This window comes from Hibiscus syriacus, unplaced genomic scaffold (genome assembly GCF_006381635.1).
Source record: "Hibiscus syriacus cultivar Baekdansim isolate YM2019G1 unplaced genomic scaffold, ASM638163v2 tig00110387_pilon, whole genome shotgun sequence".
Lineage (NCBI taxonomy): Eukaryota > Viridiplantae > Streptophyta > Magnoliopsida > Malvales > Malvaceae > Hibiscus > Hibiscus syriacus.
Window position 1 is genome coordinate 6,344,157 of NW_024062717.1, and position 71,775 is coordinate 6,415,931.

Here is a 71,775-nt window from a genome sequence, read left to right on the forward strand (position 1 = left end):
ATGTTTATCCTCCCCCCTCACTTATTTTGTTTTGTCCCAAAACATATATCAAATTTAAAATCAAAGAGAGGGAAAAGGAATACTCCCCAATCTAGTGGCAACCGCGGCCATGGTCATGGTCATATCGGAATTCGAATTTGTTCAGAGAAAAATAAAATAAAATTAAGCATCTGATAAAATAAAATAAAATAAAAAAAATGAAAATAAAACGAAATGGGTTGCCTCCCATCAAGCGCTTTTGTTTAACGTCGTTAGCTCGACGACCTGATTTTTCAAAGCGTGAGTTCCTCTAAATTGATTTCTTCGATTAGACCAACCAGAACATTTTCATAATATGGCTTCAATCTTTGACCATTAACTTTAAATCGTACTCCTGAGTTATCTTCAATTTCAATAGCATCGTGAGGAAATACTTGAGTAACTGTAAACGGTCCGAGCAATTTTGATTTGAGTTTTCCTGCAAAAAGTTTAAATTTGGAGTAAAATAATAAAACTTTTTGACCGACAGAAAAGGTTTTAAAAGAAATTCTACTATCGTGAATTTCTTTTATTTTTTATTTAAATATTCGAGCATTATCATAGGCATTTCTTCAAATTTCCTCAAGTTCTTGAATGTGTAATTTCCGAGCTTCACCAATTGCATCCATGTCCATGTTACATTGTTTAACTACCCAATAAGCCCGATGTTATAATTTAACCGGTAAATGACATGTTTACCGAAAACAAGCCGGTATGGTGACATCCCAATGGTACCTTTATAAGCAGTTCGATATGCCCAAAGTGCATCGGTTAATTTTAAACACCAATCCTTTCGGTCCGGTTTAACAATTTTCTCAAGAATTGTTTTAATTTCTCGATTTGATACTTCTGCCTATCCATTTGTTTGTGGATGGTAAGAGGTAGCAATTCTTTGAGTTACTCTAAATTTGTTCATTAGTGACTCAATTACTCGGTTGATGAAATGTGTTCCTCTGTCGCTTATTATAGCCCGTGGCGTGCCAAACCTGGAAAAAATATTTTTCAAAACAGTAACTGTAGTTTTAGCATCATTATTCCGAGTGGCTTTAGCTTCCACACATTTAGAAACATAATCCATAGTTAAAATAATATAAGTATTTCCAAATGACGAAGTAAAATGGCACATATAGTTGATTCCCTAAACATAAAAAATTTCACAAACTTGTATAGAATTAAGCAGCATTTCATTCCTACGGCTTAAATTACCGGTACGTTGACATTTTCACAAGTTTTACAAAATAGATAAGAATCCCGAAAGATGTTAGACCAATAGAAACCACATTCAAGAATTTTATGAGCTGTATGTTTTGGCCCAAAATGACCACCGCAAGAGTAAGAATGACAAAATTATAAAATTAGGTTTACCTCACTTTCGGCAATACATCGTCGAATTACCTGATCCGAGCAGTGCTTCTATAAATAAGGATCATCCCAAATATAGTATCAGGATTCTCGCTTAATTCGATTGATTTCAGCTCTCGGTAAATCTAATGGTAACTTATATATGGCCAAATAATTAATCATGTCTGCAAACCATGGAGTTATGCTTTACGCCACCATCAGTTTTTCTTCAGGAAATTCTTCTCTAAGTGGTGGTTCGGATGTGGAAAGGGGAATTTGACTCAAGTGATCTGCTACCAGATTTTTGCATCCCTTTTTCTCTTTGTTTCTAAGTTAAATTCCTGTAAAAGTTGGATCCACCAGATGAGCCTCGGTTTTGCTTTCTTTTTGCTCATCAAATACCTTATAGTTGCATGATTAGAAAAGACAGTAATTTTAGTACCAAGCTAATATGATTTGATTTTTTCTAAAGCAAAGATTATAGAAAAAAGTTCTTTTTCCGTAGTCGAATAATTTTTCTGAGTCGAGTCCAAAGTTCAAGATGCGTAAGCTATGACATGTAGCTCTTTCCCTATTTTTTGGCCTAGAACGGCTCCAACGCTAGTGTCTGATGCGTCACACATAAGTTTAAAGGGATGATTCCAATCTGGCGGCTGAATAATTGGAACTGAAATAAGCTTTTCCTTTAATGAATTAAAGTCAAAGTCTTGATCTTTTTGAAGTAGATTGCATAAAGGTTGTGCTATTTTTGAAAAGTCCTTAATAAATCTGCGATAAAATCCTGCATGACCAAGAAAAGAACGAATTTCCCTCACAGTTATGGGGTAAAAAAGTGAGCGTATACCATATATTTTAGCTTTATAAACCGTAATCCCTTTTAAGGAAACAATATGACCTAAAATTAACCCTTTATCAACCATAAAATGACATTTTTCATAGTTCAAAACAAGGTTATATTTTAAGCATATTTTAAGCACATTAGTTAAATTATTAAGACATTCATTAAAAGAGTTACCATAAACCGTGAAGTCATCTATAAAGACTTTAATGTCATTCTCCACATAGTCGGAAAATATACTTAACATGTATCTTTGGAAGGTGGTTGGTGCGTTACAAAGACCAAAGGACATTCGTCTATAGGCAAATGTACCGAAGGGACAAGTAAAAGTCATTTTTTCTTGATCCTCTAGCGCCATTGGGATTTGGAAAAAACCTGAAAAACCATCAAGGCAACACTAATGAGTTTTCCCAGCTAATCTTTCAATCATTTGATCTATAAAAAGAAGAGGAAAATGATATTTTCGAGTAAGTGAGTTCAAATTCCTGTAATCAATACAAACTCGCCATCCATTTTGAACTCTTGTTGGCACTAACTCCCCTTTTTGATTTTCGACCACTGTGACTCTCATTTTCTTGTGACCTACATGAATTGGACTTACCCAATTACTATCCAAAATTGGATAGATTACGTCAATATCAAGGAGTTTCTAAATTTCTTTCTTTACTATTTCCATCATCGATGGATTTAATCGGCGTTGTCCTTCACGTGATGGATTTGCTCCTTCTTCGACTTTGATCTTATACATGCAAGTCGAGGGACTTAATCCTTTAATGTCGGCAATGGTCCATCCTATGACTTCTTTGTGAGAGCGCAATACCACTATCAAAGCTTCTTCTTCTCCTTCGGATAATTTACTTGAGATGATCACTGGCAAAGTTTTATTTTCACCCAAAAAGACATATTTCAAATGCTCCGGTAATTGCTTCAATTCTACCTCAGGTGCCTGCAAAAACAGAAGGTAAAATTTTAGTTTTAGAGGAAAATAAAGATAATCAGAATTAATTGAATTAATATTTTCAAAATCCTTTTCTTCCTCTTCGTGGCAAAGTTCAGGATCCTTAAAAAGATCATAAGAAAAATTAGATTCAATATATTCATCAATTAAAGGATCTATAACATCAACATAATTAATTCTTTCAACATGATCAGGGCATTTCATTGCTTTGTAAACATCAAATTTAACGATCTCACCATCAAATTCCATTGTTAATATACCACTTCTAACATCGATCTTTGTATGTCCTGTGCTTAGGAAGGGTCAACCTAAGAGTACTTCGGAATAAGAATCTGACCTATCATGTTCCATGTCAATGACACAGAAATCTGCATGAAAAAATAATAGATCGACCTTCACTAATACATTTTCCATCATTCTCACTGGATAGATCACAGATCGATCAACCAACTGTATGGTTACTCTCGTTTCCTTCAAAGGCTTGTTAGTAATCATTTTTATAAATAAATAATGGCATAACGTTGATTGAAGCTCCTGAGTTACACATTGCACGTTTAGTTTTAAAATCACCTATTTTGCAGGGTATAGCGAACATACCTTGATTATTCATCTTTAGTGGGAGCTTTCATTGAAAAAATTGTAGAGACATATTCTCCCAATTTACCTTTTCGTGCCCCATTATTTTCCTCTTTGTAGTGCAAAGTTCTTTTAAAAATTGAGCATATCTTGGTACTTGTCGAATTACTTCAAGAAGAGGTATGTTGACTTGAACTTTTTGGAACACCTCTAGGATCTCCTTTTCTTCATCTCTTTTATCACGCTTCATCAACCTTGATGGGAAGGGTGGTGGCGTGATTTCATGAGAACAAAGAGAAAGATGTGGGTCAGACGTACCTTGTATTTCTGGAGGTGGTGTTTCCTCTTGTTTTTCCTGATGTGCGTCTTTTTCTGCTGGAACTTCAGGTAAGATAAATTTTTCACTTCTGAGTGTGATGGCACCAACATTCTCTCTCGGATTTAACTCCGTTTAAGAAGGTAGTCTTCCTTGTGATTCCAATTTTCCCATAGTTTGAGCTAGTCGACTTACTTGGTTATCTAACTCTTGAAGATGTGTTTCGGTTATGCTGTGGAACTTTTCCTGGGATGCAATAAGTTTTTCTTGTGAAATTGCTAACTTTCCTATGAATTCCTCCAATGATGAGTTTTGCGTTTGCTATTGAGGATGAGGCCTTGGTTGATAAGTTGATATTTGATTTGCCGTATAACTGAAGTTTGGGTGGTCTCGCCATCCTGGATTGTAAGTATTATTGTACGGGTTGTATTGTCTTTATGGAGGACCTGGAAAGTTCCCTATGGCATTGATTTCTGCATTACCTCTTTTTTGTATCAGCAGACAGTAATCCGTCGGATGGTCTAGCTTTGTGCATATCCCACATGCTCTTGTTACTCCAGATTTTCCTGCAACAAATGAATTAACTACTTCAGATAATTTGTCTAACTTATTCTCAAGGGAAAAAGTACTTATCTCGTGAACCCGTAGGCTGGGTTCAGTTGAAAACTATTGAGAGTTGGCTACCATGGTTGAAATCAATTCCCTTGCTGTTGTTGGGGTCATGTTGACTAATGTTCCTCTACTGGCGGCATCCACCATTTTCATCTACATTGGTAAAAGGCCTTCATAAAAGTATTGAAGTAACGTTTGCTCACTTAATCCGTGTTGTGGACAACATGCACAAAGCTTTTTAAATCGCTCCCAATAGTCATAAAGACTTTCTTCTCTCTTTTGTTGAATGGAAAGAATTGCTTTAGCTGCTGGAAAGAACCTGTCAAGAAAAATTCAATTCATGTCAGCCCATGAATTAACTGAATTTATAGGTAAATAAAATAACCAATCTTTAGCCAAATAGGCTAAAAAGAAATGGAAAGCTCTAAATTTAATTTGATCATCGGTAACTCCTTGTGGTTTCATGCTAGTGCAAACTATGTGGAATTCCAACAAGTGTTTATACGGATCTTCAGTGAAAAAGTCGCGGGATGTGGGAAGAATATGAACGAGTCCCGTCTTTAATTGAAATGGAGTCCCGCCACTAGAAAAATTGATGCATAATGGCGTCTGAGTGACAGCTGTGGCTAGTTCTCGGATCGTTTGTTCTTCTTATGCCATCGGAATGTTGTATGCGTCTGCTTCAGAGTCCGGATTTTATTCTGTTTCTGATTTCTGCTCTTGTTCTTCTTGTCTTTTTCTCTTTTATCAAATCGTTTGTGCGTGGATTCTTCGTGCTCGTGCTTCGATCACCGGATGTAGATCTATTAATTCACCTGGGATTCTTCTGGTCATAAATCAAAAACTAGAAAAATAAATCACTACTTGCCGTTAGTCCCCAGCAACGGCGCCAATTTGATCATCGTCGTATTGCTATCAAAATAATTTCGGCTTCTTAAATATAAATGAAAAGGTAATATAGAGAAGCAGGGTCGATCCACAGGGACTGTGGTGTTTCTAATTTAATAAAATTCTTTCTTGATTTTAGAAGAAGATATAATTCTAGATGAAGTTGAAAAGATGCATTAAAATAAAATAAATAAAAAAGAAAAATAATATAATAATAAATATTAATAGTAATAAATATAAAATGGGGATTTTTAAAAGTTGCTTTTAAAATAAAAAATAAGAATTAAATAAAAGAAAAATAATTAAATAAATAAATTAAAGAGATTGAGATAAATGGAAAATTATTGTGAAATCAGCCTCAGACTTCTGCTTCGCCTCAAATTCCTCAGATCATCGAAACATATTTTTACTTCAAGATTCACGTAAGCTTACAAGAACAATTCTTCGCTGCCAACTCAGATTGTGTCATTTCAATAACAACCAATTTTGATCTCAGTTTCTTCTTAGCATACAATTTTGCTAAGTGTGTTCTCGGGAAGTTGAATATGCTTCAATAAGCAAATCCTTCTTCAAACGTTAACCATAACAATATCCGGACCAATGTCGAAACCTATTTAAACTAAAATACCTAAAACAAAGATAAAATATTAAAAATATCCTAAAACTTAATTAAAATACGAAAACCTATTTAAACTAAAATACAAAGATAAAGTATAATGTTTAAAATATTATCCTAAACTTGAGTTTAATCCAAATCCGAATTTCAGCCAGCTTTGATTCCGAAAATAAAAAATCTGCAGAATTGTGTCTTTTTTGTGCAATTTCCAGAATCTCACGTTCTGTACATAAAATGAATTAAAATAAACAAATATGCCACAAAAAATATGATTAAAAAGTAATTTAAAAGTAAAATGTTAACTAAAATAAGCACTTATAACTCACCTATTAACATGTTCGATAAAAAATATTCGAACATTGAACTTTACAAAGCTTAGCGATACACTTGCACTCTAGTATACTTCGTGAAATTCACAAATGTAAGTATGTTAGCAATATAAGCAGAGAGAATTAAGTCTAAGCATGCTAAATCATCAATAAAGTATCATGCTAGATATTAACAATCTATGAACTACATGATAGAGTTATTATTCGATTCATGATTTCACCTAGCATCATTTGGCATTCAAATTATACGTTAAACATATGTATATAACAACCTTAACACTTGATGCCACATAGCAATCTAGTTACCTTAATAAGGAAAACCAGGTCTCACAAAGCATCATAAAAATTCCCCGCAATATAACAAAATGTATATAGTTGTTTGGTATCACAAAACAATCAGACATGAATTGTACAAGGGAACTCGATCTCACGAAATATCAATAATGATTCTCACAATTAAGTTATAAAAAGGGATTATCTGGTTTCAATAAACAATTAGATTAAGCATGCATGTATAATTCAACAACCTATCACCATACCTAGATATAACATACAATAGTGTCCATGAACCATACGTATCAATATTTTTCATACAAGATCAGTTAAGATAATTTAACTATGCAAGCATCATTACACAATCAATTGAGGACATTTTCTCACATGTGACATTTTCTCACATGTGACATTTTCTCACATGTCACTATATGACTAGTTCACACTATTAGAATATTATGCAAGGACACATTAAACTTTCAATAACTCATGATGTTTAAGCATAAAGCATTTTCATTATTCTCACAACCCATTTCTAGGTTTTAAGAGTATCGTGTTCATTTCATCATTGTAATGCTCAATTTTATTATTGTTGTGAGTAAATATATTGTACGATTATGCAAGCGTACAAGTTGATCAAGCAATATAATGATGAGTGATTATCATCTTCACATGAATTGGGTTGATAATAATTCAATTAAATTATCTTTAATTAATAATAACAATATGGTGTCAAAATAGAAATAAGAAGTAGGATGCAAACTGTAAACAATCAAACCTAAAAGTAACTTATGTTGTGATATAGCCTAAGGTAAAGTACTAAGCTAACAAGAGAGAACGGTGATGGGAGCCAGAAGCGATAAAGGATTGCTACAGCTCATGTTTAATAAGGAATTAATGCCATGACACTATGTTAAATATCCTTTATTCGATAAGGGTTGAGGAGGTTTGTCTATCTTGATAACTCACCTAGAGTTCCTAACTTCGAGTTAAAAGACTCTTGAAAAAAGTGACTCTTATTAGTTACTACAACAAACCCCAGGACTCGTGAGGGATAAGATCTTATGTCTAGAACAGGCACAAACAAATATTCTGGTTGTGTTTCCAAATTACTTAATCACGATACATTTATTTTATTCATTATAATTATTCGTAGGTTAACAGAACGAATTGATATGATCATTTGATAGTAGATTTGATTCTAGCAGATTATGTGGGTTTGTCAGAGACCATATCAAAAAGACATGGCTGATCGTAAGATCTGAGTCTAAAAAATTCGATCAACGAAAATGTCTTGCAGTGGATATCCAGAAGAGGTACAACACTTGTCCTTTAAAAATTGCGATAAACGAATGAGTTATAGAGTATACAAGACTTGCAGAAAAAATTCAAAGGAGGTAGAACACTAAGATACTAGAAAAAAAAAACTTACTACTTGACATGATAAATAGATTTGTGTGATATACCTTCTGTTAACACTGCATAAAAATAATACATAAAAGTTATTACATATCTCATAAAATAAAATATATAAATATATCAAAATTTATATACATCATCTCGTACCAATGAAATTTATATAAATATATTGATAATTTGTCGGAAGTGCATTATGCGTACATCCTACCAACTCCATTGACTGGAAGCAAACCTTTGAAAAATATAAAACGTGTAAAAAATTTGTACCAATTTAATTGGAAATTGCTACAATAACCCAAGCAGTAAGCATCACGAAGTCACACTATATTTCCTTGAATCGGGAATTTTTATTTTATTTTATTGTGGCATAAGAACAAACACTTGGGGATCTGATTTGAGAGATGGCGAGAGCGCCGTTGCCGACTGTGGTAAGGGCGAGTCGCAGTCGTCCACCGTGCTAATGCTGCATTGGATTTTCCATCCTTTCAACATTTCCACGTCATTTTTCCTTTTACTTTCATCTGACTTTCGTTAAGAAAAGGAAAGGAGGTCCCACTTTTCATTTGGAAGACCTGTAACTCGGCCCTCGCCTCCTGCTTCTGCTGTTTTAGCTTTCTCATTATTTATAAGCTCAAGTATTATTCTCTCTCATTAGCTAAGCAAAAGCAAAATCCAAGTTTGTAGAGCTTCTTCGGTCCCTCTTAGTCCTACCGTCTTTGTATGTACTCTCTTATCTTTTCTATTTCTTTTTTGTGCTTAAAACGATCAATTTTTGCTGATCTTTTCTTCTTCTTTTTTCTTTATGGGTAACGATACTGAGTGCAGTTCACTAGAAGTTTCCGGGAAGTTTGGCCGTAGGATGGCGTATATGTGTGCTGATAATGGAAATCTAATGGCAATCGCTCAGCAAGTTATAAAACAAAAGCAAGAGCAAGAGCAACAACAGCAGCAACAGGAAAACCATCAGCACCAGCAGCAACTTCTTGGTCTAAATCCTTTATCCTTGAATCCTTGGCCCAATACCCACCATGGCGTTACCTACTCCCCTAATATCGGGTACGGGCTTTCGGGACCGGGTTTTGCCGACCCGTTTCAGGGGGATTCCGGGGAAGGGTTTCACTTCCCTAACATGGAGAATCATCATTCGAGTGGGTTTCGGTTCCCGGATTTTGGTGGCGGTGCGGGTGGGTTTGACTCCGATGAGTGGATGGATAGCTTAATAAACTGTGGGCATTCAACGGATAGTTCGAATCTACCGTCTGGATGTGACGCGTGGCAGAACAATGCTGATTTCGGTCTCCACGGTGCTTATCCGTTTAGTGCTTGCCCGAGTCGACTCAGCTTGGCGTGTTCTCCTCCGTCTAATGTGAACCGAGTGATTTTCTCAACAGAGGCGCAGGAAAACCCTAGTACTTCTCTTCAAGCTCAGCCGCAGACTAAGCTACCTGCGTGGCCGCCATCCCCATCTCCTCCGCCGCTACTAACTGTTAAAGAAACAAAAACAAGCAGTCCCCAGAACCCGAACCCAACCAACAACGATGGTGCAGGCATCTCTTCTAGTTCCCCCGAGACCGAGTTAGCTCCCCCGCTTTTAAAAGCTTTACTCGACTGTGCCAGGCTCGCTGAGTCGGAACCTGAACGAGCTGTTGAAACACTGGTTAGACTCAGGGAATCGGTGTCAGATTGTGGAGATCCAACTGAAAGAGTGGCTTTTCACTTCGCCGAAGCTCTATATAGCAGAGTCTTCCTTCAAGCCGATAAAATATCGACGATGCTCGAAACTTCATCGGAGGACTTCACTCTCTCTTATAAATCATTAAACGACGCGTGCCCTTACTCAAAGTTCGCCCATTTAACGGCAAACCAAGCGATACTCGAAGCAACGGAGCGATCGAGCAAGATTCACATAGTTGACTTCGGGATTGTTCAAGGAGTTCAATGGGCTGCTCTGTTACAAGCTTTAGCGACCCGATCAGCTGGAAAACCTACCCGAATCCGTATCTCAGGTATACCTGCACCAGCTTTAGGATCAACACCTGCTCCTTCTCTTTATGCCACTGGTAGTCGTCTACGTGACTTTGCGAAGCTTCTGGATTTGAATTTTGAGTTCGAACCAATTCTAACTCCGATTATGGAACTTAACGGGTCGAGTTTCCGGGTTGAAGAGGATGAGATATTGGCTGTGAATTTCATGCTTCAACTGTACAATTTGTTAGATGAGACTCCAGTCTCTGTGGAAACTGCTCTAGCTTTGGCTAAATCTTTAAACCCAAAAATCGTGACATTGGGTGAGCACGAAGTAAAATTGAACGGAGTCGGGTTCTTGAACCGATTCAAGAACGCACTGAAGTATTTCTCGGCCATGTTCGAATCGTTGGAACCTAACTTGCCTCGTGATTCACGGGAGAGAAACCAAGTGGAGAGACTCTTATTTGGTCGGAAAATCGCGGGGGTTATCGGACCAGAGGAAGCTGTAAACCGAAGGGAACGGATGGAAGATAAAGAGCAATGGAAGGTTTTAATGGAAAGTGCTGGTTTCGAGACTGTAGCCCTTAGCCATTACGCGATAAGTCAGGCCAAAATTCTACTGTGGAATTATAATTACAGCTCCTCGTATTCATTGATCGAATCCCAACCTGGATTTCTCTCTTTAGCTTGGAAGGATGTGCCTCTGCTCACTGTTTCTTCGTGGAGTTGATGATATTTCGTGAGAGGATTTAACGTCACTGTTGTCAATATTTTCCACCTGGTAGTTTTTCTCTGGTGTGGAATGAGAAACAGATTTTAATGCGGGAAAGACTCGGTGAAACACAGTGGTGAAAATTAAAGTGCAATTGTTATTCCCATGGTTATATAAATATCTTCAATTTGAATTTGATCTTAGGTTTTTCTTTGGTATTTTAGTTGTGGGTCTCTTTTTGTTGGGGTTTTTGAGTTTTCAACATGACAAAATTTGTAGCATAGGGAAGATGAAAATTCGAGGTGAAGCACATTTCCTTTAGGTCTTAACTGTTAAGTAGCCTTGTTTTGTATATGAGTTTAAGACATTTTGATTTACTTTTCTAATCTCAATTTCATGTTAATGTCGACTTTGAATTCAGTTCCATTGCAAGTTAGCAACAAAAGGTGAAAAAAAGGGACTTTGGAAGTTAATATTTTTCTTGTTCTGCTCACTGGCAGCACCTGAATCCGAGACCTGCAAAAATCTGTCGAACTTTACTAATTTCAAAAGATTTCTTCACCAGGCCTGCTGCACGGTGTTGTAAAAACCATGAGCTTTCTCCAGTTAAAAATGTCAGCCTTCTAGGCACTGTAATTTGAGTGCCTTGATTGAGACTGTGTTCTGTTTTCGACTGTGACCTTCTGTATTTGGTGCCTGTGGAAGGCCAACACACTACTTTTAGATTTCACGGAATAGGGTTTTCTGATCAAGACTTACTCTCTGTGTTGGCGTAATTGATCTGTCAGGTTATCTTTTTGGCGTCTTCTCCCTATCATGCTTTCAAGGCTTCTGATATGTTATTTGGCTAAGCTAGAAAAGGACTTTGAAGTTGAATTTGCATGTGGGAGGCTGTTGCCATTCCTGCTAATCTCAATTTTCTCAATCTATGGGCGTTTTCTACCTGTTTGTTGTAAGATTTAGTGGCTGTCATTTTCGGCTGAATGAATCAAACTCTAAAATCTCTCTTTTTCTCTTAATGGATTAAACATGACATCTTATCCTCTTGAGGGTGGGTTCCTCTTTTGATTATACATCTTTTATAAATCATTATTATCGTCTAATTTTCCCACTCAATAACTTAAATAAGGAACGCAGTTTGTTTTCAACACTCTGAGAACCAATGGGCCACGATTACAGAGCAGGTGATGGGGTTTGCATGATCATGTTTCTAATCTAGACACTGAGACCAGAGTATGGGATCACTTCTTCGAGCCAAGACTAAGGTTAGGAAAAAATGAAAAAATATTTAAAATAAATGATATTTTATAAATATTTAAATTTTAAAAGAAGATAAACTTAGAAAATTTTAAAATATCAAGAGCATATTGATAATAAAAAATAAAAAAAAATTAAAATATATGATATTTTAAAATTTTAAGAGACAATTGCCCTATCATTCTCTCTATCCATCTCTGGTCAAGGAGGGATCCCCATCCAAACTATAGACTATCATTCTTCCTTCTTCCCTTGATGAAGGAAGAACGGTAGTCTATAGTGTGATGGTCCAAAACATGCTCGGTTCTCTTGTAATCCGGTTGTGGTTTGGTAGGTTTTGCCCCAAGGAAAACTACACAATTGGACGGTGGAGCACGAGGTTGTTTGTACCTGTTAGTTTAGTCTTTTACACTTATTATCTTTAAAATGTTTATCTCAAAATCTTTTAATCAGGTGATTTTCACAATATTTAATTTCTTTAAATAGAAATACATCCTAAAATGTTTTGAAAGGTGAGTGATTAAGAATGGATTGAAAAGTAGACGAAGATAATTTCTCTTGAAAATTTTAACATCCTATATATTTTAAACAATTTTTATATTTTTTATTAAAATTTTGTTTTCGAATTTTTTTTATTCCGTATTCTTTTTAAATTTTATTAGATCAGCATGAATAGAAGCAACGGTCCGCTGATCCGGTGATCCCATGATCTAACACATGAGACTGTACTGTTTTCATTAATGAGAAGTGTCGTCTGTACTGCTTTTGACACGGCCTCGTTTTTTCCTTGGCAGCGTGTCTATTGCTTGAATTTTTGGTTTTTAATGCATGAAAATGCTTTGATTTTGCAGGTTTCCCGTAAGCCCAACTACCCAAGCATATATTTTATCCTCCGCGAGTTGCTCAACCTGACCCCCCCCCCCTCCTCTTTTTTTCCAAAACAAAAGTCTGAACATAAAATATTTTGTTAATTATCTTTTTGGTAAAAATATTTTTGAAGTCATTGTACTTTTTTTAAAAATTAATGTGATCTTTGAATAAATTAATTTATTCTATTCACAATTGTTAAGATTTGAACCCTGTTGAATAATCGGGTAAAGAAAACAGAAAGAACACAAGAATTTTAACGAGGTTCAGTAATGTGCTTACATCCTCGGTACCTTAGGCAGCGCTAGAATTTTATTCAATACAATTGTCTCATATGTTTAGGTTACATCTCCTTTTATAATAATAAACTCTGGTACATATTTACAAAAATAACATTGTACCGTATCGCGGGGCTGTGCCCCCACAACCCCAACCCACATAATCGTAACCCCCACTACGAGACTTTCTTTGTTTACCGGTATATTTATGAGTCATACCTAACAAATCTCCACCTTGACGAATATTCTACCCCTTAGGAAACATTTAAAGTGGGTTGGGTTACCTTACTTCTTTAACAACTTGAAACATTCAACAATTCCAAGCAATGCATAAACTTGTCTGTCGTAACTGGCTTGGTGAACATATCAGGGGCATTCTCATCAGTATGTACCTTCTGAAACAAAATTTCTCCAGATGTAACCAACTCTCTGATCTTGTGAAACCTTACATCAATATGCTTAGTTCTAGCACGATATACTTGATTTTTAGCAAAATAAATAGTACTTTGATTGTCACAAAGCAACTGAACTTCACCTTGCTGAACACCTAACTCCTTCACTAAACCAGTAAGTCATAAAGTTTCTTTTGCAGCTTCAGCCGCTGCCATCCAGCTTTGGATGTAGATAATGCCACAACAGATTGAACAGTAGACTTCCAACAAATAGGCCCTCCACCAAGAGCAAAGAAATACCCTGTCGTAGATCTTCTATTATCAAAGTCACCCGCATAGTCTGAATCCATATATCCTACAACCAAAGGATTATCCCGCTGACTACCAAAAATAATTCCATGTCCCACAGTACCCTTTAAGTGCCTAAAGATCCACTTGACTGCTTTCCAATGTTACTTACCAGGTTTAGACATGCACTTCAAACTTGACTAACAACATGAGCTAAATCAGGACGAGTACATACCATTGCATACATCAAACAGCCAACAACATTAGAATACGGAGCCTTTGCTATATCTTCAGCTTTCTTATATGTCTTAGGGCACTGTTCTGATGAGAGCTTAAAGTGATTCGTCAATGGAGTGATCACTAGTTTTGCGTTGCTCATCGCAAACCTTTCTAGCATTTTCTCAACATAACCCCGTTGAGATAGCTACAGTTTCCTTAAGTCTTTGTCCCTGTAAATTTTCATTCCAAGAATTTTATTTGCAGCACCTAAATTTTTCATATCAAATTCCTGACTCAATAAAGTTTTCAAATCGATAACATCATCCATGTTCTTCGCAGCAATTAACATATCATCAACATACAATAACAGAAAAATAAAAAACTCATCATCAAGGCTCTTAACATAGACATAACAATCATACTCACATCTATTGTAGCCAATCTTGATCATATAGGAGTCAAACCATTTGTACCATTGTCTCGGAGAATGTTTCAACCCGTACAAAGATTTCTTCAATCTGCAAACTAAATGCTCATTTCCAGGTTGAGTGAAACCTTCAGGCTGATGCATGTAGATATGCTCATTTCTGCTGTGAAAAACCCTTTGCTACCAAACGAGCCTTGAACTTCTCCCCCTCTTTTTTCTGTTACTGTTGGTTTCTTCTTATACACCCATTTGCAACCAATAGGCTTCTTACCCTCAGGAAGGTGAACTAACTCCCATGTACGATTGTGATTCAAAGACTCCATCTCCTCAACTATGGCAGTCATCCACTTGTCGTTTTCCTGACTAGTAACAGCATCATGAAAAGTAACTGGATCATTACTGCTAACAGTAAGTGAAAAAGAGACAAAGTCTTCAAAATCCAATCTGTTCGGAGGCTTTATATTCGTCCGTCTCATACTGTCTCTGGCGAGACTATAATCCTGCAAATCATCCGTAGCGGAAACACCAGAAGTCGGTTAAGAAGTTTTTGTTTTCTCAAATGGAAACTGCTCGAAATCCACCACCGTCGTGTCTTCTTCTGTTGCAACATGGAATGTTAATAAAAAACAACATCTCTACTGATCACAACTTTCTTCGCAGCTGGATCCCAGAACTTGAATCCTTTGACACCTTTCTTGTAACCCAGAAAAATGCACTCCTTCGATTTTGTATCAAGTTTTGGATCTCTCATCAGCAGATATATGCACATAAGCAGGACAACCAAAATTCCGTAAGTGATCAAAAGTAACATCATGACCATTCCATACCTCTTCTGCAACTTTCCCAGCCAATGATACCATTGGCGATCTATTGATAAGGTAACATTCCATTTTAACAGCCTCAACCCAGAAGTGTTTGGGAAGCCCCACATTCAACCGCAAATATCTGGCTCTTTCATTCAACGATCTATTCATCCATTCTGTAACACCATTATGTTGTGGTGTCTTGCGCACAGTAAAATGTCTCTTAATCCCATGCTCCTTACAGAAGTTTAGAAACTGTGAATATGTGTACTCTGTATCATTGTCAGACCGAAAACACTTGATTTTTTTATCCTGTTTGGTTTTCTACCTCAGCTTTCCACAACTTGAACTTCTCAAAAACATCAGACTTCTATTTCAAAAAATACACCCAAACTTTCCGTGAAAAATCATCAATAAAAGTAACATGATACCTAGATCCACCCAAAGACGATGTCGTGGAAGACCGCCAAACATCAGAATGCACATAATCAAGAATCCCTTCAGTTGTGTGCTTCCCAGTCTTGAAACAAACTTTAGTCTGTTTACCAAGAACACAATACTTGCAAAGATCGAGCTTACAACTTTTAACACCATGCAACAGATTTCTTTTATGTAATTCAACCATACCACGTTCACTAAGATGAGCAAGACGCATATGCTACAGTTTGGTAGTATCATCACATGACTCAACAGAATGAACTCCACCTACAACAGTACTCCCTAACAATTTGTAAATATTTCCTACAGTCATCTTTCCTTTCATCACAGTCAAATCTCCTTTAACAATCCGAATGGTTTCCCTATCCTCATCAGCCTTAGGGATAAAACCATTATTGTGCAGAGTGCCCAAAGAAATTCTATGTTATGCCGAACACCACACAACATCCGAACATAACCATCATACATCTTAATTCTGACATCACCAATACCAACAAATATTGCAACATCGATCATCAACCAAATAGACAGAACCAGAATTAACTGACATGTATGTCGAAAATCATTCCATATTTGGCGTGATGTGATAAGAACATCCAGAATCAAGAATCCAAGCATATGTTAATTGATTCGTTAAAATAGAGAGCATATCACCCTCAGTGCAATCAGAATTGTCATCCTCGACCACATTCACAAACTTGGATGAGTCATCACGCTTCTCATCAGTCTACTTTTTCAACTTCGGACAGTCTCGCTTCATATGTCTTGCCTCTTTGCACTTGTAACAGTGAATTGTCTTATTATCCCTATATTTGGATCTGAAATTCCGTTTCCTAGACCCTGCCTTCTCTGCCTTCCGTCCACGGTTTCGATTACCCTTGACATATAAGCTATCAACTTGAGAGTTTTCCCCTGTATTCTGCTTCCGTTGGTTGTGAGCCAACAAGGCTGCAGTAATCTCCTCAACTTTTATAGTCTCTTTCCCATATGTAAGAGTAGTCACCATGTGTTCGTAAGAGGGAGCCAACGAACACAACATAATCATCGTTATGTCTTCATCCTCAATTTTCACATCAAGCCGAGCCAAATCAGAAATGATTTGATTGAAGAAATTCACATGTTGTGTCAAATCATGACCGTCCTGCATCTTCAGCCTATACAGCCGCTTCTTTAGATACAGTTTAGTTATTAAGGATTTGGACATAAACTGACTTTTCAACTTCTTCCAAATTTCATCTGGAGACGACAGATGCATGACGTGATACATGACCTCGTCCGCCAAACATAATTGTATGGTTCTTGCCGCTCGCTACTGCAATTCTTCCCAATTTTTCTCCTCCATCGAAGTCGGCTTTGTAGGTCGCAAAGCCTTCAGGATCTCTTGCTGCTCCAACAGATCCTTCACCCTTGTTTACCATGACCATCGAATTTCGCAACTTCGAATTTGGCTCCTGACATCTGATACCAATTATTGAATAATCGGGTAAAGAAAATAGAAAGAACATAATAATTTTAATGAGGTTCAACAATGTGCTTACGTCATCGGTGCCTTAGGCGGCGCTAGAATTTTATTCAATACAATTGTCTCATAGATTTAGGTTACATCTCCTTTTATAATAAATAAACCCTAGTACATATTTACAAAAATAACCATGTACCGTACCGCGGGGTCGCGCCCCCAACCCACATAATCGTAACCACCACTACAATACTTTCTTTGTTTACCAGTATATTTATGAGCCATACATAACAAACCCTTAAGCTTATTGGAAGAATCTAGTGTTTCATCTCATTAGACTAATTAATTGTTGATAAATATTTTATTAATTTGTTAGTTATTTCAAATATATTTATATTGCTTATGGTTGTATTTATAATTATAATTGTATTTAAAAAATAAAATTTATTATAAAATTATATTTGTGAAGCATCCTAGAATAGGGTATAGATTTTACTTAGTTTTTATTAGTTAAATTGAAATAAATATATATTTTAAATTATTATTTAAATTTAAATGTAATTATTTATAATGTTATGTCATTAATTAGTTCCAATTTAAGTAATTCTCTTTAATCATATATAATATACATATATATTTTTATGTTCTTTTTTACATACGTAAGTACGATTTATAATATTATTTAATAAATTAATTATTATCTAAAATTGTAAATTAGGCTTATAATATTATCTTTTAGGGAATGTATTTTAAAGTTAAAAATATTGATGAAAATATTAAAGGGGTAAAAGAATTTATGAGAAGAAAGTGTCAAATTGAAGGAGTAAATTGATGAATATATTAAAAGGAATAAAGAGTAGCAGTTAGACGATCAAATTGAATAAAACACAAAGTTGATGGAATAAATTGATTTTTTTTTAATTTTATTTTCAAAAAGAGAAATTAAAAATTACTAAAATATTCTAAAATAGTTGAGATGCATGCGAGGCGCAAAGTTCAAAATGAACTTAAAAGGACGAAGGAAAAGGAAAATTTAGGACCAAATCACAAAATAATCAAATTACTTAGTTAAAGATTTTAACAATATTATTTTAAGTTTTAAATTTTTTATTATTCAATCTCTGTAAACTTGGACTCAAAATTCGAATAAACAATTTGAATTTACTTGAATAATTTGAAGTTAAAAAATATTTTTTTGATCGAATCAAATTTTATTCAGTCCTATACTAAAATACGAAAACCAAAACTAAATCCATTTGATTAATTCTACTACTCTATACATCTAAGAGACTAAGAGAATATAAACAAAGATATAAAAAATAAAATCAACATAACTTAATTCGACTGGATCAAAATTTTAAAGTAAATTTAGGGGGAGCATGATAAGTAGTGAGCATGACAAGCGGAGATTTCAACAGCAAATCCATGAGTCAATCTTGATAACTATTTCATGTATACTTTTCTCACGTCCAATGTCATTAATTTTCAATCTATGTGAGCTACTCTAGGTGATGTTTGGCACTTAATTTTACATGAGCCAGAGGACATTTCGTTTGGATAGGATATCTCGCTCCGGACACCAAACAGGTGAATAAACACTCCAACAAGCAGTTGGCGTCCCATTGATTTAGAGAATAATTCCCCAACAGATAAAGGTAAGCACCAATCTAAAATAAGGGAAGTCAACAGTTGATGCCTCGGCTTCTTTACTGAATATGGACCAATCTATGTTGGGCCTTCACGGATCCAATTCGAAGTTAACTATAGGTTAATAGGCTTAACTGGTTGAGGACGATTGGTTTCATGGAAGAATTACGAACGGCAACCGTGAACGGATGAAAATATGTTATCATTGAGGGAGGTGCCATCTCTATTGTCAATCGCTTTGTCAACCCAAAAGACGACATCTCGATAATTAGATTGATACTCAACGAAACATGTATGATCATGGACGTCAACTTGAACCTTACGGTGTATTATGTCAATCGTGAGATTAATTGTGTTGTCTATACTTTAGCTCGACAGGCTATGTCGAGGATCAGTACTAACCCTAAACATTGCTTCTGATACATCAAAAGGGTCATGCAGCAAAGGATTTGTGGTTTTGTTGGCTCTTTCACTTTGATTTCACCTGTAGTGGAAGTAGTTGATCGAAGGGTCTTCTACTTGCTCTGATTCCTGTTCAGATGGTTCTTTGTTTCTTCATTTTCCTGATGATGATTTTTCTGTTTTTCTTTTCTTTTATCTCTATATTGAAGTGTGAGCAAATTTATTCTTTTAGTACTGGACTTTCAAAAATAATAAAATAGTCATTAATATTATCATTTTATAATAAATCGATTATTCAATTATCAATAGTTGTTACTGCAATCACAACAGTCTCATGTGGCATATTTAAGCAATTGAGTTAGCACCTTTTGACTACATTGGCACCATTTGGCTCTCATTTAAAAAAATGTGTAATATTCAAATAAGAATCTAAACTATACTTTTTTCTCAAATAGGTGTGTATAATATTTTTTGGACCATCCAGATGCCTAACGTTACAAAGATGACCACTTTAGGTGCCTGAGACATAACGACTGTTAGTTTTCTCCATTAAGTGACATGTGTCACAATCTGATAATTTTAAAATTTATTTTCCAAAAAATATTAAAAATATTATTATATTTATAAAAAAACTCTAATTTATTTTAAATAAAAAGCCTCACAAACCCTAAAATCCCTAAAATCCTAACAATAACCAGCCACCGCCGCCCATTCCAGCCACGACCACGTCCGTCGATGTAGTTTATGCCATCATCCTAGTTATATGCCTTCGTAGTTGTCGTCGATTGGCCGTCGAAATCGTGTAGCATTGCGATTTTCATCCTAGGGTTCGCGGGGGTATAAAACGTCGATTCATCGTTGATCGGTCACGATTTCATAAGGGTTTTGGTCGTCAGGGGGAGATTAGGTCAGGTGGAGCTTTGTCGATGGCAAATAGCAGCGAGCGGCGTGGGTTTAGGGGTTGAAATGAAGGTTTTCAAAGTTTTGGGATTATTTTGAAATTTATGTGTTTTCTTTTAAAAAAATATATAAAATTTTAAAAATCATCAAATTGTGACACATGTCGCTTAGCGCGCACCTAAAGTAGTAATGTTTGTAACGTTAGACACTTGAATGGACCAAAAAATATTGTAGACACCTATTCGGAAAAAATAGTATAATTTGGATATTTATTTGAGTATTGAGCCTTAAAAGAAAACATAAATCTCATTCTAAATAAGAGATAAGATCGAAGAAAAGCATCACTAACAATGAAGCGAAAGATCCTTCGTTAAGAATGCAAATTTCGAATTTGGAGTGGGAAGAGATGTAACATTCCTTAATATCGGGTTAGTGACTAATTCGTAAAGTTTCAGAATTTGGTGATTAAAGTAAAATAATTGAATAATTTGATGATTTATTTGAAAATATTCTTGAAGGATGTTAGTAATTATTAAATGAAATAAAGGGCAAAATGGTCATTTGACCATTAAATGAATTAAAAAGTGATAAGGATGAGATATATACACGTGAGAAATGAGGGGGAGAGGAAACAAAGTTTCCAGAGTTATCTTCATCTTTCTCCTTTCTCTCCATGTGTGGAAGCCAAGAACCAAAGGCGAGTTTCTGGTTAATTGATTTCTTGTTAAATTTAAGGTTGGGTTTTGATTATTAGGTGATAATTAAGCTTAAGGAAAGCTTAATTTGTTTTAGAACAACAAGATGAAGGGTATAGGAAGGATTAAAGAAAGGAAGTAGAAAAGTGAAATCTTGATAGGAAAGTATTAAGTATATTTCAAGCCTAAATTTGACTTGTCATTAGTGGAATTAAAAGATATGAAGCGTTAGAATTGAATTCAGAATCAATAGAAAATATGGTATAATTCTTGAATTTCATATGGAGGATGAGAGTTGGAAGTTAAAGAAGTGTTGAATGAGTATGAAGTGGTTTAAGTAGGTGTATGTAAGTTAAGGATATGAAAGGGGTTAAAATATGGCACAATTAAGTTATAATGAAGTAATTTTCGTGCATAAATTGGAATTCTGGGCTACTTTGCATCGGTACACATTCAACCTGTATCGATGCATCAAGCGTAAATTTCCAGAAATTATTCAGTGTGTATCGATGCACAGGAAGTGTATCGATGCACCCCCTTAAAATAAAACATCGAATGTAATTTGTGTATCGATGCATAGTTAGTGCATCGATACACATGTTAAGGAATGTACCGATACACTACAGAGTGTACCAATGCATACCTTAAATAAAAGATGAAATTAGCCTTTCTTTTAGTCTAAGGAGGAACAATTAGAGTATATAAATTAGAATGCTGATTTGGATCCATGTATTATTATGTAGATAGAATGTAATCACGTTCCAGAACAATCGAAGAATTAGGATTGAATCAACGCAAGCAAGGCTAAGGTAAGTGCATAATATAGGTATAATTTAATGGAAATGAAACTTGCGATAAGTCTATTTATTAGATTAATTTCATGGTATAATAATTATGAACATGCATACATTATAGTCTTTATTTATATATGCATAAGTCATATATGTTTACATATGATTCACTACATGTTATATGAACCATATGAATGTATTCAAATATTTGTATTATAGAATATAAGATGGATTATTATATGCACAGATGAAATGTGATAGAAGAAAAGATATAGGTGGTTACAATGCAAATGATATAAGTACATGTTTATATGAAGTATAATTTTAATGTCCATATTGTGTAATATGAGAGCTCTAGGTATAGTTGGCATGCCAAGAGTCGAGGGTTTCATAGGTCATTCGGGACATACTCACAGGTCCTTTGGGACATATCTCATATGCCACTCAGTGAGACTTATACGAGCTGTGGTGACAACAAATGTGCACAACCTCTATGTACTCGAATACCTTAAGTTCTCAGTATATACATGGCCTATAAATCATATGAAAGTGTGTATTGCCTTACATGTTATAGTATTAGTATTGTTTATAATGAATCATATGAAATGATATGGAATTCTGATTACTATGTTGCATGTTCATATTTATAAGAAATGCATTATCATTATAAGTTTATGCCTCACTAAGTCTATGACTTAGCGTGTAAGTGATTTACACGTAGGTACAAAAAAATAAGAAGATCAGTCTTAAGAGTAGCAAAGCAGCATATCATCATTTGAAGATCAGATCAGAAGAACCTTACACAGTATGTCCGTTTATGTAATATATGTTGGCATGTAAATAGAGTCGTATAGTATGTATGCTCTGATCGAGTTTTGTAATGTTTTAAACGTATTTATGTAAATGGTAACTTTATAGTGATGAAAGTTTAAGTTTTTATGAGTTTTATATATGTTTGGCCAATATCACTGTAGCAGTGCATCGATACACTGTAGCAATGTATCGGTACACTGTTCATTATTGTTCACGGTACTGTTTACACAGTATCTATACTATTTACACAGTATAGTATTATTCATAAAAACATTATTTTTTTTCTTAAATTTGTTATAAAATATAACTCAACAGTATATTATCGTATTTTCTGAATTTAAGTTCAAATTTTCTGTTATTTTGTAAGAATATTGTTTTGAAAAGTCAATGTGACACATCGGATTCGTATCAAGGTGGGATACGGGTTTGGGGTGTTACAAGAGGCCAAATTCGCTTAGCAAGGAACACATTTGTTGGGACAAAATTTATAGAACAACTTAGGCCGTTAAGAAGCTATTAACGATTCAAAAGGGAGAAATTTCGATTTATCCATTTTAAAGCAGTGGAATTTGCAGTGGAAGCTCTTATAAAGATATATATATATATATATATATATATATATATATATATATATATATATATATATATATATATATATATATTTATTATATATTATAAATTAAAGAGATAAATCAATCGAATTAGATGACCAAATGAAATGAAAACTTATGTTTAGTAATGACTAAAAATAGTTTTTTTAATGTGATTTTAAAAAAAATAGTTAAGTATATAAAATAGAATCGCATGAATAATTGAGTGACTAAATTTATAATTTATCCTAATTTTTAGGGTAAAGTACACAAATGGTCACCTCGACTATAGGATAATATTTTATTGAGTCATTCAACTATTAAAAGTTACAAAATGATCTCTCGACTATATAAAGTTGTTTTGTTAAGTCCCTTGACTATTAAAAGTACAAATGATCACCTGACTATTCATTATGTTCTAAGCTCGTTATTTTCCGTTAAAATTTGACGGTAATTTGAGCTAAACGTTAACCTATCGACTTAGATATGATAAAATGAACTCATAATCTCAAACGATTATCATATATCAGTTCACATGTAAACGTTCAACTTAGATGACTATTAATTTTTTAATGGAAAATGACGAGTTTGGAATATAATGAATAATTAGGTGATCATTTTGTAACTTTTAATAGTCAAGGGAATCAAAAAATAATTTTCTATAATCGGGGAACATTTTAAAACTTTTAATAGTTGATGACTCAATAAAGAAATATCCTATAATCGGAAGACCATTTATGTACTTTATCCTATTTTAACAAAATTAATGATTTGGTACAAATAAGATAATAGCTAAGATAATATAAAATGAGATTATATTAATAATGATATATTGATTTATAAAAATTGAGTAAAATTAAAATTATATATATATAATTATATAAAAATACTTAAATATTATATTATATATTTGATCAATATTTATATTAATTTTGGTCTTTATCTAAAATTTTATGATAATAAGAGTTTGGTTGGAGGAATTACGTTTACTATCCTAGGTTCTACTGTGCCGCTTGAAAACTTTTGTTAAATCTTTGCTTGGTTGGGGTAACATTAGTTTTAATGTTGATGGTGGATTATCGATATTTATTATTTATTATTTTTATATTATATTATATTTATTTTTTATATTTATTTTTAGTTTTCAATAATTTTATCTTTAGGTACGATATGTTCTTTTTTCGGTTTGTTTGATTTTTTTTTTGTTTTATTTTTTTCTCGTGGTAGAATTTGATGACACATTGATTAATCAAAATGTCACTTATTTATTATCTTATTGATATTTTATGCTTTTAACTATCGGATTGGATTTGGATACGTAATTTGTGCTCGTAGATATCATTCTCATGTCGCTCGACTCTGATATACGATTTATCGGTGATCTTTCAGTAGTTTTGATTTCTTTTTGTGATTCATTTACTGATACGATTATATTAATATGTATATATCTTTATTTGAGTTTTTGATTGAAATTTTAACATTTTTTTATTTGATCAGACTTCAAATGACTAATTTATTGTGTTAATAAGTATAAAAAATATTCAAATTATATGTACAATCATGATTATAAACAATTATTATAATTTTAAATATTTATTCTTTTAATAAAACCAATGACTTCTATTAAAACAAAATTCATGATAATATCAAATTCGAAAAAACTCATACGTGCTAACTAGGAAGAAAATTTTGGGCATGGTAGAATCGTCTCTCTACTGTAAAATATAATTATAAAAGGTTTTTTTTTCCTTTCATTTTCCCCTTTTTGTGGTGTATATATGACGACGCTGAAGGCGCATAGAAAATCCTGATACATCAAATTTCTAGAACTGATTTTTTAAATACATTTTTTTATATATAGAAATCATTAATTTTATTAAAAATAAAAAATATTTAAAATTCCAATAAAAATTATAATTATAACATAATATGATATTTTCTTATAATTATTAACACAAGAAACTAGTTACATAAAATTATATAAAGATCATAGAAGGAAAAGTTAAAAAGCCTAATCAATACTTTGTACTTATCCTAGATTAATAAAAACTAAAAATAAAAAATTAACCACTTAAATTCATAAAAGGACCATGCAATGAAAAATTAAAAAACTAATCAAATAAATCGAACGAAGATAGATATGAATAAATCTGATCGCATCAGCAAACAAATAATAAATGAGATAAAGTTATAAAAAAATTATCAATAAACCATGAATCAGAGTCTAACAACGTGAGAAAACTATAAGCTAACACAAATTATGTATCTAAATATATTTTGAGGATCTAAAGCATGAAAGATCATCATGATAACAAATATGAGTCATCTTGATTAATCATGTCGATATATCAAATTTAACCCTGATAAAAAGAATAAACGAAAAAATGATCAAACGATCGAAAACATACTAATAGGTATGAAAAATATACTATAAATATACAAATTAAAAATTAAAAAAATTTAAAGATGTGATATAGAAAAATACTAACAACAACAATCAATCATTGTCTATTAACCAAATTTTTTTCTAGAACTGTTAGGTCCAAGAGAAAGAGCCAAATTACCAACCCTGTGCAGCTATTGCGTTGAAAATGATAAACAACGTGGAGTTTGGGTTGGGAACAGAGATTTACGAAACAAATTTCTGCGTGTCGCGGCTTCAGATTTGGACGAAATCTTGATTTATTATTAATGGGATTCAAACATCCAGCCTCTATCTACCCTGAAATTCAACATTGGAGACTATAATTTTAACATTTTATTACTCTTAATCAAATTAAGATTAAACTTTGACTCCTCAAATTAACATGAGACGTACCTTAGAAAACTACTCATGTAAAATTTCAGTTTTTTTTTATCAAGGTTCATACAATTTTAATATTCAGAAATCGTAATTAAATTTTAATTCAATTAATATATTATTAATATAATAATTTAAAGAATGTGAATTTGAATATATAATTTTCTAAAACTTTTATAATTGAGTTAGGATCTTATTACACAATTAAAACTCTATTAATTTTACACAAATTTAGGATCATTAGATGAGCGAAAATAAATGTAAATGATAGAGAATAAAAGTTAAAAAAATATTCACTAGAAAAAAAAATAAAAAGTTAATTTCAATCATCTATATTCACTCATTCAACGGTCTTAAATCTGTATGTTATCGTGCATATTTCAGGGTCTCAAATTCGTTACATGGTAAAAAATGAGAATATATTCATTAGAAAAAAAATTAAAAGTTAATTTCAATCATCTATATTCTTTCATTCAACTATCCTAAATCTGTGTGTCATTGTACATACTTGAAGGTCTCAAGCTTACATTGTATAACGGATTTGAGCATGCCCTTCAAGTATGCACGAGGGCACACAGATTTGGGACCGTCTAATACGAGTCCTTTCGCTCTGGTGAGAGCCATTGGGCACCTCTATAACAAGGCTTTGTACTTCGAGTTCCAAAAGGTGTATCGCAAAGCAAATAAAGTGGCCGATTTCGTCGCAAAACTGGAAGCTCCCAGGGATGGTTCGGTTCTGGTCTTCGACTCTTTCTAATTCAAGTGAAATGAAATCCAAAACTCAAGTACAATTCTTGTATTAATAATTCGTTTATTATTACCAAAAACTAATTGGTCTGATAGGATGAGATCAGGGGTTCAAATTTTAGTGTTTGCGCGAATGAAGCAAACTGGGTTAAGAGAGTCGCCATCGCCTATGCAATACCGATCTGTGAATTAATCGGTCAATAAATCAGATATCATAAATTAATTTAAAAAAAGTCATACATAAGAAAGAAAAAAACCATGCGACCATTTTTTTTATTTGTGGCAATGTTTCTAGAAACGTTAAGGGAAGGAATTTTTCAAACAAAAAAAGTTGGTACAATACCATAAAGCTTCGAGAATTAGGAAGGGCCACCGAAATTATGAAATAGTTTGATAGCTCACGATAAAGGCCTATTTATGGAACCATAATCTACAGGCTTTAATATATAGCTTTAATGCCGACTTTATAAGTTGGGTTAGTTTGAATTTTCCTTAGCTAAAAATATTTGCATACATAATTATTCATATATATATATATATATATATATTTTAAAAACGATATATTTTATCATCGAAATCATTAAATTAATTAATAAAATTTAACTAGTAATAAATCAATAGTATATGCTAACGGAGTTCAAAATCAAAGTATATATGGTGAGCCAAGTTTTAGAGTTTTTAGGCTAAATAATGCTGGCGATAAAGTAATTTTGAAAAATGAAATTGTTTGAGAATTATTTTAGAATTTAAATTATTTATTATAGTGTATATAAAACTTGTCACGAAAATAATAAGTTTCATAAAATATAATAAATAATTATAATTTGTCACTCCATCATCATAGTTTTATATAATTTTATTTCGTTTCATATAAAGAGTTTTATTTATATATATATATATAAATAAAACTCATCGCCTCCCATGACAATTTTCACGTATACTATAATAAATAATATAAATTCTAAAATAATTTTCAATAACTCCGGTTTTTCAACTTTTTTCCTACTACAATATTCTGAAAATTTAAAACCAAAGTTTTAACCTTTTATAAAAAAAAAAAAAAGCCGTCTCCCTTAAAAAAGAACCCGAAGAAACTGGCATAGCCTTCCTGGGTCAGGTCCCACATTTACCGTTTTATGCTAAAGCCAAACCGCGTCGTCCTGACTACTAAACACCTCTCATAAATAGGAAGATCCCCCGCCCTCATTCTCTCATCCTCGCATGAATTGAAGGCCGCTTTCTTAGATTCGCAGTTTGCATCACTTTCTAGCTTCCCTGCACAAATTCTTTACTTCCTTTCTTTCATTAAATCCTCGATATTATTAGGTAATCATTTAAAATTGTAGTGAAATAGATCTAACTGCATTGGCTGGTTATTTTCTTCTCCTTCCAAATTTGTCGATTCATCTTAAAGAAAAATATTGTTTTATTGAAAAACGTTGTAGAGAGATCTGTTTTCAGAATTTCTGTTTATGGATGAATATTTAAAGGCTCTTTTATTCGTTCATTGAATGCCAATGGTCAATGGTTGAAGCGAACCGGATATGTATTGTTTTTTCTTTTATCTTTTATCTTTTTTTGGTTCCCTGGTTTTCTTTTATTATTTTCATTAAAGAGATGTGACATGTAATAATTTCTTGTTGGGTAGAACTTAGCTGATAAGCGGCTGCTAACTGCTAAGTAGGCGTTATTAACTATCAACCTTTTTTTGGGGGTGAAAAGCATACCATTTTTTTTAAAAAAAATTATTTATTTTAGATTGTAAAACGGGGATTATTAAGATTGTGATTTATGATTGGCTTTTTTCTTTCTTTTTTGCAGTTGAAATGTTTCTTCGGAGAAAGCATACTCAGAAGGATGATCCTGAGCAACGAGATTCAAAGGTAATATTTATTTACTTATTTATTCATATCTGAATCTGAAGGAGAGCAAATATTGTTAATTTGGTTTATAGCTTTATCATTGTTTGTTGATCAAAAGATTGGAAAAACTGGGAAGTGCAACAAAGTTTCGATTTAGGTCATGCAAAGAGGCAGATGTCAAAATTCAAAGACTCAAAAGATTCGAATTTTCTTTTAACCAATTGTTGAGTTGAGATTAAAAGGTGCCTGAAAACTATAAATACTTTATTGATATTGCAGATCAGTGAACTCAGGGCTGCTATAGGACCCTTGTCCGGTCGCAGTTCAAAGTACTGCACTGATGCATGCCTGAGGAGATATTTGGAAGCTCGGAATTGGAATGTCGACAAAGCAAAGAAAATGTTGGAAGAGACATTAAAGTGGAGATCGACTTATAAACCTGAAGAAATCCGCTGGGTATTTTAGATGAATTTCTGCCTCCCTGAGTTTGCCATTTTGGTATTGTGTATGGGTTTTGATATTTCAAAGCCTGTTACAGTTCTAGAAACCTCATAGATTAGGTGGAGTTTGAAACATATTTAGACAGTTTTGGCATTTTAAATCTCGATATGCAATCAAATTTTGGGGATTCTGAGACTCGATAATTGTCTCTGCCTTCTACTTTGTTCACTGGTCATGTGCTTCATTCTGCGTTTGTGTGTGGGTGTAGGATACAGGCATATGTGCCATATGGGTATGTTAATTTTTAAAAGTTTGCATTTGGAATATCCTTAAGGGCCATATCCTTGTACTGATGTTCATATAGTTAAATATGGATACTTCAAGGAAAATGAAAAGCTAGAGCAACATTACATATGGTTGCAAATTAGTAACTGGGAGTCTAGGACAGTTTTTGGTGATAGCTACTTTATATTTTTTTATTGCTTGAACTCACCTCATGTCATATTCTTCTCCAGCGTGAAGTGGCGCATGAAGGCGAGACTGGAAAAGTTTCCAGGGCAAATTTTCACGACCTTCAAGGAAGGACTGTGCTTATAATGAGGCCTGGAATGCAGGTCTGTACCATGTTTCCTCTCCATTCAGTTTTGTTTGTAACCAAGCTTTTCTAAATTCGCCCTTCTAATTTTTCCATCTGTTTTTTTTTTGGCAGAATACAAATTCAGGAGAAGACAATATCCGCCATTTGGTCTATCTTCTAGAAAATGCTATCATGAATTTAGCTGAGGGCCAGGAACAAATGTCCTGGTTGATAGACTTCACTGGGTTTTCATTGAACACCACTATTTCTATCAAAACAGCCCGTGATATCATTTACATTCTACAAGACCATTATCCAGAGAGGCTGGCCGTTGCTTTCTTGTACAATCCACCAAAGATTTTTGAAGCATTCTATAAGGTTTGATCTCCTGCAATTCTATTTGTCTAGTTTAGGCTACGAGTCCAATTAATTCCTTATTCCTGATCTTTGTACCAAGCAAATCTTTGCATCTTCTTTGTCATAGAAGTTTAATGCTATATCTGGTTCTATTCATCGCAAGACGGATTATGAGTCGGTGCTGATTTATACCATTAATTGAGAGATTGGTGAACTTAGTTAATCTGGTCCGTGGAGTGTAATAGGTTTACTCATAGTGCAATTAGTTCCGTTTAGTTGCAATATTTGCAATATGTCAATCTTAGATTGGGACATTATATAACATGAAATTTTGCATTCTATTTGATTGATCTTTCTTATGTAAATTTCCGTAGGCGACTAGGTATTTTCTGGATGCGAAAACAGTTCAGAAGGTGAAGTTTGTGTATCCTAAAAATAAAGATAGCGTGGAGCTCATGAAATCATACTTTGATGTTGAAAACCTCCCGAGTGAATTTGGGGGAACCGGAACGCTGAAGTATGACCATGAAGAATTCTCACGATTGATGGCTCAGGATGATGTTAAAACTGCTAAGTTCTGGGGAATTGACGAGAAGCATCATCACATTGCGAATGGCAATGGGCATTCAGTTGCTGAAGTGGCACCACAGCCAGCACCAATTGCGCAGAAATCAAGCTAACCGAATTGAGCCTGCGCACTAGCTATTGTCTGGAGTGTTATGTCAGAAATCAAGAGATGTAAAATATACATAGGGTCGGGCTTCAATAGGCAGACTTGTATCAACTTGAATCAACTATTTGGCACTGTATATCAATATCCACTTGCTTGCTTAGGTGAAAAAAAGCTCATAACTTGCTCTCAGTGCTAATCATTAAGATAAAAAAGAATCTCACTTTTTTTTAAATCGTCTTTTATAGGGTATGGTTTATATAAAACAAATGAAGTTCATAATACCTTTGTTTTAGGGCAGACAGGTGATTTTTTTTAAAAAAATAATTCTTACCGAAGAGAATGGAAGGAGAATTTTACTCTTAATAAGTATTAAATTCACAACCTAAAGAAGAGTTTTTAACTATATGTTCTAGTGATTGTTGAGCATACAGGCGATATTTATGTTCATGGAATTTGTTTACTCCCAAGTATACGGGGTTTAAGGCACTCAGGCAGCGTATTTACAGTTAATACTTTTAATTTTTATAACGATGAAAGTAGTCAGAAATTGGTTTTCGAAATTGATTTTTTTTTTAAAAAAACTTGATTGAACAAATCAAATCATGAAGCTAACTATGTTGATGATCGAACCGACCAAATAGTAATTATAACATACTCGCTCTTAGAGTTACATTCACATGTGTAAAAATATTTGCAATGATGATTAATGTGTAAAAATATTTGTAAGGTATAAATATTTAGATAATCTAAAATATTTGATAAAATACAAGGCCAAGATATTGATACCATATGTCAAATATAGATACCTTCAACTTCAAATATGTAAAAATATTTGCAATGATGATTAATGTCTATTTTTATGTTTGATTGATCCCTATGAATTGTATAAAGAATAAATTGGTCTCCAAGTACTTAGTGAAGTGCTTGAGATGTATGAAAATGCCCAATTGATTTTTAATTTATTTGATTCATGATGTCTTACGTAGAATTATTAAAGAACAGAGGACACCTTAGATTAAGCTTCTCAATTACCAGAGGTGTAAGGGCTTTTTGGCAACAAGTTGAGACGAGAGATAAGTTGATGTCATTTCTGCCATTGGTGCCGAGTATTGCAGGGCTTGGATTTGAACATACTAGGCCAGTGTTTATTTGATGAAGATATGATGATGCCGGTGGTAATGGCCAATACTCAACTCTGCTGGCGCCCCTGTCCGTTGATTCAGTTCTCTCTATCGTGGATCCAACAAAGCTAGATATGATTGCTCTAAGAGATATCAAGATCGTGAAAAAGCTAGGGGCCACAGTGGACGACACATAATTAGTTAAACGGTTGTTTTTATTTATAAGAAAGCGAATCATGCAGTTGGACTTGGAGGTAGCAACGAATAATGATTGGAATACAAAATCAGAAATGAAAGATGGGTTGTTGGATTGTAATTTGAACGCATATCTTGAACGAAGACAACAACAACAACAACAGAGGTAGCGACGATAGTGGCCTAAGAAACACGATAGCGTGTTCCTTGTCGTCCTCCATGAGCATTGCTTCCAATTGTTTGAAACAACTTATGTGAAGATGGAAGAGCACGATTTCATCAGTAGTACTGCAGATGAAGTTTGCAATTTCTTTGCCGATAAGCAAGCTCCGGATCTTCAATGGTTGGTATAAATCAAAAGGTATGAAATTATGAGATTTAATGTTAACCAGATGCAAGAAAAATAATTCATCATTTGATTTGTCTTGAATTTAGATTGAAAAGAAGGGATTTGTATTTAAAATTATGATTTATTTAAGGACTGATGCCCCTTTTAAAGATGATTTTTTATTAGAGTCAAATGTCTATAATTCTTGTTTAATGTTGTCAAATAGTGTCAAGTAATTAATTTAATGTGTCACATCAGTCTTATGTTATCAGAAATAATTAAGAGCTGAATGATTGATTTGTTATAAAATGATATTGTTAGCGGTCGATTTGTTACTTTTAAAACTTTAGTACTGAAAGAAGAGACTTACTAATACTTCAGTGACCATTTAATGTAGTTTACCCGGAAAACTAACCAGTCAGATATCGACGCTTCTGTGGCAAACAAAATCAAAAAATTCGATTCAACGCGTTCGATGAGTAGTCAACTTTAAAGCACTTTCCCCCGTTCTCCTCCGAAAGCATAGTGCAAGAGCATTAGTGAACCAAAGCCGTACCCCAAAAAAGAAGAAGAAGAAGAAGAGCCGGCAAAAATGACTCTGGGCTTGATCAATGCGAACCCAGTGGTTCACGCCAAGAAAGAACGAGTCGCTCGTAATGAAGGTCCTCACGGTGACGACGTCGTTGATCCACTCGAAATCTATGATATCCTTCTTCTACTATTCTTGGTTTGATATTTTTTATATGATCTTGAACGAGTTAATTGGCTAAGATCTAATTTAGATTTCAATTGCATTTTTTAGCGGACAAATAGTAACTTCCGTATTTGCTTTTCTTCTTTTCTTTATCATTATAATTAGAAAACGAAGCTAAAGAAATGTAAAAAAAATGTTGTGATCTTTGACTGGAAGAGCAAATTTCGTGAGGGATATTAGAGATCCTGAACATCCGTATTCTTTAGAGCAGCTTAGTGTTCTGTCTGAGGAATCAATAACTGTTGATGAGAAACTGGGCCGAATTCTGTGAGTATTTTCTCACTTTAATTTCGATTTAAAATTCGTAAAATTGTGTAAAACGGAGCTTGAAAATAGTAAATTTTAGTTTTCAGGTTCATTTTATGAACTTTGGTGTTTGATTTATAGTTTAATTTAAGGGGATTTTCTTTTTCGTTGCTGCTTCTTCCGCATTTATTTATTTATGAGGTAATATAGTTGATTCATTGTTTAGGATAACTTTCACTCCCACTATCCAGCATTGCAGCATGGCTACAGTAATCGGTCTGTGCCTAAGGGTTAAATTAAAAGAATGTTTTCCTCCACATTTTAAGGTGAGTTTTTGTTCTATAACCAAAGTTTATGATGTTTTGTTTAAATTTTCCCGTCAATTAATCTTCAGAAAAGTGAAATTCTATTGCGTTGTTTCCGTAGAAATAAATACTACTGAAAATGGATTCAGTTCCATCTTAAGTTCAAAGTGATGAAAACTAAGCTGTTGTTATTTGTTAATGATTTATCCTTGTAGGTTGATATTAAAGTCGCCCCCGGATCTCATGCTGATGAAGAATCAGGTGAAATTAGATAGCTTGTAAAAGTTTTCTCAGCAACAATTTTGAATACTTTCCCAGAAAAGCATTACTTTTGTAATGTTGGGGACTGATTTGTTCAAGTTTTAATGTTGATATATATATATATATAGCCATATAGGATAACTTGAAGAGCATAGCTGACAAATTTTGTTTTCCCTTGCTAAAGTGAGAACTCCCTGTGTTGAAATATATCATCTAGGACTCTTACCACTTCTTTATTCGTTTTTTTCCCTAAATGAATTTTAATTTACATGGCAATGCAGCAATTAACCCAAAAAAATTAAAAATTCCACCATTGGAGATGGAAAAGATGTTTATAGATTCATATAGGCGGTCTTCTTTTAATGGAATTTCTTTGATGTGATTTAAGACATAATGGGATTTCAATGTTTTAACTTGTTCTTTCTTAACAAAAGTGAAGGGATTTTATTTCCTAGAAAGATGAGAGATAGAATAAATGAAGAGAATGTATGATACTGGAATTCAGGTGTTAAAGTCTAAGGATATATATTCGACAAAGATGTTCAAAGGTTTTACGTGTATTTGAAGTGTCCTTATATTAGGTAGTTAAAAGAAAAAAAAAATAGAGTTTGAGCAACATAGAACAGATTAAGAGAATTATACATTCGTTTGAATTACTCAACTGCTATACTAGTTTTCCGTTCATCAACCTTTCTTGCTCTTGTGAGTTATAAAGTCTTTTAAAATTCGCATGTCATGTAAGCGATTTCTAGATGTAATGTTTTATCCCTATAGAAGCAGCTTATCTCTTTCACCATCCTTACCTCTCAGTCTCCTGACTCCTTGATCTAATTTTTAATATGTTCACCATGTTCATTCTTCAGTTAACAAGTTGTTGAACGATAAAGAAAGAGTTGTTGCTGCCTTGGAGAATCCTAACCTTCACCAACTTGTGGACGAGTGCCTTTACTCCAAAGAACTTTGAAAACAAGTAAGGTCGGCTGTTTTAAAGCGTATTGTACAGGGTAAACATCAGCCAGCTCTAAATGCAATAAGAAATAACTTAGTTGCAACGTAATTCTCATTTGCGGAATGTATATGCCTTATGTGTGTTGTCGTTGTACTTTGCAGAAGAGTGTACCTAGGTTATTTCGATGTTTTGTTTTTGTTTATTGTGATTATTGTATTATTTTTTTTGCGTTCTTTCATATGGCAATTTGTGACAATGAAAAGCATGAGAAACTTTGCAGAAGCAGTGGCATGTTAGTTGCAGTAGTGGTTGTGCAGCATTTTCCTTTTTATTTGAAAACTTCGTTCTCGTTTTTGAAGCATTCTGTTTTTTTTTATAAAAAAAAAAAAACTGTTGAGAGTGGAGAGCATGAAATAAGATGCGATATGCAACCATAAATTATAAATCATAATTTTTCTCCGCCGAGTCCTCATGAATATTTGCAATTTCTGGAAAATTTTAAAGGCAAAGTTAAAAAATGGTTATTAAATTATTTTAAAATGATTTTTAGATATTAATTTTTTAAAATTTATAAAATAAATATTAAATTTTAGATTTTATTAAAAAATTAGCATCGCAATGTTAGCTGTCGTTAATTGTATTTAAGGTGATGACATAACACAATAAATATCTCATTCGATCTGTCAACTGTAATTAAACTTTTATTTTTAGTGTTTTTTAGCCTACAACATGGGTTTTTTTTTTTTTGTTGTCGAAGGGCATTATCTCTGACATTGAAACTTTGCTTCGTGACTATTGGTGGTTGGGTCGAGCTTCTGCTAGGGGGTGGCTTTTAGTTGCTTAGCACTCAATCTGCCAACCTAAGTGCCTTGGAGGGATGGGGTTTCATGATCTTTGACATTTTAACATTGCTCTCCTGAGTAAACAACTATGGTGTTGTCTTCGCTCGCCTATTATTTTGGTGGCTCGGGTTCTCTCTGCCAAATACTTTCTCTCAAGAGATATCTTTGTGGCTCGTTTAGGTGATTACTCATTGTTAGGAAGCTAGGTTTAGCTACGAATGTTGAAGAACAATGAACCTTTCTTATTCATTCAAGTACATCGATTACATTGGTTTTATAGTAGTTAAACAGCAGCTTTACAATGTACCTAGCTCAACTACAACTAACCCAACTGCCTGCTAACAACTTCAACTCCCTTAACCAACCTTAACTGCCTAGTTACTCTAATACTCATCTTATGCTTGGCTTTGTCTTTATACCGCTCTTGTGGTGATGAGGTTTTCACCGACAAATCAACATCAACAATGATGAACGCATGCATTGTGACCGATGGGAAGGTAATTTGCCTCTTCAATCTACTTATGCTCATAAATCTGCTACGTCGATCTGTTGCCAATAGTTCATGCTTCCAGATTCTACGGCCTGAGATTCTCATTATGTTTTTACTTTTTTCATGCCTGTTGATGCTACACTAATCCTCGGCTGTCTGATTACACCGGTTTCAGTTAATGTCCGAGTCTGGAGTGGTCACTCTTCTGAAGTGTACAATATTTGTTCCGGTTATTATTATCTTATGTGCCAAAGTCAACCGCCACCGTTTTCTTCTCCCCTTTGGCTATCTATGGCAAACTTATCTCTTCCACATAAAATCAAGTTGCTTGGTTGGCGTCTGGCACACGAGGCACTGGCCATTAGACGTCGACTAACATTGGTGGGACTAGTTACTGGACGTTGCTGCATGTGTGGTGTCCGATGAAAACGTCTTACACACCCTTCAAGGTTGTCCTGGTGTCACTGCAATTCTTCATGCAACTAGATATTTTTCACCGGTATTTTATCCACCTCGGTCATTGGTTGGTGCTTGGTTACAATTGTTATTCACAATCCTACCTCTACACTCACTATTGTTTCTCCATGTCTTGTATAACATTTGGCACCATCGTAATGTTTTCGAACATCAAGGCTGATTTCTACCAAGCTGGCAAATGCTCCCATCTAATTAGGTTCTTCTTTCGGCATTTACTGCAGTTTAAGATAGATCAGTATCCTATCCTCCTCTTCTGGACAATCCGATCATTGGTGTAAACCGACTCTACACACGGTCACCATTAATGTCGACAATGCTTGTCCATCATCTTCTAGAACTCCGACCATTGGCGTACTTGCTCGAGATCATCAGGGGACGGTTATTACCGCACGTGCCATTCTGCTTGTCAGTCCTTGTGTGCCTAGTTTTGACGAGGCGACTACTATACCCTATGGTGTTTATCTAGCACTCGAATTGGATTTTCGTAGGTTTAAATTTAAAGCGGTGTTATAAATGTTATTCGACAATTGGTTTCTTCCTCTGCTAAATTATCGGTGATGAGTTTCCTCCTCGTGGAGGCTCGCCAATTATTTCATGCTCATGCTCATATTAGTGTCCATCGCATTCGTCGTTCCACCAATATGATTGCTTATGGCCTCGTACACTACGCCTTATCTGTTTATAGGTTGGTTTATTATGCATATAAATAAGGGATGAAAACGGTAAGATTGGGTTGGATTTTCGTTCAATCTAATCCAATCAGAAAAATATACATTCAATTTGAATCTGATTCGATCGAAAAATATTTATATCCATCGACTCGACCTGATCTGTTATTCAAGAAACATATGTTATTCAAGTGAAAGATAATTGGATTGAAATTTATAATTGTGAGTATATACGTATAATGTATAATGTTTATTATAAAATATGATATAAAATTAAGTGATTAATTTTATTATATATATCATAGATATTAAAGTGTCATAAAAATAATGTGTAGATATCATAATTTATAATTTGATGATAAAAAATTATAAATAATCAAAAAATTATTCAATAATAAATTATATAAAGAAGTAGTGGTCCAGTCCAAATTCTAATAACTTTTTTATTTCCGTCTTCTGTTGAAATGACGTGGGAGATATAATTTGGATTTTATCAGTGTAAAAAAGCGCGGGACGTCACGCCAACACATCGCGGAGATGCATAAATGTACGGTTGAAAAGAAACGACGTCACTTAGGTACTTATTCAATTTCTCAAGAGCAAAAACTCACTGATTGAGAAGAGTCGAGAAGTAAACCGAGAAAGAAAATGGTGCACAGCGCTTATGATTCCTTCGAGATCCTCAACGATTGTCCCGCAAGAATCGATGCCGTCCAATCCTACGGATCGAAACTCCTCGTTGGCTGCTCCGATGGGTCTCTTCGAATATGCGCTCCTGATTCCTCAGGCGCCGACCGATCTCCACCGTCCGACCCGCACTCGTTGCGGAAGGAACCTTACGCACTGGAGAGAACTGTTACAGGGTTTTCAAAGAAGCCTCTTCTTTCTATGGAGGTATTGGAATCAAGAGAACTACTTTTGTCACTCTCTGAATCGATCGCTTTTCATCGGCTCCCCAATTTGGAGACTATCGCTGTGATCACCAAAGCTAAAGGAGCTAATGTCTACTCTTGGGACGATCGTAGAGGCTTTCTATGTTTTGCTAGGCAAAAAAGGGTTTGCATTTTCAGGCACGACGGTAATTTCTTTGATTTTTCCTTTTTCTCATTTTCATTCACCGGTAAATCTATGTTTCTAAACTTTTCCCCTATTTAAAGGAGTTAAAGAAGCAAAACCAAAGTCTGTTTGAATACAGAGCAAGCATATTTGACCGGTTGGCCAAGTTGCTCATCTTTGTTCCCTCATATTCCCTTAGGTTAGGTAATGAGTTCTAGAACCTATAGGAGCACTTTGCTTCTTTCCCTTTTCCCTCCCCTCTAAGATTAGGATTAGATTTAGAATGTATTAAAAAAATCTGTTTGAATATATAAGAAAATGTCATTTTTTTAAAATGTACTCTTTCTGTAGACCAAATGCATAATTTACTGCTATATTTAATAATTAATTAGAATTAGTGTGTCATCTGAATAATTTGTTTATAGTTAATCAGGGTTTTTTTTCTTTTTAGAAGCTTTCCTTTTTGGTTAATGAAAAAGCAAAAGGCAAAAGTAACAATCAACAATCCTTGTTGATTTGATTTATTTTGTGATTTGGATTTGATAGTTGGATTTAGATTTGTGGAATTTTGTTGCCTGCTAACTCTTGAATGAAATTGGTTTGAAAATTAATGTGTAGGAGGTCGTGGGCTTGTGGAGGTGAAGGATTTTGGTGTTCCAGATACAGTGAAGTCAATATCATGGTGTGGTGAGAACATATGTCTAGGTATTAGAAAGGAATACATGATATTTAATGCCACAAATGGTGCATTGTCTGAGGTGTTTTCTTCGGGGAAGATAGCACCTCCTTTGGTTGTCACTCTTCCATCCGGGGAACTTATTCTTGGGAGGGTACGACTTTAATAATTTATTGGTGGCATTTGAGTTTGGTTGTTAAGAGTAATGTGATGTGCCGTTCTTAGGAAAATATTGGTGTCTTCGTGGATCAAAATGGGAAGCTTCTTAAAGCTGGTAGGATATGCTGGTCAGAAGCTCCTACTGCTGTTGTCATCCAGAAGCCATATGCAATAGCTATGTTTCCGAGGCGTGTTGAGGTAGTGTGACTAAATCCAAAGAAGATTGGATTTTACCTATCTTAAAGTTTGTGCACTTTCATTCATTTATTCTTTGCAGATTCGCTCCCTTCGAGATCCATATCCTTTGATACAGACTATTATCCTCCATAATACTCGTCATCTTATAAAAAGTAACAATGCCATAGTTGTAGCATCAAATAACTCAGTTTATGGGCTCTTCCCTGTTCTTATTGGTGCACAGGTACTTCTATATTCTTAGGAAGTTCAACACTATCATATGAAACTTGATCCATCCCATTGTTATGCTTTAACATCATATTTTGCCTCAGAAACCTTTTTAAAATTTTTGTTGACTATGACATGCAAATGCTAACACTAAAGAAGTGCTTTGAACATTGCATCAAAAGATTCGTACTTGCATTGCAGATTGTTCAATTACAGCATCTGGAGATTTTGAGGAAGCATTGGCCTTGTGTAAAATGCTTCCGCCTGAAGATGCAAGCCTTAGAGCTGCAAAGGAGGGGTCTATTCATATAAGGTGGATTTTCCCTCTTAACAGTTATTACTTTGTGCAACTATATCAAGTCAAGTGGCCTGTATTATGTTTCATAATAATTATTGACGTGCTTATCGCATGTTTAAGATGCTACTGCATCTGTATACCCCTTCTAGAACACTTTTTGACATAGCCTACTCTATTTTCTCAAGGTCCTTTCCATAATGGAATATGGAACATCTATTTCTTACTTGAAGCCTGTCTTTTTTTCTTAGTATATTAATCATAAATTTCTTCAGGTTATTCAGGCCTATTGTTTGTTCCTGGCATTATACAGTATGGTTAAACTGTATTATCATGTTGTTGCAGATACGCTCATTATCTTTTTGACAATGGATGCTATGAGGAGGCAATGGAGCACTTTTTGGCATCTCAAGTAGATACTACTTATGTGCTTTCTTTGTATCCATCCATTGTTCTTCCAAAAACAACTACAATTCCCGAGCCAGAGAAGTTGTTGGATGTCTATCTGGATGCTTCACAACTTTCAAGAGATTCATCTTGCCTGTCAGATGATCTGGAAACCTCGCTTACACAACCCTCAGAATCTGATGAGAATGCAGCACTTGAGTTCAAGAAAATGAGCCACAATACTCTCATGGCTCTTATTAAGTACCTACAAAAGAAGAGATCCAGTATTGTAGAGAAAGCTGCTGCTGATGGAACAGAAGAGGTAGTTTTAGATGCTGTTGGGGATAATTTTACTTCAACTAGGTTTAAGAAGTCAAATAAGGTGAGGTTAATTTCACTTTTCATCAATGCGTGTTATAGCGGAGCATATTTTATGATCCTATGTGTACATTAGAGTTCAACTTTTTGCTGAAACACAATTTTACAGACACAAACCAACTTAATTGTGCATATATTCAATCCCAATATGCTGTTAATATCCCATTTCTCTTCATATCTTAAAAATTTATAGAAGTATTCTTCTTCCGTGATCTAATACTATGTTTGGTCCCTTAGGGGCGTGGTAACATTTCAATTAACTCAGCTGCTAGGGAGATGGCAGCTATACTGGATACAGCCCTCCTCCAAGCTCTTCTTCTTACTGGACAATCAGCAGCAGCTTTAGATTTGCTGAAAGGTCTTAACTATTGTGATGTAAAAATATGCGAGGACCTTCTTCAAAAAGGGAATCATTATGCTGCTCTGCTAGAACTTTACAAAAGTAACTCAATGCACCGTGAAGCTCTTAAACTACTACAACAATTAGTGGAAGAGTAAAAAACAAACCAATCGCAGGCTGGGCTCATCAAAAAGTTCAGTCCCGAGGCAATTATTGAATATATCAAGGTCAGTTTGCAGTAGCAGGAAACATTTCTGCTCTTATTGCATTAAAGTATTTTAACTTGATTTATCGATACTAAATACGTTTATGTTATGGGAGCATTGGGATTTTGGAGCAATCTATGCCGTGTGGAACATGGAAGATAAATCTTCCTTCTTTATGAAGGAAACTATATGAAGTTTACCCAGAATAATATAAGAAGTCATAATTTGTTATGGCCTGACCCTATGGACCATGTTTTCTTGGCATTCAGCATTTTTACTGCTTTTATTTGATGCAATCTTTTTGTCCTCGGCTCAAGGTCATTCTATGATAGAACTTTTATATGATGAAAACTTTGGCTGGTTTTATTTGCAGCCTCTTTGTGGCACCGATCCAATGCTTGTGCTCGAGTTCTCAATGCCTACTCTTGAAAGCTGTCCAACCCAAACCATTGAGATGTTTTTGTCTGGAAATATTCCCGCAGACATGGTCAATTCTTATTTGAAGCAGCATGTTCCAAGCATGCAGGGTAGGTATTTGGAACTTATTCTTGCAATGAATGAAAATGGGATCTCAGAGAACCTGCAGAATGAAATGGTAAAGACCTTTTGCTTTAATTAAAATAACTTATCATTTGAAGCCACTAAAGCTCTCATAGTTTCCACTTCTGTTGATGTTGGTTATAGTGCAGCTCATATAACTAGCAATGACTTTTGTAGGTACAAATCTATCTCTTAGAAGTACTTGAATGGTATTCAGAACTAAGTGCTCAACAGATATGGGATGAGAAGGCTTATTCTCCAACGAGGAAGAAATTATTGTCTGCATTGAAATGCATCACAGGATACAATCCAGAGGCTCTGTTGAGACGTCTTCCTCCAGATGCTCTATTTGAAGAGCGTGCAATTTTGTTGGGAAAAATGAACCAACACGAGCTTGCTCTATTACTATACGTTCATAAGGTAGTTTCTGCCATGGTTCATAAACCTAAAAAATGCTGAACCTTTTGTTATGCCAAGGGCCAAGGCCACTATAACACAATTTTTTAGAAGAGTTGCATATATATTAGTCCATTCATACCTTTTCACCCCTCCTTTTCTTTTCAAAGTAAAATCTGATGTTTCTCATTTTAAATATGCTTCTAATAATGAATTCCTCTTGACCTTTATAGCTTCATGTACCTGAAATGGCACTGGCCTATTGTGATCGGGTTTACGAGTCTGTGGTTCATCAACCACCGGGAAAATCTTCTGGCAATATATACCTCACTCTTTTACAGATTTATCTGAATCCTCAAAAAGCAACCAAGAACTTTGAAAGGAGAATTGCAAATTTGGCATTATCCCCAAATACAAGTGTTCAAAAAGTTGGTTCAGCAGCTTTAGTGAGATCTAAAGGAGGACGTAGGAAAATTGCCTCAATAGAAGCTGCAGAGGATATGCGTATTAGTTCGAGCCACACTGATAGTGGTAGGAGTGATGGTGATAATGAAGAATCTAGTGAGGAAGGAAATTCCACTATCATGTTTGATCAGGTACTTGATCTTTTGAGTCGAAGGTGGGACAGAATCAATGGAGCTCAGGCACTTAAACTCTTGCCAAGGGAGACTAAACTACAGGTATTTTGTAACAACTGAATGCTTACAAAATCTCATGAAACAGTTGCATCTGAGTCTGTGGTTATAAGTTCTTCATGAATATGGTTGGCCCCTCAAAGATACGTTGCTAGATTCCTTTTAGGCATCTGAGTATCAGTGGTAGGTTATTTCTTTAAGGTATTTTTGTCTTCCACCTGCAGAACTTGCTTCCATTTCTGGAACCTCTTCTGAAAAAATCCAGTGAAGCATACAGGAACTTCTCTGTCATCCAGAGGTTGAGGCAGAGTGAGAACCTACAGGTATGGTGTTACTTAACAAAAAAAAATCTGCGCATAAATGACTTATCATATAAGATCTTCCTGGCAGCTTATGTATCTATATGATGTGTATATAATATCTTCCTGAACATGGTAGCCCCCTTAAGCCTACTTTGTTTCTTGGTTTTCTTTCGTTCAAGCTTCTGTCTCAACTCTCTAATCATATGCGACAGGTGAAAGATGAACTCTACAACCAGAGAAAAGGGGTGGTGAAAATCTCGAGTGATAGTATGTGCTCTCTCTGCAACAAGAAAATTGGAACAAGTGTATTCGCTGTCTACCCAAATGGGAAAACATTGGTTCACTTTGTTTGCTTTAGAGATTCACAAAATATGAAAGCAGTAACCAGAGGCTCACTACCAAGGAAGCGATGATGTGGAAGCACATGCATAAGTAGGGTGGATAACCGTTAGTCATGTCAGGATGCTACTCAAATGCCAGAATCAAAATTCAAAAGCTCAGAATCAGTTTTGCAGGCATTTTTGTTTATAAGAGCCTTACCTCAGGAGTACTGTACTTTTCACATAATTCGACTCCGGCTATGAAGCTCTGAAGTTGAAAGCAGTGCTTCAGTGGCAGCACGGGAACGGGAGTACGGCAATTATTTGATTTCAGAAACATCAATCACTTAAACTAGTTTGAGCATGTGTGATGATGGAGTTCTCGGAACTCTTTCCTGTTTTATTTTGTTACTGTATTGTTCAAAAACTTTTATTGTAAAACTATTGTTGTACTGGTATAAAAACGCTTATCTTTGATAGTGACACATTAGATTTTCCCAACAAAAGCATAAACAACAACTCCAATTCGAGACCCCTCCTTCGGAGGATCTGTGTGTAAAACCTCAACGTCGAACAGTTTCTTCGCTTTCTTGAAAAACGTAGAGTCCTTTTTCCACCTTCTCAAGTGAGCCATAACGAAAACTTTCTTTTCACCCCCTCTTGCCCCTCCATTCAACAGAAAACGCAGCGTTTGGATCAATGGCTCGAACAGATGATCGTGATAAACCACATCAGAAGCCAAGACAAGATCGAATTCCCGCCCAATTACCTCCATGTCATTAGCCTCTCCCCACCTCAGCGGCGTCACGTCGACGGTCCCACCTCTTCGAGCTACCACGTCAGCATTCGCGTCTGCGTTGAATTTGAGGTTGGGGATGACGTGCGGCAAGTCTGTCATCGTCACATTAGCTCCTATAGTGACGGCCGCCGCGATTCCGACAAGGCCAGTACCAGAACCAAGCTCCAGGATTTTTAGTTTCCGACCATTTTCACTACCGTTAGATAAGGCCGTTAGTGTGGTTGCGAGGGGGCTTTCGCTAAGGTGACTGAGATAGTCATCAAGAAGCTTAACGAGAGCTGTAGCAGCTGGCCAGAGCTGGAAAGAAAGCCCTTCGGAAGGAAGCTGTCTAATCACAACCATTGACTTGATGGAGCGGATGTAATGTTTCTGCAATTGTGGCTTCGCTGCACCGTCAAATAGCGTAGTAAGCTTCTTCTCTTCACCTTCTTCATCAGGCAAGATAATTTTAAAGGGATCTATATCAACTTCATCGTCTTCTAGAGTAGCCATTTCTTTTGACGTTGTTTCTTCGCGCCGCCAATGGATCAAAGCAGGTACGGTATCTTTCTCTAGGGTTGGCCAAACATAGACGACGTGGATTATTATTTTAACATATTTATTATATTGTTTGCCAATTATCCCTATTGACTGTATTTCCAATTTTAGCCTTTTGACTTACCTCGTTACTATCGACTAATTGAAGACATTTTTGTCCATTTACAAAGTTCAGGACTATATATACCCTTGGATGTAAAATTTTAAATTTGAGATATCCAAAGGTCTGTTTGGTCAAGAGCGAGAGAGTGGAGTACATAGGAGGAGCGAAGATGATATAAGCTATGATGGTGATGAACACTCTGATACATAGTAGAGGAAAAAACAAAAAAGAGCACTTATACAAAGTGAAGAAAAATTAAAAGACGTGTTGAAAAAAAATTAATTTTTTTTATATAGATAAAAGAAAAAAAGGGACTTATAAATAGGTTTTATATCATAAAACACTAACCACGATTCCTATAAAATAGCACAAATTAAGACATCAACTCTGCTAAATAATAAATCCCTAAAAATTCGGTCAAACCCACCAACAACTAGAACTTCCAATGAATATTAATAAATATGAAATAAAACATTTAAATCTTAACACCCTCAATATACAAATATCAATTTAAAAGAAAGAATTAACACTCTGCAAAGTCTTCCTTTAGAGCAGCACGTGAACAAACTCCAAGAAGACCACTCAACTTCACAAATGTAGCCAAGAGGCTTGGTCTGTATATCTGCAACTTGTTCTTCACTTTGACAATAAACCAATTTGATTGTTCATCATTGCTGAGATCTCTTAAAAAATAATATTTCACATCGATATGCTTGCTTCTTCCATGTAGCACAGGATTTTTGGAGAGTTTGATTGCTGAGTTGTTATCACAAAAAACTGTAGTAGCTTCCACTTACTTGAACTGTAGCTCTTCAAGAATTTTTCTCAACCAGACAGCTTGACAAGCACAAACTGTTGCAGCAATAAATTCAGCTTCTGTAGTTGACAAGGTGACAATTTGTTAATTCTTAGAAGACCATGAAATAGCCCCTATGCCCAACATAAAAAAATAGCCCGAAGTGCTCCTTTTATCATCTTGATCTCCTGCATAATCACTATCAGTAAACTCGAACAGTTTTAACTTTTCACCCTTCTTGTAGAACAACCCAAAATCTCTAGTTCCTTGCAAGTAACGAAGGATTCTCTTGGCAGCTAATAAATGCATTTCTATTGGATTCTCCATATACCTACTTATTAAGCTCACAAAATACATTATGTCTGGTCTTGTTGCAGTTAAATACATCAAATTGCCAACAATTTGCTTGTAAAGTGTGATGTCCACCTTCTTCCCTTCATGCTCTTTGTTTAGCTTCAAGCCAAACTCAGTTGGAGTGCTTACAAAATTGCAATCCTTCATTTGAAATCTATCCAAAATATCTTGTACATACTTCTTTTGAGGAATAAAGATCCCATTAGCTGATTGCACTACTTCTATGTCAATAAAGTAATGCATCATACCAAGGTCATACATTTCAAATTCAATCATCATAGATTTCTTGAATTCTTTAAACATGGCACCATCATTTCCAGTAAATATAAGATCGTCTACATATAAGCAAACAATGAATAATTTCCCCTTATCTCTAATTTTAACAAAAAAGTGTGTGCTCATATGGACATTTGTGAAAGTCTTCTTTCAAAAAATAAGCCTCAATGTGACTATACCAAGCTCGTGGAGCTTGTTTTAAGCCATAAAGAGCTTTCTTTAATCTATACACTTTATGATCATTTCCGATCTTAATATGACCAAGAGGTTGTTCTACAAATACCTGTTCCTCCAAGTTTCCATGCAAGAATGTCGATCTAACATCTAGCTGGAAAATAGGCCATGAGTTCTGCGCCGCCAATGCGATCCCTAATCTGATTATATCATGTCTTGCAACGGGAGAAAAAACTTTTGTATAATTGATCCCATATTCTTGCTTATATCCCTTAGCTACCAAACGCGCCTTACACTTTTCAACTTCATCATTTTCCTTTAGTTTCGTTTTGAAGACCCACTTTACACCAATGGTTTTGTGCCCTTTCGGAAGATCACTCAGCTCCCAATTATTATTTCTTTCAATGGCATCAATTTCATCATCCATCGCCTTCTTCCATTTTTCTTCTTTGACAACATTTTCAAAGGTTGTAGGATCACAATATGAAAATAAAGAAAAATGAGTGATTGGATCTTCAATTTCAGTTACCTCATAGTCTTTCATCCATGTGGGCCTTTTTCGAATACAAGGAAGAGATCGAGTTGTTGCATTGCTGTTGATAAAATTTCAGCAACTATTGGAGTTGCTTCTAATGAATTTTCAGGCATATAGGTTGCTGGAGTTGGTTCACTTTCAGAACCATTGTCCAAAAGAACTTGAGTTGGTTTCTGTCCATTCCAATCCCAAGTGTTTTCCTCATCAAAGACAACGTCTCGGCTAGTCACAATTTTATGGGTTAGTGGATTAAACAATTTATATGCTTTGGATGTTTCACTAACACCAAGAAAAACACATTTCCCCCCTTATCATCAAGTTTCTTCCATTTCTCATCCGGGATATGTGCATAAGCGATGCAGCAAAAAATTTTAAAATAATCTACAGCTGGTCTCCTTCCACTCCAAGCCTCATCGGGTCATATTTTGAACAACAAATGTAGGACTTCTGTTTAAGATGTGAATACTCCAATTTACCTCTTCAGGCCAAAAGTATTTTGGAATTCTCCCTCTTGCCAACAAGCTTCTCACCATATTGAGGATGGTTATGTGTTTCCTCTCTAATACACCATTTTGTTGTGGTGTATAAGCAATTGTCAGCTCTCTTCGAATGCCATGAACTTCACAAAAACTTTAAATTCTGTTGAGAAATATTCTCCACCACGATCTGTTCTAAGGGTCTTAATGGTCTTTTCTGTTTCATTTTCCACACGAGCCTTGAAGCTTTTAAATACACAAAAAGCTTCTGATTTTTTCTGTAAAAAATAAACCCAAGTATTTTGAGTATAATCATCAATGAAGGTAATTAAGTATCTTTTACCTCCATTAGAAAGTGGTGTCATCGAGCCACAAATATCAGAATGAATTAGCTCCAAAACTCCTTTTTCTCGCCATGACTTTCTTTTGGGAAATTGAGAACGATGTTGTTTGCCAACAACACATTCTTCACAAACTTGGGAAGGAATACTAATCTGAGGAAGACCTATCACCATATTTTTTTGTTAGAGGGTCTTCAATCCATCAAAACTCAAGTGGCCATAATGAAAATACCACAACCAAGAAGGATCATTTACTTCAATTACCAAACAAGATTGCACACTTTCAATCTTAAATGGAAACAACCTATTTGAACTCATTTGCACAACAACAATAGCTCCTCTAGTGGGATCATAAATCTCACAAACACCCTTTTGAATAGTGATTACATAACCCTTTTCTTACAATTGACCATCACTTAACAAATTACTTTTTAAGTCAGGAACATAAAAGATATTAGAAATTATTTCTCCAAAACCATTCTTGGTTCTTATCTCAATATCACCCTTTCTCATCACCCTTACAATGGAACAATCACCAAAACTTAATGTAGAATGAAAACCTTCATTTAAATAAGAAAAAGAAGTCTTACTTCCACACATGTGATTATTGCAACCCGTATCCACATACCAAACATCAGACTCAGATTCATGATTAGCTTGAACAGCCATTAACAAAGTTTCTACTTCCTTCTTTTCAGCAAAATTTGATTGCTCTTCCTTTTCTTTGTCATTAGACAACTTAGTTTAACATTCAGAATGATAATGACCAAATTTATGACATCTAAAGCACTTTACCTTGGATTTGTCAAAATGTTGATCTCGTCCTCTGCCTTTATTCGAAAATTGATCATCATTGGATTTAAAATACCTGTTGCCATCTCTATTATCACGAGCTCCCCTTCCCCTTCCTCTACCTTTACCCCTTCCTCTAGAGTTTGAGAAATGAGTATAGGTAAAAACCTTCAAAGCTTGCTCCTCTGAAGTTGAACTTCGGTTCATCTTCTGTTCATATACTAGAAAGGAGCTCTACAATTCATCAAGAGAAAATGCATATATGTCTTTCGATTCTTCAATTGAACACACAACATAATCAAAAGTTGGTGTCAAGGAACACAATATTTTCTCCACAATGGTGACATCTTCCATCTTCTCACCATGAAATCGCATTTTGTTGCTGATCTCCATAGTCCTGACACAATAGCTGGTAACAAATTCCCCATCCTTAATTTGTATAGTCTCAAAATCTTTTCTCAAAGCTTGAAGTTGAGCACGCTTCACTCTAACAGAGCCTTGATATTTTTGCTTCATTGAATCCCAAATATCTTTGGAAGTTTCTTTGCTAAGAATTGTTTCCAAGATGGGACGATTAATTGCCTGAAAAAGGTAATTTTTTGCCTTCAAATTTTTTAGCTTTCTCCCTTCCAACTCTGTTTTCTGAGCATCTGTCAGTATAACACCTTCTTCTGGTTCTGCTACTCCAGAAACAACAACCGTCCAATATTCTTTGTACCTCAAGAAGCTCTCCATAAGCATGCTCCAATTATCATAGTGACCATCAAAGCGTGAAATGACTGGATGTACAAAATTATCGGAAGACATCAAGTTCACCTTTATTTTTCTTCCCTGAAACTTGCTCTAATACCATTGATACAGAGTAGAGGAAAAAACAAAAAAGAGCACTAGTACAAAGTGAAGAAAAACTAAAAGACGTGTTGAAAATAAAAGCTAACTTTCTTCATATTGATAAAAAAAAGATACTTATAAATAGACTTTACATCATAACACACTAACCACGACTCCTATAAAATAACACAAACTAAGACACTAACTCTACTAAATAACAAATCTCTAAAGATTCGGTCAAACCTACCAACAACTAAAACTTCCGATGAATATTAATAAATATGAAATAAAACATTTAAATCTTAACACACTCGAGGCAAGCCTCGCCTTGCAAAATTTTCCGAATATCTGGTAAACTTGCTTTCTCTTTTTGATATTTTTTATCTCATTTTATTTTTTTTAAATAATTGTAGCGAACGTCGTGACCTTCTTAATATTAACTAATTCGATTTCCTTTGCTATCCATGTCGCTTTGAAATTGTTGAAATCACGAGAAACAACAGGAGCTTATACGCAGCGTTTTTGGAGGTTCGATCTCTCACTTACTACTTAGCTGTAATTAATTTGAACTTCCCTCGGTTTGGATCGCATGAACCTTAGATGCATTTTTGTATTCACGTTCATTATTACCCCTAATCGGTTATTATTGACTTTGCACTTGATTTTCCGTAACATTTCATTTTCTTTATTGCTTTCGATTTTGATATTGGTCATTCAACAGTCTTGTGCAGTAGACCTGAGAACGTTAGCAATTTCGTAGAGGCTGAATCAATTTTTGGTCTGGTAATTTCCTTGATTTTCTTTATAGTTTCTTGATTTGCAATTTGATTCTTGTTAATCACTGAAATAGCTTTATTTTACCTCCTTTTTGTCGTACCGTTTAATTGCTTTTTAATTTTCACTTGCAGGATAGTCGCCTTGTTTACAAGCATCTTGCTACTCTTTATTTTGTTTTTGTATTTGAGAGTTCTGAAAATGAGCTAGCCATGCTTGACTTGATTTAAGGTAATTCTATTTTTTCTTGTAGAGTTACTTATGGTATGGTTCTATCTAAGTTAAGATTTCAGTTACTCAATTGTTTGAGGTGTTTGAATATTTATATCTTACATTATAGGAATGAAAAGTTTTCATAAAGCTGATTACAGCAGTTTGACGGCCTTTGTGATGATTATTGTTGAATTCAGTTTAATTACACCGTTCTATGAAATTGATTTTATTGTTTGAGCACTGGAATTAATGATCACTGTAGTTGTGTCATCAAATTTAGTTAACTTTGGTGTCTTTCAAGTGGAAAGTTTAGATTGCATCGGAAAGCTTCCTAGATGTCAACTTGTATATAACCATTTTTTTTGCATGAACGATGGTAGCAATTATTGTTATTAAAATGTAAGCTAAATGGAATTGTTGGCTCTAAAATTACTTGTTGTCTGATAAGATCAATATACTGGGTTCTCATGCATTTTCTTTACAAACTAGAATGCTGGATGTAACAATAATTGCTGATATTTATTTCAAATATTGGATAATTTTACTTACTTTAGATGTGATGCCTTCAGTTCTTGTGGAAACATTAGACAGATGCTTCAAGAATGGTTGTGAACTTGACATTGTGTTCAATTACAGAAAGGTTAGTATTCCTCTCATTACTTATCAGTATATATTTAGTGCCAGGGAATGTTAAACTCTGCATGCAAATGAGATCTTGTGTTTTTATTGGAATAGTAAACACAAAATGTGTTTTTATTTATAATTTTTACTTTTGAGTACAAGAGGATAACGCCTATGCTAGTTTTGGAATATATATTTGAGGGCGTACTTCAGGTTTCAGATATTATTTGCTGGAAGAGAAGGCCTTATCTACTGTCATGGGCGCAAGTGTAAGTGTTAGATGTGAGTATGTGTTAGATGTGAGTATGTGTCCAATACGAATGTGTTTAATTCTTTAGTATTCCCATATATTTGGAGGGTTCTCGGAAGGTCTCCCCGCACCAATTTCCTAATATATGTCGAACATTGATATCAGATGGATACTTCAATAAAAATGAAAACTTGGATTAACATGCTTTATTATGATGCTTGGTTTTCTCTGTTATGACATCATTATAATGTCCTAGGAGTACACTCAAAACTGATTTAATGGCAATTGAACACTTCATTACTGCACTATTCTGATTTAAGTCTATCATATAATTGCTTTTGTTTGGTGCTGTTCCATCCTCACCGCTTTTGGCTTTGTCTATATCTTCATTTTATTCAAACCTTCGATAACTTTTATGCCGATACAAGATCAACAGAAATTATAAGAGCAGTCGAAGAGATATCAAAGTGCTCTCTCTCTCTCTCTCTCTTTGTGTGTGAACTGTGAAGCATGCTACGACACCAGCATCTGCATATTTTGGGCATGAGTACTTGTATATAATCTTATAAATATAAAGTAATTTTAAAAAAAAACTTGAAATTACTTGTGTTAGACACATAATCATATCTAACGTTTAAAGGATAGTAATCATGTTCATGCATGCATGTGATTTTTATTCTGCCCCCATTTGCATTGCATTTGTACTTATTAACAGATGACCTTTAACCATGATGTAGGTTAGAAGCTGCGTCAAATGCAATCACACTCATCCCGAAATCTGCTTCTGGTTGGCTAAGTAGGTAGTTCTGCACCCGAATGCTGTTAAAATTGATCCTTGAATTATTTTCTTCAATGTGAGTTGATAACATCTTTATTTTAACCAACATTTTGGGCCCGTGGTGAAGGGTGTGTATATTGATGACAACATTAGGTCCTAGGTTTGGTATCGAATACTTCCTTCTCCTTTCCCTTCTAAAAAAAGGAAGCTACAATAATTCCATTACATAAGAAGTTAAGCCTAAAATAAACATATTATAGAAAATGATATGGCCATTACATAACCTTGTTGAACCATGAATCCATTAGATCAAGTATAAACAAAAAGAATCACCAAGGACTTGAGAGATTGGGCCGTCATGGGTTAAATAAAGTGAGCATCATTGGTTAAATAAATTAAGCCGCCATCTGCTCCAAAAAAAATGCGTAAGGTGCCACCTTCGGGCGAGGTCAAAGCCAGTGGTGCGATGGGAGGCACAGACAGTGCAGACCAAAAACATTGCATGGCAGTAAAACCACATTTTGCAACTATTGCTCGATGGCCCCATTTAGCAAAAGCATGAATCAGTAATTCACATTTGTGGATATGCATATTGTAAATTTTATTTTATCAACAGACTAATTTTAAACACTCAATAGTGTAGCTGATTTCTCTTTTGGCCAGCAATCGTATAGTTGATTAAGTGATGGAGGAAAAAAAATCATAATATGCGTTAAATAAAGGAATCTAAGAGACCATACAGAGCTATAATCGTTAAACTTAATGGCACGGGTAAATTCATCAGGAACAACAATTTGCGGCATCAATTCCTGCAACAGATATTACGCACAGCCAATGGTAAATGAAAGTAAATTTAAAAGCGCAATTTAGTTACCAGAATGCATATGCTCGCTTTCTTTATGTTGATAACACTAATTTTTCAACCATGCAACCGAATAAAAATGCTCGAAGACTGAACCACAGTACCATAAGGCTGGCAATAAAATTTAGTACACTATGTTTATTTTTTTATTATACGTTGATGGTCTCTAGTAGTTGCCATCAGTTATTGTGGGTTTAATTTATACTGGTTTTTATGATCCATTGCATTTACTATCAGTTATTTTAGTGGATTGTTTATACTAGAAAAAGAAAAAAATAGGGGCAGGTTCTTTTTAGGAAAAAGATCCCTCGAAGTCCAACTTGGTGGTTGGCGTGGACACTCGGTTCAATTTTCGCGAATGATAATTGAAAGTTTTATCATTATTGCAGTGTTTAGAAATATTAATTAGTTGTGAACTCCTTTGTCAACTTGGTCCCATGGTCTAGTGGTCAGGACATTGGACTCTGAATCCAGTAACCCGAGTTCAAATCTCGGTGGGACCTTTTTCTTCCCTATTTCCACTTATTGTTTTCTCTTTTCCACACCATGATTTCCACCCCATTGCGGCTAAGGGAACTTGGGGAAACAAAATTCAAAAATTTAAGATTTGATTGGAGTCATTAAATTTGGTTCAGTTTTATTAAACTATATCTGATTTAGTTGTAAAAGCCGGTTTATTAGGGCTGAAGGAATTTAGAAAAAAAATGAAGAAAATTAAGGTTGGTTTAAATAATTCTTTTCATAAAATGCATTTTGATGTTTAAATAATTCTTTTAATAAAATGCATTTTGATTATTATTTATATCAACTTTGTTTTAGTTTGATTTTTTATTTAGATTTAAGATATAATTTTAATTTCATAATCGATTCAAATTAGTAATAATATCTTTCATTTTAATTGTATCAATTTGATCTTTAGATTTTTAGAAGTATATCAATGTTGTCATTTGACCAACGGATAAATTATAAATTATAAAAATATTAAAAATTGATCGCTTTTATAAGAAAAAATCTTTTATTTTCTCACGTCAGCTTAAGTCTATCATTATTTCTGAAACTTATTCTCAGTCGAATCAACCTTCTTTAAAGTAATAAATCTAAATCTTCAAGGTTAGATTTCGACATTAGAAAAATCTCTTGTGATTGGATTTCAAAATTCAGACCTCTAGAAGTGTCATTTTAGCTTTCTTAAACCTCAAGAAACACCTGACATTTAATCTTAAGCTACACATAACTTCAAAACATATTCTAAACATCTAAAATCACCCAACGTGTATTGTTTACCCAACAAGCAATTTACATACAACCTATTGTCTATCATCAAGCATTCATGTCATATTATTTTAATAGTCTGTGGTGACTATAAGGTAGAACATATTTATAACTTTTTTAATCAATTGACAACGTGCATGCACCACGCAGATGTAGCTGCTCGAATCTGGAACCTCTAGGAAGAACAATATTTTCTTTTACCACTAAAGATAATTGATGAATTCAACTTTTCCATGTTATAACCTAGACATTTAACATGCTAGTACTACCATAACATTCCATTATCAAGCTCCTTATAACTAACAACAAGTACATATCACGCGCAACACTTTCGTTAAGTTTTTAATGATTGAGTACTAAAATAAAACAAGAATTAAACGTTAGATATAATTTTGAAATAGACGAAAGTTTAGGGGTATTTTTACATTGATTATGTTACCCAAGTCTTCGTTTTATTTTCTAATGAATGCATCCATGTCTAACACCTAACATAGGTTCTAACATAATTAAAAGTAGGATTATCCAAGTATATTTGAAAAGGAAAACAATTGACTCGCTCTCGGATTTCGAATTATCGCTAACCTGGGAAATATCCAAGGTTGAAAACTAGACTATTTCTCTGCATGTTTTGAGGTTTCAAAATGAAAATGTAATTAGCAAACGACAGATCTCCGCCAGCCAAGTAAGCGGCGATTGTCAAGCCATTGTGCCGATAACTAAAGCGCCCCATTTCCTTTCCTTTAGCGCTTGCGCCGCGGCCGTCGACCGGCTGCTAAAGCCTCTTCGCCACATTTCCCGAACCGCCGGTTCCCTAACTTGTTCAGTGGTGAGCATTGATTTGATTCTTCTTGCGACAAGACAACAAGGAATCTGGTGGTTGTCGTGGGACCCTCAATTCACAGTTCGAGAGATATAACTGGAAGTTTTGTCGTTATTATAATTTTGGTAATAAACATTATTTGTGAATTCAGCTATCATTGGTTCCATGATCTAGTGGTTATGACATTGGACTCTGAATTCATTAACCGGAGTTCAGGTCTCGGTGGGACCTTTCTCTTCCCTATTTCCCTTCCAATTGTTTTCTCTTTTCCACACCATTACGGCTAATGGAATTTGGGGAAACAAAATTAATGAAGGTTGCCCTAAAAAAAGGTTGATTTGTTGAAAATATATTTAAGGAATCGTACATTGTTGATTTTGTTGAAAATATGTTTAAAGAATTTTAGTAAGAAACGATCTACCTTCTTATTTATGTTAAAATTATCATTTTTAATTGTCTATAAAAAATATCAAATAATCATACAGCTTGATTAAGCAAAATATAAATCGGATTGAAAGAAGAAGAAAAAAGTGTTGTGTAATCTAAACATCAAGTCGGATTCCATTTGCTTATGAGCTCCCCTTAACTTTAGGATTCTTACAAAATTAAAAGGGCATAAACAATTACTTTTGTTCCGTTGTAACACTCAAATATTATTTTGTTTCAATATTACATTTAATGTTTAATTTAGATTTCATTTTGATATTCCGCTATTAAAAACTTAACGATGATATTGACGTGTCATCATAAGATAATATCATATCATTATTGAAAAAACAAAAATGTAACGTCAGTAGTTCTATCAGCTTTTAATGATGAGTACCAAAACGAAACATAAACTAAACGTTAGGTATGATTTTGAAATAAAATAAAGTTTGAGTACCAAAACAGAACAAAAGTAATAATAGTAGGTACTAAACGTATAGTTTTCCCAAATTTAAAATTAAGAGGGAAAAAGTAGGGAGAAAATGGAAGAGTTTTGACTTTTGAGGAGTCAAATTCGTTTGTGACAGCCCTATTTTACGGGTTAAGTTATAAGAGACGATGCTTTGTTGATAGACAGCAGATAAGATAGCTTAATAAGCCTCATCTTCCTTGGCATCATCGATGGTTTTAATTTTGAAGACCTCTTTCTTTGTGGATCACACCAATGGTCTCATCCAACTGTCTTTAAATCAAACTTCAATGAATTTTGTCAAATATAAAAATACAACATGGTGATTTGACATATAAAATAAAATATTAATCAAGCAATAAGTGATAGTTAACCCATTTAAACCGATCTAAATGATAATTGATCCGGTTCAAAACTGATTTAAATATTCTTATATATTGGGTCGGTGAGTTCATTACTTTCAACAATGTTATACAAAACTGTATATTTAAGAAAATGCCAACATGCTAATAAATTAACACAGCATTGTACTTACAATTCATAAACTATACCGTGATCTAATAATAGACTTAGAAAAGAAGAAATGGACCGTCGTTGAAATATTATCTCAAATCACGTTAATATATGCTGTAAAAGTTCTATTTGCCAACTTGCATGTTGCATCGGCCTTTCAAGCTTGGTTTCCGGATTATAAGGATTTTTTTTTAGAGTTTGACTGAAACCCGAATTATATAAATAAATATATAAAATTAAAAGATAATTTAAGAAAAATAAGAATTTTAATTTGATTGAAACTTATACAATTAATAGTAGGAAGTACATTATAAATTGATATCTATTAAATAATTTATTTTATAATCAAGTAACTATCTTATAAATAAATACTACGGATTAAAGATGATTTGAGTCTTGTTTGTCATTAAATCTCCTCCTTTACATAAACAACCAAATTTGTTGTTTTCTTTGTTTTTGTTTAGAGAATGGGATCTAACCAATTTTCTTCTTCTTCTTCTTCTTCGTCCTGCAATTTGAATTGGACGGCCGAGCAAAACAAGTTGTTCGAAAATGGTCTGGCAATATATGATAAAGATATTCCTCAACGATGGCAGCAAATAGCCAAGCTTGTGGGAGGAACAACCGAGCATGAAGTGAAGAAACAGTATGAAATACTTGTAGATGACATCTACCGCATTGAATCCGGCAAAGTACCCCTTCCTGAGTATCCAGAAAATGGTGGAAATAGCTGGATTAATGATATCACCAATGAACAAAACAGGTAACATGCTGAAGCATTGATACAGTTATCTATTGATCTTGTGCTATTTTTGTTTTTTTGTTTTTTTAATGTCTACATACTGAAGCATTTGAAGCTGTAGTGGAGTATGGTCAAAGAAACAGTAGAGGCTGCTATTTCTGGGGGGAAAAGTGTTATTTATTTTCCTTTCATTTTCTTTCTTTCTTGATGTAATGGTCTTATCTGCCAGACTTTTCATCCATAATGATAAATCATAAATGTAACGATCAAGTTTGCTTTTATGTCACGCACGTCAACTGTTTTGGTATAATGGCCAAGATTTTCTTGCAATTACAGAAAGGGAGATAGAGAAAACCGTGAAGGCCAAACCTTCTGAAAATTGAAATGACTTTGAAAGCTCTCAATTACCAGTTCCCAATCCAAAACAGAAGCCATTAATCACAACGAAACACCAAGTAAATTACAAAAGAATCTCTTTTGTTTTTTTCACTTCATGCTGTTAAGCAAAGAAAACAAAAATCAAATAATGAAGGTAATAGTTACCTTCTTTCAAGCCACGAGTCTAGCTAAAATCAAAACAAGAGTAAATTAATCAGTTTCAAGCAAAAGACTACCGACATTTGATGCTCAAGTATCGTTTTTTAATTTTAAAAAGTATGCTATTATATATATATATATATGATGTAATTTATATTATATAATTTTTTTAGAATTTATTGCATCACATATTCTCAAAGTATGGCTCTCGTTTCAAATTGGCCCCTAAACTTTTGAATGTTCCAATTCCATCCCTAAAGTATGATTATCATTCTAAATAAGAATGTTCAAAAGTTTAAAATAAGATTCATAGTTTAAGGATGAAATTATAATATTTAAAAGTTTAAAGATCAATTTAAAATGATAGTTACAATTTGTGGACATATGATATAATTAACTTTTTTTATTTGTCAAGTATTTTTTTGACAATGGATGTTTATACACATGTGTAGGTGTCGTGCTTGAACTCGGGTTTATAACAACATTCATTTAATAAATGATGTTGATTGATTCGTGCATATTATAGTAAAAATAGAGGCATAATATGTTTACACTGTATAAAATTTTTTAGTTTTAATATTTTTAAGGTCGTTTGATGAGTGAAAATAAACGAATGAGATTAACAATAGGAAGTGATAAGATATTCTCAACCTGTATTTATACTCATCAAACGATAATAAAAAATGTAAAACTAAAAGTTATACATTAGATATAAGTAGATCTCAACCTATAAAGATATTGAAATACATGTTAATTTATTTTTTTAATAAATTTAATAAAATATATATATAATCTAATATTATGTAATTTTATTTATATAAAAATAATATGTATGAATGGTATGTGTGAAATGTTACATATGATTACTATGTTTTGTTTTATTTCTCATGTTTGGCCTAAATACTTCTAATTCGTTGTTTTTTAGCTTAATTTTGTTCATGAACTTCTTTGGCATACACCATCCCAAAACCGACAATTAAAAGCATAATCTGATGGGTTAGCTTGTGTCGTGGGTACAGCTCGGGATGTGACTCGATCAAAAGTCGGTTACAGCGAATTTCAGGATTTGAAAAGCGGGACTATCTGTAAGATAAAGCAGAATTATCTAGAAGATAAATCATGATTATCTATGTATTTAAGCAGGATTTAATAAGAGTCATTTATCCTTATATTTTATAATCAAAGTCTTTGGTTTTAGGGATTTCATCTTCATCCATGTGTACAAAACCTTCTTTAAGTTTAGCTAATTAAGTAGATTAGATTTCAGCATTTATTTTATTTCATCAATTAAAGTTTCTATTTTTCTTTTATCTGTTATCGCACAAAATGCTAAGCATATTCTAAACTCTTATTTAGTCTAAAGTTTTGTAACGTCTCAATTGTAGATGGTGAGAATTGAGTATCGTACTTAATACCTTCGAGATAGTATTCTTCGTTTCTCTGGAAACTAAGAGTAACAATCAACCATTCTTTTAAACATCTTCAACATAAAAAGTCAACGTTGGTTTGAAGGTTGTTTTGGCTTGTACTTTAAAAGTATATAATTTGACTTCCTACGAATAAATTTAGGAGCCGTTCATTAAGGGGAATCATGACCGAGTTGAACAAACATTTGAAGGCGAGACATTGTTAACTTAAGTTGGGCTATTCTAGAATTCAAAGTTGTCGCAGTCTGAATTATAATTACTGTAGTTAGACCATTTGACAATGATCAAAATTTTGAGTTGGTTCGAAGTCAATTAATAAAGAGAGGGGTTAGCTGCGAGAGTTGGTTCTTATAGATTGTAACTAGCGTACCGTTGAAAGGAAAAATTAATTTCGATGAACGATTAAAACTAAGCCTAAACAAAACCTAAAACTAAGAAATTACACAATTGAATTCTTTCGTTATTTTTTTTTCATCATTTATTTAATTTTTCTTTATCATTGTTACTTTGTTATTCATATTGTTTTTAACCCATTTTATTTACTGTTGTAGTTGAGTCAAAGGATTTAAACAATAAAACAACATTATTTAATTTCTTAAATACATGTGGATCGATCCTATTTTTCTATAATACAGTTTATCTTTATTAGAAGATTAGGTTTTTTTATTTGATGGATTTGACACATTATCAATGGATTAAAATCAATTAATTAAAAAATTTAAGCTGGATTTAAAGTCCACATTTTACATCAATGTAACTTAAACAGTTATAATTACAATTTTTTTTTACCAAATTATATATGATATAAATATCATACGTAAGAAGACTCGAAGCTATTCTAGTCCTACATATGAGAGTATCTTGCGCTGCACGAATGGTATTTGCCTATTTGGTAAAGAAGTGAGGAAAGCATGAACAAACGACTACCTATTCGGAAATAACTTTACCAGTTTACTAGTGGGGTTTCTAATAAGGATAAAATATTTTTTACTTCTTAAATTTGATCATTTAGTCTTTAAATTTTTCTTTAGTCCATATTGATTCCTGAATTTAGATTATTATTTTTTAATTTTTTGATGATGTGATTTAATATTTTAGTGTCGCATCGTCTAAGTAATGGGAAAGTTGTCAAATTTATGGATTAGTATAGGTTAAAATAAAGTTCAATGACTAATATGAGAAAAATTATTAAATTTAAGGACTAAAAATTGTTTTATTCCTTTCTGATAAGGGTTTACTTTATCTTGGATAAATTAATTACAGGTCATTCAATTATTTATTTAATAATAAACGAGTCATTTTTTAACAATTACAAAAATATAAATAAGTTACTTAATGGTTGAACGTCTAATGTAAGATAGTACAATAGCATCTTTATTCTCAAAAACTTATATCTTCTATTGATTTTATCTTATTTTGAAATAATTTAATAAATTTAACCTTTCATTGTTAAAAACTTCGTCAATTTAGTATTTTCTACGATAGTTTTAAACCGAGCGAACCATCATATCACAAATGATATTGTATAATTACATTCTTTCATAAAACAATAATAAATTATTATTATTATTCTAGAAAAGTAATAGAAAAATAATAGATTTTTTATATAAAAAAAGAACAAGCTATTTACGAGAAGAATAAATACTGAAAATGATATAATTTTTTAAATATAAAGAGTTAAATTTATTAAGATCAAATTAATAATTATATAACTTTTGAGAACTAGAAGTATTATTATTCCATGGCAGACACATAATTGATTGACCTGGTCTGTAATTTACTTTTTCCTTTTTCCCCCAAAGTCACTTGACTGAAACGACAGCTTGCAGCTGATATGGCCTCTCACAATTGACAAGAAATAGAAAGAAGACTTTAGGTTGGAAGGCAGCCTTTGTTAACGTGTCTAATCCTTATTGGTTGACTTTCTATACGAAGGAATTAAATGAAGCGTAGCAAGTGAACTGTGTGGATGATACGAAGCGCCTGGAATAAATAGAGGTGGGTGCCGCGGCTTCCCACTTATCCAATCAGCATCCCTAAGAAAGCGGAGCTTGTAAGATAGCTAGAAATGGCTGCTGCAGATTCACCCTTTAAGGTTCGTTTCACTGTTTAAAAACCTTTCGATTGTTAAACCGAAAATGACAAACACCTTTACATATATTAAAGCAAAACTTAAATTAGAAAGTTTGATGCTTTTTCAATGTAACAGAGCTCTAGCTTAATGTTGGTGAAAATTTTTAGCTTCGAGATGGGTTAATTTGCATTGTTTTTGTTTGAATACTTGAATGGAGGTTGACAGGGAGCAATTACCATAGTTTCTTTCATAATCAATTGCTGTGATATTGGATTTTGGTGACAGATAATATTGGGTTCTTCATCAATGGCTCGGCAACGAATTCTAGCTGAAATGGGTTATGAGTTTACAATCATGGTATGCTGGTAACTTTAGTTATTTCTCTATATACATCACTTTCGAAGGGCTTTAGCTCTTATTCTAAGTTTCTAACTAAAGGACAAAAACGTTGGGTTTTTAAACTACGCTTTTAAAAACATGGGTTTTCTGGATTTAAGTATGCCTTTGAAGGGTGTTTTAATGTATTTTCTTATTGACTTTAAGCAAGTCAGCCCTAATTTTATTGGCTGAAATCGAGTGTTTTTAAGCTTACTTTTTAATTTTTGTTGGAATTCTGTTGAGAGGGTTTTGAAATAGTTCTTCCTTTTTTATTGTTTCTCCTAATTTAGTGAAGTAGGAAGAAATTTAACTAAGGGATTTAGACTGCAGATATAGATGAAAAAAGCATTAGAAAGGAAAAACCAGAAGATTTAGTGACGGCACTTGCTGGGGCCAAGGTTTGGTTTCTTTTCTAAGCTTTGTTTTGTGTTCCACTATTGCTCATGCGTTACCAAGTATTTTCTTTTCACGTGAGCAACGTTTTATTGGACCTTTGCATTTTGCAGTGTAAAGGGGTTCTTGATTTTCTGATTTGGTTATCTGATAGGGACCTGATTCAATGGTTTACAATTTACTTCAGTATATTAGCCATTGTTAGGAAATCTCTTCATTTCATTTATCAGTTTTTATCTATCTCTTATGAGTCATGACGGTTGAACTATTACTCTTATGAATCTTAAGTTTGTTTTCTAGGCAAATGCTATCATGTCAAGGCTTCAGCACACTGATATACTACAGGAAGATGCTCACACAACATTGTTAATTACGGCAGATACGGTATTCTTCAAGTCATTTTTATTCGATATAGTTAACAACTGCACCAAGAGTCGTTGACCGAAATGCATGCGCTTAGTATTAGATTATAACTAACAACAGCTTTATTGGTGCCTCAGTAATGCAATTTCATCTTATATCTCATTGTCCTACTACTATAATGGATGGCTGCGCTGTAATGGCTGACAAGTTAATGACAACTTGTATGTATGTAAATTTTTGTGAACATATCATTACCCGTCAGCAAAGATGCTTGTTAGAGGTGATACAACTTCAAGAGAACTTGCTTTTGCTTTGCTCTTAGTTGCCAATGATGTTGCCCAACCAGCCTGATATCCTAGTCTCATTAGAGCTTTACTTAATTCGAACACTTGATCCTGGTAGTGCAATGCTTTTGATTTGTGGCAGCGGGAGTAATGCTAAAAGATTTATCAATGTAGTTGTTGTCACTATTATGGTAGTATTATGTAAGGTTAAGTAACATGTTACCTGTTTATGTAGGTGGTAGTCTATAAAGGGACAATAAGAGAAAAACCGTGCAGCGAAGAAGAAGCACGGGAATTTATAAAAGGTTTTTTTAACATTCTTAATATGATGTCTTACGAGATGAGATGGATTTACATGTCACCTACGATTGCAGGATATTCCGGTGGCCATGCAGCAGTGGTTGGATCTGTTCTTGTGACTAACCTTAAAACAGGTGCAAGCAAAGGAGGAGCGGAAAGTGCAGAGGTACCACTTATTTCTTGATATCTTTAGCTTCTTTTTCCTGAAGAGCAAAGATGAACCGCAATAAAATCATAGCTTTTCTTTTCGGAGTAAACTCTGCTAGACACTGAATCCATGCTACAAGTCATTAAGTCTATTACACTCAATCCCATCTCCGAGGTGAATAAGATTAGATTTTGTTGTGCAGGTTTACTTCCACGACATACCAAATGAAGTGATTGATAGCCTGGTAAAACTTGTTTACACATGTAATGTACATGATTTCCCCCCCCCCACCTGAATCATGTCTCTTTCTCAATTGTGAGCTGAGTCAGATTGATGAAGGAATCCCATTCAAGGTTGCTGGAGGTCTAATGCTCGAACATCCTCTTACTTTACCATTTGTCGACACCGTGGTGAGCGTCTTTTTCTCTCATTGCTGAGGTTTTAAGTTTCGAGAACAATGGGACGTTTCATCTGAGTTGATATATATTTGGGTGTTTCGGCAGATAGGGGCGACTGATACTGTTATGGGACTGTCTAAATCTCTCACTGAAAAACTTATTCAGGAGGCTCTATTTCAACAAGGTTCATCGCCTGGCGATCAGAATATGGGCTGATAGTAGAGGATAAAGCTCGAGAACTAGTGACTTCTGTTTTTTTTTCCTGAAGCAATTTGGAATTAGTATAAGCTTGAATTTCCATGCAAATAGATTTTATATTGTCAAGATATTTTCCCATGGATTTTGTTGATTACCTTAGGTAGATTGAATAATTCTTTTTGTTTGATTTTTCATCTCTTTCAATTTACACATTTTGCTCTTAATTATTGTTTGTTAAACATACAATAATGCAGAGCAAAAGAAGTTGAAAAGAAATGTAAAACTCTTTTTTCACGTATGAAATTTAAGTCAATAAGAGGTTTGATATTGAAAATGTTACAATATCATTAGTTAGTTAATGGATTGTTAATTAGTTTAATTTTGTTTCTTGATTTGTTAAAGTTAGTTGGGTTGTATTCTGCTCTTTTTTTTTATATATATATTTGAGATAAATATTAGACAATATTTGTTTAAAGATTCTCAATCAATTAACTATGAACTCTCATATTTCTGTCGGTATTCGAATATGGGATTTTTAAGGAGAATAACGAGTCTTTTAATCATTGAGGTGATTCATGCCGGATTGTATTCTGTTAGGCTCATAGTATGGGTTATATAAGCCATTCAATTGTAACGACCTTAATCTCTTTGATCCACTTTTAATAAAATAATCAGATCCCTTCTCTACTTTTGTTTCTCGCTCAATCACATCACTTGTTATACGAACATTGTTAGAAAATAGAAAAATAAATGATTGGGTTAAGGCCCATAAACCTGATGTTAGAAAATGCTTACAGCCCATCCTGAGTCAACAAATAGACAGTAGTAGGAAACCCTAATCGATAAGATCCTCTCCAAACAACAATCAGTCGAGGTTTAGGGTCGTAGTTAGGGATAGGCATGAGTCGGGTTTTTGGTCCACCCGACCCGACTCGAGAACAAGGGAGTCTCCACCCGAGACCCGACCCGGTCAAAACAAGGTTTCACCCGACCCGAAATAATAAAAAAATTCTTTTTATTCAATAAAAACAGTGACTTAATTGAAAAAAATTATATAGAGAGAGATATTATTGTAATTATTCTTAAATATACAAGGTAAAATTATATATTTTTTCGGATTAGATCAGGTCGGATCAGGAATTTTTCACCCTAAACCCGACCCGAATATTACATTTAAAAAAATCCGACCCGATCGGGTCGGGTTTGGGTTGAGTGCCCATCCCTACTCGTAGTCGAGACCTCGCGTTCGTGTCTGCCTGAAACAGGTAAAGAGGATCATCTGATAGAAAAACAGGTAAACAGGTAAACAGGTAAAGAGATATTATTGTAATCAGCTCTTTGCTCGCTATGGTGCCTACAATTCTACTTGTTTTCCTTCTGTATTGTTATCCTTCTCCCAAAAGCTTATAATTTATTTGTCAGAGCCCAGATTTTTTATTTTCTTTATCTTAAAAGAGTCGAGTGTTTCTTAAATTTATTGGTTCATTTGCTTTGCCGAAATCATTTAAAATTTGCAACTTTTTTTTTGTTATTTAGATTATTTTGTGTTAAATATTTTTCATTTTTATCAAAATATCTCCTCAATTTCTTTTCTTTAGGTTGTACAGTGACAGTCTCTATTTTTAAAAAAATAAATATTCTCTTTTAATGTTAATATTTTCGTTTTTATTTAAATGTTTTTTTAAATATGACGTGTGGCTGGTAATAAACATTACAAGGTGAAGGGCTTAATGGCCCAAATAATGTGAAATTGAAGCCATAAAAGAAAGTTGTACTGCAAAGAATAAATGGCATTTATACAGAAACTTTTGGAACAAGTAGATGACAACATCCAATAACAAGAACAACAAAATTGGGTTTTCCAGAAAGAAAAAATAAGCATACGATTTTCAGTTGACCGAGTACTATAATTCAGTTGGCAATGAAGATAATGCAAAGTCATGCCGATTGCAGGTTCGAGTAAAATTAAACTATTCACGGTTTTTGCGATCTAAGAACACCCAAATCCAAACATAATAAGTTGGTAGTCGTACTTTACAAATTGCAGCTGGTGTACGAGCACCTTTAATGTCCGATTTAGTATCAGCAAGGATGCCCTTGATAACGTCACGGGCGACACCCAAGAGCCTGAGACCAATACACATAGGCATTCAAGAGATTTCTTGTACTGCTAAAACATTAGAGTTAGCCCATGTTTGTTGTCCCCAAGACGGCCCACTTTCAAAAGATTCGAGTCATTACGTAATTACAGTCCTAGTCTGATTATGAGATGTAATTCATCAAGTAAAAAAATACCTAATCTGATTAAGACCAATCAATAAGAGATAGACTTTGTGTTGAATCAAAAACCTTACCTTTTAGACAGGCTTTATAGATTGTAGATGTAGAGGGAGTTAATTGTGAATGGAGGCCTTCCCCACTACATTTAGGAATCAATTGTTTGTTTCTTTTCTTTGAGGAATACATCAACTCTGTTCCCTCATCATTCCCTTTGTTCCCCCCCCCCCTTTTTCCTTGTCATTCATCCTTGACAAGATTTTATGCCTATTCGAAGGTTGACTTAAGCACTCGACTTTAGTATCAGTGTTTAGGGTTGCACGATTCGTTACGTTCAAGTTTAGTTCCATAACAACTGGTATGAGAGTCAAATTTATGAGTAAGACTAATCGAGAGGTTTGAGTCTAGCTCCATGACAATCAGTACAATAATCAAATTTGTAAGACTAATCGAGATGGCACAATAAGAAAGTGAAGTTGCCGGAGAAGAGGGGGTTGAGACCCGCGATGGGAAGCAAAAACGAGCAAGCTTGAGATATATTTTTTTATCCTTGGACGGAAGAGTCTACCGACTTAAGAGATATGTGAAGGATGCAAAGAATACTCGTGCATGAGGCATGCCTTGATGTGCTAAACTCCAAGGGGAATAAACTTAAGGAAGGGATACAAGACGTACTTAATGAAGTAATAGGCCATATGGACCAGAAGAATGATGTTGTACTAGGAAAGAGAAGTAAAATCTCAAAGGAAAATTGCTTCTATGCAAGACAGCAGTGAGCAATGGGATGATGATTGTTATACTCAAACCTAAGGCGGAGGCTCCAAGGTTAGAGGAGTTCAAAGGGACTAAATCAACCCCGAAAGTATGTAACTTCATATGGGGTATAGAGTAATACCTTTGAATCGTGAGTATTGAGAAAGATGTTGATAAGATAAATATTATTAGTTTTTATCTAACTGATATTGCTTTATTATAGTAGTGACGTACGTGATCTGACGAGAGTGTAGAGGCATTACCATCGAATCCTAGGGAAAGCTTCAAATTGAGTTTAAATAGTAATTTTATGTTGAATATGTTGTCGACGAAGCTCGATCAAAACTTAAAGTGTCTTAAACATGATGGAAATATCTAAGAATATGTGCGTCAATTCAACGATCTCATGTTGTGAGTTTTAAGCACGAACCAATTTACCTTAATAGTTAAAGGAATCATAGTTATTCATTGAAGTCATAGGTTCAAGCTGTTAGATTTGTCTAGAAATTAAGTTGACAAGTTGGAAATTTCATCTTGGTTGGTGGCCAACTTATTGGAAATTTCATCTTGGTTGGTGGCCAAACTTTAAACATGTGAATTTCATATTTGGTGGCTAACTTGTACACACTGGAAAATTCTTTGGTAGGTGGCCAAACTTTGAACATATTGTTCTTGAAACTCAACTATAAATAGGCCTAAGTATTTCCATTAGAAATCATCCCAAAAACAAGTTATCTCTTCCTCTTGTATTCTTCATTCTTCCACTTTGGGAATTCCAAAGAATTCTATTTGTTGTAATATTGGCGATATAGTGAAGTTATCATCCGGTGTGGTGCCCGAGGAGTAGACGATATTCTCGTCGAACCTCGTAAATTTGGTGTGTTCTCTCCTTTATTGTTTTTTATTCGGTTCTTTTCATTGTGTTTCAATATTCAATAGTTTGACAGGTTTATCCGCTGTGTAACCTTTGGTGGTTTTAATCTTGACATTTTATGTCAATTTTAAAACTACGTTCGTGTGGGAAATAACCTGTTTTCCCCAACAATTGGCATCAGAGCTTCGGTTGAGGTTATTCTGGTGGTTCCGTTGCTGAAAAGATACAGTTCGTGATATTGAATATTGTTCGTTAGAATTAAAATGCCAAAATACGGATCAGTTGAGACATCAAGCTCTTCATCTGGACCTGTGAGGAGGGTGATGTCAAATGCAAATTTCTTGGTGGAGTTATTCGATGGATCCGGTCATTTTGGCATGTGGCAAGGCGAGGTGTTAGACGTTTTATTCCAAAAAGGTCTAGACATCGCCATTGAGGAAGAAAAACCCGAATATATGGAGGAGAAAGAATGGGGAATAATCAATCGTTTGGCGTGCATCACGATTCGATCTTGTCTTTCCAGGGAGCAGAAGTATGGCTACAAAAACGAGACTTCTGCAAGTAATATGTGGAAAGCTTTGGAGGAAAAATTTTGGAAGAAAAGCTCTCAGAATCGTCTACATATGAAGAAAAGATTGTTTAGATTTGATTATCAACCAGACACCAGTATGAATGAACACATCACTGCGTTCAATGAGCTAGTGGAAGACTTATTGGGCATGGATGAAACCTTCAAAGATGAAGATTTGGCTTTGATGTTGTTGTCATCTCTTCCAGATGAATTTGAGCACCTTGAGACAACGTTGCTTCATGGTAAGGATAATGTTACCCTTAAAGATGTAACTGCTGCTTTGTATAGTTATGAACTCATGAAGAAAACCAAGAAGGAGAGCAAGTACGAAGCAGCAGAGGCCATGGTGGCAAGAGGTCGCTCGAAAAGTCAAAAGCCAAAGTGGAGAGGGAGATCAAAGTCGAAGTCCATATTGGGAAAAGATGAATGTGCCTTTTGTCATGAGAAAGGCCATTGGAAGAAAGATTGTCTGAAGCTGAAGAAGAAAGGAAAAGCCGCTCTAGATGCATGTGTTGCAGAGTATGATGCACATGACTCTGACATATCATTGGTTGCTTCATCAACAACATTCCATTCCAATGAGTGGATATTAGATTCAGGTTGCACCTATCATATGTCCCCTAATCGGGAGTGATTCTCCAATTTAGTGGAACTAAATGCAGGAGTTGTTTATATGGACAATGACAATGCCTGTAAAACTGTTGGGATAGGTTCAATTCGATTGAAGAATCAAGATGGATCAACCAGAGTTCTGACGGATGTCCGATACGTGCCCAGTTTGAAGAAAAATCTCATCTCGTTGGGAGCCTTAGAATCCAAAGGCTCAGTAGTCACTATGAGAGATGGAGTTTTAAAAGTCACATATGGCGCACTTGTGATGATGAAGGGCATCAGGAAAAATAATTTGTATTACTACCAAGGTAGTACAATTATTGGAGCAGTTGCAGCAGCTTCCGGAGGTGATGATTTGGACGCAACCTAGTTGTGGCATATGCGGTTGGGACATGCTGGAGAGAAATCCTTGCAAATTCTGGCAAAGAAAGGATTGTTGGAAGGTGCAAAGGCTTGCAAATTGAACTTTTGCGAGCATTGTGTTCTGGGAAAGCAGAAGAGAGTGAAGTTTGGCACCACTAAACATAATACAAAAGGTATTGTAGATTATATTCACTCAGATGTATGGGGTCCTTCAAAGACATCGTCTTTGGGAGGAAACCATTATTTTGTAACTTTTGTAGATGACTTTTCCAGAAGAGTTTGGGTGTATCCGATGAAGTCTAAAGATGAAGTGCTTCAAATTTTCCTGAAATGGAAAAATATGATCGAGAACCAGACTGGTAGAAAGATCAAACGTCTTAGGACGGACAATGGACGGGAATATAAAAGTGACCCATTCTTTGACGTTTGCCATGAGTATGGTATTGTTCGACACTTCACTGTTAGACATACACCACAACAGAATGGGGTGGCAGAGCGTATGAATGAAACACTATTAGAGAAAGTTCGATGTATATTGTCTAATGCTGGGTTAGGCTAGGCATTTTGGGCTGAGGCTGTGACATATGCTGGCCATCTCATTAATCGTCTGCCGTCATCAGCGATAGGAGGAAAAACACCATTGGAGGTATGGTCTGGAAAACCTGCTACTGATTATGATTCCTTACATGTATTTGGATCCACTGCTTATTATCATGTGAAGGAATCCAAACTTGATCCGAGAGAAAAGAAGGCTCTCTTTATGGGAATCACCCATGGAGTGAAGGGATTTCGCCTTTGGTGTTTAGACACCAAGAAGATAATTTGTAGCAGAAATGTTACCTTTGATGAATCTGCCCTAGTAAAGAAGGTAACAAGTGAAGCTGTCTAGACAAGTAGTACTCCGTAGCAGGTGGACCATACTCCAAAACAGGTGGAGTTTCAGCAGATGATGATCCCAGAAGTTGATGCAGCTGATTTTTCAACTCCAATAGAAGAATCAGAAGATAAAGAGGTTCAAACCCAAGAACCATTGGAGACACCAGAAACACTTGCAGTTACAAGGCCAAGGAGAGAAATTCGTAGACCTGCTCGATTTGTTGATATGGTGGCCTATGCTCTTCCAGTTGTTGATGATGATATCCCTATCACTTACCAAGAAGCAATACAAAGCTTGGAAAGTGATAAGTGGAAAAGTCTATGGATGAAGAAATGCAATCTCTCCAAAAGAACGACACTTGGAAACTGACACAATTATCGAAAGGTAAAAGAGCCATTGGATGCAAGTGGGTATTTGTAAAGAAAAATGGATCTCATAACAAGAAAGATGTTCGCTACAAGGCACGGTTGGTAGCTAAAGGCTACGCTCAAAAGGAGGGAATCGACTACAATGAAGTATTTTCCCCTGTTGTGAAGCATTCCTCCATTAGAATATTGTTGGCCTTGGTAGCACAGTTGAATTTGGAGCTAGCTCAACTTGATGTAAAGACGGCTTTCTTGCACGGTGATTTAGAAGAGGAGATCTATATGACACACCCAGAAGGATACAAAGATGGTGGTTGTGAGAAATGGGTTTGTAAGCTGAACAAATCGCTATATGGATTGAAGCAATCTCCGAGGTAGTGGTACAAGCGATTTGATAGCTTTATGAGGAGGTAAAAGTATACTAGAAGCAAATATGATCATTGTGTGTATTTGCAAAAGCTCAAAGATGGATCTTTCATTTATCTTCTCTTGTACGTTGACGATATGTTAATCGCTTCGAAGAGTCAAAAGGAGATAGACAAATTAAAGGCTCAGTTGAATCAAGAGTTTGAGATGAAAGATCTAGGTGAGGCCAAGAAGATTCTTGGTATGGAGATAAGCAGAGATAGACAGAGAGGGAAGCTTTGTTTAACACAGAAGCAGTATCTGAGAAAGGTATTACAATGTTTTGACATGAATGAAAATACCAAACATGTAAGTGTCCCATTGGCTTCTCATTTGAAACTTAGTTCTCAATTATCTCCTAAAACTAACGAAGAACGAGTGTATATGGCAAAAGTTCCATATGCTAATGCAGTTGGGAGCTTGATGTATGCAATGGTGTGTACGCGTCTTGACATTTCACAAGCAGTTGGAGTTGTGAGCAGGTACATGCATGATCCTGGAGAAAGACATTGGCAAGTTGTGAAATGGATTCTACGGTATCTCCAACAAACCGTTGATGTTGGTTTAGTTTTTGAACAGGATGAAGCACTTGGTCAGTATATGGTTGGATATGTTGATTCCGATTATGCTGGTGATTTGGATAAGCGTCGATCAACTATTGGGTATTTGTTTACTCTTGCTAAAGCCCCAGTAAGTTGGAAGTCTACATTGCAATCTACGGTGGCCTTGTCTACTACAGAGGCAGAATACATGGCAGTTTCAGAGGCTGTAAAGGAAGCAATTTGGCTTAACGGGTTGATGGAAGACTTGGGAGTTGTTCAAAGTCACATTAGTCTCTATTGTGACAGTCAGAGCGCTATTCATTTAGCAAAAAATCAAGTCTACCATTCAAGGACTAAGCATATCGACGTGAGGTATCACTTTGTGCGGGAGATCTTTGAAGAAGGAAATATTCTACTTCAGAAAATTGCGACATCAGAAAATCCTGCAGATATGATGACCAAGGTGGTAACAGTAATCAAGTTCAATCATTGTTTGAACTTGATTAACATCCTGAAAGTATGGACACCTTCGGGTGTGTGGCGCTTGTGAGCGCAATTATAGGC

At 34.5% G+C, this 71,775-nt stretch overlaps 6 protein-coding genes, 1 non-coding gene and 2 pseudogenes across 9 annotated transcripts; 8 read left to right on the forward strand and 1 right to left on the reverse strand.

The window, feature by feature from the left end:
• The first annotated feature begins 8,801 nt into the window (after nt 1-8,801).
• On the forward strand, nt 8,802-11,082 carry LOC120122610 (SCARECROW-LIKE protein 7-like). Of its 2 annotated transcripts, XM_039141740.1 has the most exons (2): nt 8,802-8,902; nt 9,010-11,082. In XM_039141740.1, exon 2 carries the CDS (start codon nt 9,044-9,046, stop codon nt 10,880-10,882), a length of 1,839 nt encoding a protein of 612 aa, XP_038997671.1. In that variant the 5' UTR covers nt 8,802-8,902; nt 9,010-9,043; the 3' UTR covers nt 10,883-11,082. The 2 variants fall into 2 exon arrangements, with proteins under 2 accessions (XP_038997671.1, XP_038997669.1); XM_039141738.1 differs by having other exon boundaries at nt 8,833-11,082.
• Nucleotides 11,083-27,848: 16,766 nt separating this feature from the next.
• Nucleotides 27,849-30,884, forward strand: LOC120122664 (phosphatidylinositol transfer protein 3-like). Its single transcript, XM_039141783.1, has 6 exons — nt 27,849-28,003; nt 28,499-28,560; nt 28,819-28,995; nt 29,496-29,594; nt 29,690-29,935; nt 30,289-30,884. Exons 2-6 carry the CDS (start codon nt 28,504-28,506, stop codon nt 30,592-30,594), a joined length of 885 nt encoding a protein of 294 aa, XP_038997714.1. The 5' UTR covers nt 27,849-28,003; nt 28,499-28,503; the 3' UTR covers nt 30,595-30,884.
• A 1,835-nt stretch (nt 30,885-32,719) lies between these two features.
• Nucleotides 32,720-34,948, forward strand: LOC120122415 (protein AE7-like 1). The gene is made up of 5 exons (XM_039141544.1): nt 32,720-32,935; nt 33,147-33,252; nt 33,458-33,557; nt 33,752-33,797; nt 34,661-34,948. Exons 1-5 carry the CDS (start codon nt 32,824-32,826, stop codon nt 34,759-34,761), a joined length of 465 nt encoding a protein of 154 aa, XP_038997475.1. The 5' UTR covers nt 32,720-32,823; the 3' UTR covers nt 34,762-34,948.
• A 2,816-nt stretch (nt 34,949-37,764) lies between these two features.
• LOC120122486 lies at nt 37,765-43,497 on the forward strand (annotated as a pseudogene).
• A 308-nt stretch (nt 43,498-43,805) lies between these two features.
• On the reverse strand, nt 43,806-44,840 carry LOC120122756 (protein N-lysine methyltransferase METTL21A-like). Its single transcript, XM_039141858.1, has one exon. The coding sequence runs from the start codon at nt 44,607-44,609 to the stop codon at nt 43,806-43,808; it is 804 nt and encodes a 267-aa protein (XP_038997789.1). The 5' UTR covers nt 44,610-44,840.
• An 83-nt stretch (nt 44,841-44,923) lies between these two features.
• On the forward strand, nt 44,924-51,994 carry LOC120122487 (annotated as a pseudogene).
• Nucleotides 51,995-53,261: 1,267 nt separating this feature from the next.
• Nucleotides 53,262-53,333, forward strand: TRNAQ-CUG. The gene has a single exon. It is a non-coding gene; the product is annotated as a tRNA-Gln (tRNA).
• A 3,428-nt stretch (nt 53,334-56,761) lies between these two features.
• On the forward strand, nt 56,762-57,203 carry LOC120122417 (protein RADIALIS-like 3). The gene is made up of 2 exons (XM_039141547.1): nt 56,762-57,094; nt 57,173-57,203. The coding sequence occupies exons 1-2, from the start codon at nt 56,798-56,800 to the stop codon at nt 57,191-57,193; spliced, it is 318 nt and encodes a 105-aa protein (XP_038997478.1). The 5' UTR covers nt 56,762-56,797; the 3' UTR covers nt 57,194-57,203.
• A 3,823-nt stretch (nt 57,204-61,026) lies between these two features.
• Nucleotides 61,027-63,638, forward strand: LOC120122416 (7-methyl-GTP pyrophosphatase-like). Of its 2 annotated transcripts, XM_039141545.1 has the most exons (9): nt 61,027-61,131; nt 61,396-61,467; nt 61,812-61,886; nt 62,182-62,265; nt 62,764-62,833; nt 62,903-62,994; nt 63,179-63,220; nt 63,306-63,386; nt 63,480-63,634. In XM_039141545.1, the coding sequence occupies exons 1-9, from the start codon at nt 61,105-61,107 to the stop codon at nt 63,588-63,590; spliced, it is 654 nt and encodes a 217-aa protein (XP_038997476.1). In that variant the 5' UTR covers nt 61,027-61,104; the 3' UTR covers nt 63,591-63,634. The 2 variants fall into 2 exon arrangements, with proteins under 2 accessions (XP_038997476.1, XP_038997477.1); XM_039141546.1 differs by lacking the exon at nt 61,812-61,886 and having other exon boundaries at nt 63,480-63,638.
• Nucleotides 63,639-71,775: the final 8,137 nt, after the last annotated feature.

Bases quoted from the DNA above. Each gene is read 5' to 3' on its own strand.
- LOC120122610 (XM_039141738.1), top strand. From the start codon at position 8,987: ATGGGTAACGATACTGAGTGCAGTTCACTAGAAGTTTCCGGGAAGTTT.
- LOC120122415 (XM_039141544.1), top strand. From the start codon at position 32,824: ATGACTCTGGGCTTGATCAATGCGAACCCAGTGGTTCACGCCAAGAAA. The intron at 32,936-33,146 runs ATATCCTTCTTC...CTGGAAGAGCAA, and splicing joins TGATCCACTCGAAATCTATG to ATTTCGTGAGGGATATTAGA. The intron at 33,798-34,660 runs GTGAAATTAGAT...TTCATTCTTCAG, and splicing joins TCATGCTGATGAAGAATCAG to TTAACAAGTTGTTGAACGAT.
- LOC120122756 (XM_039141858.1), bottom strand. From the start codon at position 44,609: ATGGCTACTCTAGAAGACGATGAAGTTGATATAGATCCCTTTAAAATT.
- LOC120122417 (XM_039141547.1), top strand. From the start codon at position 56,798: ATGGGATCTAACCAATTTTCTTCTTCTTCTTCTTCTTCGTCCTGCAAT. The intron at 57,095-57,172 runs TAACATGCTGAA...AATGTCTACATA, and splicing joins TCACCAATGAACAAAACAGG to CTGAAGCATTTGAAGCTGTA.
- LOC120122416 (XM_039141545.1), top strand. From the start codon at position 61,105: ATGGCTGCTGCAGATTCACCCTTTAAG. The intron at 61,887-62,181 runs GTTTGGTTTCTT...TTTGTTTTCTAG, and splicing joins CGGCACTTGCTGGGGCCAAG to GCAAATGCTATCATGTCAAG. The intron at 62,834-62,902 runs GTTTTTTTAACA...CTACGATTGCAG, and splicing joins AGCACGGGAATTTATAAAAG to GATATTCCGGTGGCCATGCA.
- LOC120122664 (XM_039141783.1), top strand. From the start codon at position 28,504: ATGTTTCTTCGGAGAAAGCATACTCAGAAGGATGATCCTGAGCAACGA. The intron at 28,561-28,818 runs GTAATATTTATT...TTGATATTGCAG, and splicing joins CTGAGCAACGAGATTCAAAG to ATCAGTGAACTCAGGGCTGC. The intron at 29,936-30,288 runs GTTTGATCTCCT...AAATTTCCGTAG, and splicing joins TTTTTGAAGCATTCTATAAG to GCGACTAGGTATTTTCTGGA.